This window comes from Castor canadensis, chromosome 2 (assembly GCF_047511655.1).
Source record: "Castor canadensis chromosome 2, mCasCan1.hap1v2, whole genome shotgun sequence".
Taxonomy (NCBI): Eukaryota; Metazoa; Chordata; class Mammalia; order Rodentia; family Castoridae; genus Castor; species Castor canadensis.
Window position 1 is genome coordinate 196,884,578 of NC_133387.1, and position 72,089 is coordinate 196,956,666.

Here is a 72,089-nt window from a genome sequence, read left to right on the forward strand (position 1 = left end):
ATATCACTTATATTTCACTAATGGGCTATAGTGCATTTCGAGTTTACATCTGACTCTCTCCCTGGACAATCTAGCACCCTGTAGAGACAAATGCTTATTTATCTTGTGTTGTGTCTCCAGCACTGAGCTTGCAAATAAGAGTAAGAGATCCAGACCTAGTAAGCAAATGAGGCACGAGCAAACAAATGAATGAATAAACTAAATAAATTACACCACTGAGCTCACCACATATGTCTTCTGTTTTCTCCAATACAAATTTGAAGCACACATTTGTTGATGCAATCTTTCAAAATTTTACTTACTATTGTTTTAAATATATAATAGCATTCAAGGAAAACTTACAAGAATTGTTAGTTATAAAACCCCAACCATATTCACACCATTCTTTCCAATTTTCTGTTTCTGTCTCACTTCTATTCCTGTATACTTTTCTTTCTCAGATTTAGAATCAAATTTTGTGTAATTTTTACATTTTTTTTGGTTTAAGTTGTTCTCTTAATATCTTACAGATTGCTAAATCATTTTAAATAATTAAGTTACACATAACTGAGTTGTCATAGCTTATGTAGTCACTCCTCTACAGATTGTTTCTAGGTTTTTGTTCTTATACCTAAGAATAAAATGAACATGTTTGCTTTTCTTAGTTATTTTCTTATTGAAAATTCTTAGAAGTGAAATTTGGTCCCTGAAATATATGACCTCTTTTATGGTTCTTGGGATATATTGCACAATTGCTTTTTTTGAAAGGATTCTGCCAATTTGCAATGCAAGGGTACATTTTTGTCACAAAGCTTCATTCAATTTTTAATCTAAGATCCTACTAAAGTTCTTCATCTTACTGAAGTAGTAAATTTTGAGCTGTTAGACTACAAAAACTGTCCCATATCTCTGCACTCCCAGTGTATAATAATCAATGCTCAATAAATATTTTTTAAAATGTGAATAAAATAGGTATTTTCATTAATATATGTATATTATATGAATAAGTATCTATAAATATGTCTATGAATAAAACTCGGGAGTCATCTAAGTTCTACACACACACCAAATCTAAGCAGAACCGTGCTTCTGAAAGTTTAATCCTCTACCTACATCCAAAGACTTCTGAGGGCAACTTCTCTGAAAATCCTTTTCAGTGCTAACAATTGCTGGATCAGAAGGTTGTTTGCTTCCTTCTCTCTAAACAAAATCATCTACGGTGTAGGGTAAGAGTGTGTGTTTTTCTTTTCTTTTCTTTTCATTCCCCTGCCCTACCCGTCTTCCTTCCTTTTCCTTTCCTTGGTGAAAATAAACTAACTGGTTTCCGGATACAAGCTTGCCAGACTCTCTCTGAGCTTCCCATCCTCACAAGTAAGGTAAGATTGTTTGCTCATTTTCTATATGAGATTCTGATGGTAGTCTTTGGTTTCAAATATATTTTTTCTTCCTTTTGTATTTATTCCATCTAATTCTAGAACATGTGTTTACCTAGGAATTCAGAACATCAGTTAATACTATTCTATATTCTTAACAAAAATTTCTAAACTTTAAAAAATACCATTGCAGAATAAAGCATATGATTTACAAGTTAAATAAATGAACACTTTTTAAAAGTCCTGCATTAAATGGTGTAGGCTGCCTGAGGCTTTTGGAAGAGGGTCTGATAAGACCCAGTGTGGGCCAGAAGGTAGCTGATGGCTAGTTATTCATAAGCCCGCCTTACCAGAAGCAGTTCTTACCTTGAAAATTTTACCAGGTTGTGACTAAACTCTTTGGAAATCCAGAAATTTAATCATTTAAGTTAAATTCACTACAGACTAAAATATAGAAACCAGAGTAACAGCAGAATCATTTTTAATGGGAAACCTCATCATTGCCGAGGAGCTTGGCTGGTCTGGCTATTGTTCCATCTTCTATTAAGCAGGACACATAGAACTCTACAGTGGAGTCAGTCAAAGGAATCAGTCTGTCCCAGCCACTAGAGATCCAGTGTTCCCTGGGACACTGCTCAGCATAGGCACCAATGTGTGCTTCCTCTAACGATTCAGAACATAGGCTTTGCAGTCTCATAGATCTGGCAAAAAATCTTGGAAATACCACTTCATATCTAAGTGAACTTCAGCAAATTACTTTTCCTCCTCAAGTGCAAATTTCTTCATTTGAAAAATGAGGTTTCATAAATTCATGTGAAAATGTACATAAGGTACTTGACTCAATGTCTGTTCAGTTTAATAAATGTTGCAACTCCTTCAGGTAATACTCCATACCTTCATTTAATCTATTCTATAGGTTGATCTAAAACTTATCCTTTGAGAACAGTTTTATTATTCTTATTCCTAGCTATAATCATTTAATTCATCATTCCTTTGTGTATTCACTTATTCAACAATTGTTTATTGAATCCCTATTTTGTTCCAGGCACTGTTCTATGCCCTAAGGACCCCACTGTGAACAGAATACATAGTTCTTATCCTTGTGGAATTTATGTTCTCATGATGAAAGACAGACACAGACATGCAAAGAATATATAGCACATCAACTGATGAACTTCATGCTCTTGTATTTGTTAGCTTTCTCATTGCTGTGACCAAAACACTTAGGAGAACAAGTTAAGAAGGAAAGATTTATTTTAGCTCATGCTTTCACAGGTTTCAGTCCATGGTCGATTGTAGGCCCATGGTGAGACAGAATGTCATGGATGTGGGAGAACGTGGAAGAGGAGACTGTTTACCTCATGGCAGACAGAAAGCAGAGAGCAGGTATCACCTTCAAAGGTATGCCCCAGGGACCTACCTCCTCCAACTCAGTCCCACCCCCTAAAGTTCCCAGAACCTACCAAAACAGTGCCACTTGCTAGGGACCAAGCATTTAATACCCAAGCCTTCAGGGGACATTTCACACTCAAACCATAATATTTTCCCCCTGGGACCCAAAGGCCTGTGGTCATCTCATAATGCAAATGCATTTCGTCCAACCCTAAGGGCCCCCAAAGTCTTAGCAGTTCCAACATCATTCTAAAGCCCAGGTTCAGTGTGTCTCTGACTCTCAAGGCAACTTTCAGCTGTGAGTGCCTGTAAATAAAAAAAGTTGCAAAACTCCCACTGCACAATGGCACAGAGTAAGCAGCCCCATTCCACAAGGAAAGAATAGTAGACTCCAAGGAAGGATTAGACCAACCAAGCCTGGAGCCCAGCAAAGAAAACACTAAACCCATAGCAAAAAAGTGAACGTTTTAGCAATCTTTCTGCTCTGCTTTTTGTTCCTGGTTCTCACTGGAAGTCTAGCTAAAATCAGCTAGCAATATCTTGCCACTGCCTGAAAGCTGGGCAGTCTTTAAACCTCCTCCACCAGGTTCATTTGCCCATTACTTTTAAATTCAGCCTCCCATAAAGTCTCAGGACAGGGACAAAATGTAGATAAGTTCTTTGCTAAAATGGAACGTTAATGGCCCTAAACATATTCCCTGTAGAGTCCTGGTTCCCATCTGAAACTTCGTGAGCTCAGTCTTTTCTGTCTGCATTTCTGTTAGCATTACGTCTTCTAAACTCACACAAGAATTGCCCTGTACACTCTGCTTACAGCATTCTGTGACTTCTTTAGCCTTCATCTCCAAATTTTTCCAAATTTCTCTCACAAACCAGTTCCAAAGACTTAACTACATGATCAGGTTTATCATAGCAATAACCCCACATCTCTGGTACCAATTTTATGTGTTAGATTTCTCGTTGCTATGCCCAGAATACCTTGGAGAACAATTTAGGGAGGGAGCATGTGGAGGAGGGGGATATTCACCTTATGGCTGACAGGAAGCAGAGAGTGAGGAAGAGACTGGGGACTGGGTATCACCTTCAAAGTCATGTCGCCCAATGACCTTCTTCTTCCAACTAGGCCCCACCTCCTCAAGTTTTCAGAACATCCCAAAATAGTGCCACCAACTGGGGACCAAACACTTGATACATAAGCCTTTGGGGGATATTTCATATTCAAACTATAACAAATATAATGCTATTTTCCTCTAAATGTTATGATCAATGGTCAATTAGCATACCATGTATTCATTTTTTATTAATGTATCATGATATTTCTGGGAAATTTTTTCAAATTGTGACAAAAAGAAATTCTGAAGTTTCCCATTTATGAACCAAGCTTAGCACTAAACATCTATTAGTCATTTTAATCCTCCTAGAATCCTTCCAATATAAACAGAATTGTCCTCCCTTTACAGAACAGGAGAGAGAAGTTTAGGAAGGTCACAGGTTGCCTAAATACCAAACCTGTGCCTTTCATTGAAGGAAGACAAATGAGCAGCTAGTTGGCTACTCAACAATTATTCAAGAACCCATCACACACATAGCAGACACACCTCAGAAACCTAATTGTTAAAGATTTACTAAAACACCAATGGAACTAAATTCAGCTCGGATCGAACAAGGAGCAGTTCTCTATAGCAATATTGACTCTACAGTTAAAACCCTTATCTCCTTGTATTAGTGGTACATGGAAATTTAGGTTCTATTTAAATTTTCCTTTTTTTAATTTTATTATTCTTTTATTCACATGTGCGTACAATGTTTGGGGCATTTCTCCCCCCATTTAAATGTTCTAAGAAGCCTGAAGGACATCCAGATGTCACCCTTTCCTGGAGGCTGCCAACCCCCTGTCTCACATAAATTATTTTTATCATCCAATTATCCTGTATGTACTGAACTTTTCACATTTCTCTGATACAGTCTTACACTTCATTCCTTTCAGTCATTGAGTAGCTTTGATATGATCTTTTTAGATTTGAATCATTTGGATTTAAATTTAGACACAAAAATGATAGAAAGCAGATATTTGCTCTCTTGTGAAGAGAGAAAAATTAGGGAGAGAAAAGGCCTGGTGAGAAATTTCCAGAAATTCAAGCTATTATTCTGTCCGGAAGTGTCAAAGGTATTACCTACCCCTGATTCTGAAGTGAAATTTAATCATGCTAAACATAAATGACATAAGAACAAAAATTCCTATCCCTCTTCAGATTTTTGCACTTAACACTTGAAATGTTGCACTTGGGAATATTGGAACTGATTTCCACGCATTAGAATAGTGGATATTGGAACCTTCTGTAAGTACCTAGATCCCACCTTACCTACTTCCATCTGCTTCCAAAAGGGGAAAGTGCCATGCTCCTGGGGGTGTAGAGGTGAGAATACGTTCTCTCTATTGTCCCCAGAACTTTGTACCATCATTCCTCCGACTCCAGCAGCTACCTCCCTGTCTGCCTCTGCATTAGGCTGTTGGGACGAGTTTGGAATGGTGTTTGGGGAAGAAAATGGGGGAAATAAATAATTTGAGCGAGGCGTCAAGGGCTGGATACATGTTCAAGTTCGGTAGCTGCTGTAAAGGTGTATCAGGAAGGCTACAGAGGACAAGAGTGCTTTCAAATTTTGAATGACTACTACAAAATCCTTTTCATTTCCTGAGATCCAAAAGCAATCATTAGCATATATTTGTACATTCATTCATACATTAAAAGCTTTCATTAAGAGACTTTTTCTATCATTCAATCCTCAAGCAGTTTATAATTTAGTTCGCTGAATGAGTCTAATAGATCTGCGGTTTTCTTTTTCTCCTGAGGCACATGTTTTGCACATCTCACAGTACATCACAAATATGATATTTATATATGCACCAAACTCTTACCTTGGGTTATTCCCTAGACCTCACAGACCATTCTGCTACAGGAATAACCTTGAATCTTGTCTAAGTGCAAAGGTAGGTCATTTACATATTCCAATGGTTTAACAGTATTAATAATCAATTATTTTAAACAGGCTTCACAAATGACTTTCAAATACTAAGTACTCCACCACTAAAAATGCATGGCCCCAGATGACAAGGGCAGTATTGAGTTCTTTCTGGGTTTAGGATATTGTTGGCATTTTTAAAAGACAAAGCTAAAAAAGAAACACCAAAGGAAAAAAAGTCTCCAATTAAAGAGAATTTATTTAGGGAAAGGGCAAAGGGTTATAATCCAGGATGCATCCTAGGGCAAAACACAGGGGCACTCTGTATCAAAGAATATCAAAGAGGGAAGGGAGGGCAAGGGAACTTTTTATTGGCAAAAGGTAGAAATTTGCATATTCTGCTTGGCTATGAAGTCCATTGGTTTTGGAGACCTGAGACAGGAGTTGGCGTTAGCTCATTGGTAGAGACCCTCCTGGGAGAGCATCTGGTCTGAATCACAGAATATTTAAATTATATTAAAGATAAAGATATCTGTGTACAGGTATGAGCTGTGCAAAGTGTAGAGACTGTAAAGGACTTTCTGGTGGGGTTTTTGTAGAAAAACCAGTAAACAGTTCTTATCTTAGGCAGGTAAAACATAAGCTTCCCTCCTTCAAACTTGAATGTGTTTGAATTGGACTAGAGTGACTTCATCTTGGTATCAGTAGTTCCTCAGAACCTAAGAACAGTGGACTCCGAGTGACACCAGCAGACGCCAGGCCGTGTGTATCTTGTAACATCGAGGCGGTTAGCACAGTACCATTGACAGCCGTTTGCAGATTTAAAACAAAAAACAAAAAATCTGATGCTCCCAGCGATTAAAGAACTTGCCCAAGGTCACACAGCTAGGAAATAAGTACAACTTATTTTCAGCTTTTCTGACTCCAAAACATTTTTCTTACCATACAACACCATTTTTCCATATTACCTTAGATCAAAATCCATCTCTATCAGAGCCAGAAAGTGGACTATGACTCCAAATGAACCAGAGTTCACAGAGAATGGGGAGTTCTAGCGAAAGTTCTGGTTCATTCCAAAGCTTTCTAACGGTTATCTGCTCACTTTCCACCCTCAGTCAGCACAGTAATGCAATGTTGCCTTGATGATTCAGTCTCAGAACTGTCATTAGCAACAGTGTTGGTTCCTGGGAAATGTCGAGGTGGATGCGGAAGACACAGGTGATTGGGTTGAAAGTGTGAGGAGCCCAGGATGACTCCATTATTTCTACATTCTAATTCAGTTATATCCTAATCTCTTACCTTTTCTGTCATCAAATGAGGAATGACTCTCCAAACTGAGAGTAATCAAATATTGCAGTTGACTTGGGTTCAAGTCAATCACGTTTGCCCCACTTTTTGTAAGCAGTCAATAAACTTCATTAAAAGTAACCATTTTTCTCCTTTTTAGACTGGGTAAATGGCTAAGAATGAAGCTTCCCCTGAGTCCTGTGCATGGATCTGTTACCCCCTCATCAGGGAGAGAAAGGAGCTGTGTAATTACCATTTGAGACATGAATCACCCCTGCTTGCAAGGCCCAGACCTGTTTGACTCTATAAAAGGGGCTCCGGGTCGAAGTGCAAATGTGCACTGTCTGCTGTCCCCGGGCTGATATAATTACCTAGCCACCGGGCGGAGATGAAGGTGCTCCCTGCCTGTGGCCTCGCCGTCCTCCTCATCACAGCTCTGAAGTTGTCCACTGCAGCCCCCTCCCTATTTGCAGCTACCCCCAGGACCTGGAGGAACGACTACCACCTTGCACAGGTTTGTGAATCTGCCCAATTTCCTCTTCCTCCTCCTGACTCAGAAAACCTAAAAGGGGACCATGAGAAAATAAGCAAAAAATTATTATTTTAAAAAATCATTTTGTAAGTCCACAGAGGTCCAATTGTTGGTACCATCTAAAATCAATTCCTGATGCATATTAGGTGCACCTGTGGTTGACTGAATAAATAAAAAAATAAATGTCTATATAGATGTCTTGCTTATTACAGAACTTGAGGTGTTTTTTAAAAATAAAGACAAAACAAGTATTTGAAGAAAAATAAGAGAGAAATATAAAAACCAAAGTATGAAATTCTCACACTGGCAGCAAGCTATGAATTTGTTACTAACATTCCAGCAGTCATCAAAAAAGGATTCCCTGTGCTTGCATTTTGAAAAATGGCTCTTGTGTTCAAGGTTACCTTGTTCAGAAATTAAAGTGGACCAAGCCTTTCCTAGACACAAACCTTCTCGTCTGAGGTTCCCTAAAGTGTATCTCACACTGTCTTTTCCTCTCTTAAGATCTCTCCCATCTGACTGTTGGAAAGGATCTGATAGAAATAATTCACGGTACAATTTTTGTAAAGACTATAAATGGCACAAAATGATCCCAAATATTTCTGCACTTTAAGAGGAAGGTTGTACTCTTAATTCTTTCTGAATGGATTTCTAATGAGAGAATTTCCAACCCTGGTGAAAGTTGTGTGGAGGAGGTGCTTCTCTTGGGCCTCTCTCTCAGAAGCCTGTCTCAGGGTGACTTCCTGCCTGCCCTGGCCCCTGGGAATAGCTTGGGCTGGTGCACCATACAGCTGACTTTCACCCGTGCACACAGGCCTGTCCTTACTGATTGTTTTACTCCACTCATCCCTTCCAAATGGTCAAGTTCTCCTGCAGCACACGTTGTGAAGGTTTTCAGTCACTTCCCTGCACACAAAGAAGGAAGGTCAACTCAACAGTAGATTACCAGCTCAAGCCAGTTGAATTGAACTCCTTTGACTAGACCCCCTTGTAGGTAAACTAAATTCAAAATAACTCGGAATGCTGGGATCTATTGGAAATCAAATCTTACTGGAGCCACCCAGCTTTGAGTTCCTTATTCCCAGATGCAATTTTCTCCTATCCAGACTCATGGCACTCCGATTCAGAAACTGTAAAGGTTATGTGACCTCCCTAAGAAGGACCATGCTGAAGCCAGAGTAGGTCTGAGGTGGTGAAAGACCCCAACTCTAGTCCAGGGTTCAGGAAAACTATAGTCTACAGGCCAAAGCTGACCAAGCCATCAGATTTCATAGGCCATCAGATTCCATATTGTCTATGACTGCTTTCGTGCCGTAAGAGCAGAGACTGGTCTACAAAGTCAAAAAACTGGCTACATCCCTTTATAGAAATAATGAGCTCACTCAGTCTACCCAGGAAGCAAATCAAAAAATTTGGTGAAATCATCCTGGTTAGTCTAGCTAACCAGGAGCTAGCTAGGAGTGTTTAGAAAGAGTGCTGGGACCTTGGACTGTTGGGGAATAAGGTTCCTTACATTTTCCTGTCCAAATAAGTCAGCCCTTCTCAGTCTCTGTTATGACAGGGGCATGGAAACCATCCTCCCCTGTCACCTAGTTCTCAGCACCTTCTGCCTGCCAAAGGTCCCAGTCACCATCTCTGAGAAGAATACTCAGTGCTCTATAGGAGACTAGAAAGATCTGTTAAAACTCTACTATGGATACTCAAACCTAGAAAGAATTAATGTCCCACCTTGTAGTTTATAGAATTATAGAACAACCTTATCATTTTTATAAAAATCACAATTAGGCAGTTAAATTCACTGGTTGAACGCCTGCTGTGGTTCTTGTGCTGGAAGAGCATGCGTGAACAGAACAGAACAAGTCCAGCCTCTGCTCCCAGGGTGCTCAGTTGGGGTGATGGAGTGGGTGGGAAGTGCTGGGGGCAGGTAAGGAGGGCAGGCAGTCAGGGCACAGGTTATCTCAGAAAGTAATATCAGGGCACAGGTTATCTCAGAAAGTGTAAGTGATATTGGACGAAAGTCAAGCGAGGTGATGGGCAGGGCATGGGGCTGTGGGGAACAGCCCAGGAGAGCACTCAGAGGGAACCACATCCGCTGAACCTAAAACCATAGGAAAAGCCTGTCTCGCGGACACTTGCAGACAGGGCAGCCCGGCAGAAGCAGCAGCAAGTACAGCAGCCCTGGGGTAGAGTGGGGTCCATCCCCCTGTGTGACTGCACGGAGAGATCATGGGACAGCCCATTGGTCACCGGGAGAATGAGAGCCTGGAGCAGCTAAGCACCTCCCACACGGCTCCCATCTCTCTAAATCACTGCCTAAGAGAGAACAAACGGCTCCCTGTTCAGGAAACACCCGGGCCCTCCCCCTCCAAACCCCTGGGCACAAATAACCACCCTTGAAAATGCGTACAGACATCCTTTAAAGTCTGATTTGCTAATTTGTGTAAAGGCATTGAAAATGATAGGTGATAAAGTAGCTATTCAGAATCCAGGTTTTATTCCTTATTTTTGATGTTTATCTGTTGTTTTTTTTAAATTCATACAGATGCTCCTTGACTTATGGTGGAATTGTGTGCCAATAACCTCACTGTAGGTGGAAAATACATTTGAGGCTGGGCATGGTGTGGCAAGTCTGTAATCCCAGCACTCAGGAGGTAGACACAGGAGGATCTTGGTTGGAGGCTAGCTTAGGCTGCATAATAAGACCCTGTCTCTCACACAGGCCACGTTTGATGCAGTTAGCTTCCGAAATGTCGTTGTCCAGCAACAGTATCTGTTGTTTAACCATGTTACTGTGGGGGGAACCGGGGCTCACTACCACCCGACATCAAGAGAGATACCATCTACTGCCAGTTCAGGAAAAGATCAAAATTCAAAGCGTAGTTTCTACTGAGTGCGTATCACTTTCCGACCATCGTAAGGTACAAAAAAAGAAACAAAAAAGTTGAGTCAAGCCATTATAACTCAGGGGCCATCTGGTAGTGCTGATGTAACATTTTAAAACAGGTTTTTAAATTGTCTCTTAAACTAGCATAAACTTTTATTTACCACATCATTATCAACTCAAGTAAATTAAAAAGAAAAAGAAAACCTTCCAAATGCGAACTGTTAAACTCAGGTATCCTTACTGACATTTTATTTTCTGTGGTAGATATTCCTTTAGTTGTTATTATCTTTAAAATTTGGTACCTGTTTTTCTCACTGACTACTATATGATTAGAAAATTTTGAATTCTATACTATTTTCATAAACATCTTTTTAGTCACCAACATTCCAGGACGTTCTCATTTCCTTTGTCAAACAAATAGATTACTTCCACACAAATAGCAACGCTACAGTGTCTCTTACACGAGGCTAATCAAAACGGTGATTTTTGTCAGGTTAAGTTTCCAGAAATGGCATTCATGAATAAATGGGCATTTACAATCTCTTGACTCACTTAAAAGCCTTGTGCTTACATCAAGGACCTCATGGATCCACACACTGGGATGAGCAGTAGAGCAGATACCAACCCTGTCTTAAAGATAAAAACCAAAACCAAAAGACATGGAAAGAATTGACCAAGCAATTCCTCACATCGTAGGTCTAGAACCTACAATTTCCCAGACAACATCAAGCATTCTCACAAATCCATTTCATGACTTAGAAAAAAGAAAGAAACACTGAGGAAACCATATGTCGAACGTCACCTTGTCTTGAAGCATACTTAAATCTGAGTGTAGACTACAAATTCTCGGGACAGTAAGTGAGCTGCTGGAATGGAAGGCCAGGTCACCACAGCAGGGACAGGCCCTCTGAGCCTCCATTACTTTTATCTGCCAAACTTTGAGGACGAAGTGAAAAGAGAAACATCAATAGCGAGCCTAAAACTCTGTGATTTTAGCCACAGGGGAGTAAAGAAGATGTGGGGCAGGGAGGGTGACTCTGGTGAGACCTGAAACCTGTGACCCAGTGCCGACACTGACTGTTGAGCCAGCAGCACATAGGTGGTGAGATGTAATACAGAACAAGTCCAAGTGCACAGCTGAGCACCTGGTAGAATAGCTGAACTTCAAAAAGTATGCCAAAACCCTGTCAAGAATCTTGGCAAGAAATTTCCCAGAATTTGGGGTCCTTAGAACCTCAGAACATCTGATAACCCTTGAAAGCAGTGTATTTTCATACTTTGCATAAAGAAAAGGAGGCTTGGAGTGTGGCTGAACATCTACTCTGAGTTCAGAACTGCATCTGACTTGTGACTGTGACGGATGCCTAACGGGAGGGAGGGGACATGCACCTGAGCAGGTGAGGTCACAAGAATCAGAGGAAACCGGGCACACAGTACAGTGACAGGTGTTTCCTGACATAATAGCTCATAAAACCACGCAGGAGCGATTCGTTCATATCACTGCAGTGACAAATATTTGTTCTTTTTAGAAGTAGATTTCTAATTTTATCTTTACGTCACTAAAACATACTGTCTTAATGCTATCTGCTATGACCAGACTTAAAGTTTTTGACCTATAGGTCTATGTCATATACCTGTTTTAAAGAACCTGATTTTGCTATAAAAATTGGATATATTCATCACAGAGAAGTTATGAAAACTCTATAATTAAAAAGAAATTATCTGAATGCCATCATTAAGATATAATTCCTTAGTCTAGATCTTTCAAAACATTTCCATTGATTTGGGGCCAAGATTTGGACCTGTTAGATGGGGTAGAAGCAAATCTTCCTTTTCCTCCTCAGCTCGCCTGAGATTTTGAAGGCAGGGAGTGAGGGAATAGAAGAAAACCTTCTCCACACAAGACAAACTTTCTCCTTTCTGCTTTTCCTGAACAATGACAGTCCACCTTCATTATAGAAAGCATGAAGAAATTAAAAGCCCCCCATAATTTCATCACCCAAAGATAATCCATATTAGTGGGTGTGCATGGTTGGGAGCTTATGAAATTGTGATTATAATTTGTATAAAGCTTTCTCTTCTGAGTTTCTTAGTATATTGCCCTTATAGTGAGAACGTTCGCCCTTACCATTAAACACTTATTTTTCAAAAATATGATCTCATAGAGATCTACTTTGGTATCACATGAATATATAATGATATAATACACCCAACAAATCCTCTGCTGTAAGACACTATGTTTATTTCCAATGACATGCTACTTATATATATGTATATAGCATGTAAGTAAATAATATGCATGATTCTATAATATATAAATAAATTTAAAGCTATGTAGATATAAATAATATGCAGTCTATACATAACAAATTAGCAGCTCTATGCTACATAAGCAAAAAATTATGTGTGATAAAATACATATAAATCTTTGGCTGCTTTTTTGGTTATTTTCCTTGAAAAGTTGTGTAGGTGTAATTCCTGCACCAAACGCAGTCTCAACCTTGCATTTCCACTGCCTGACTCCACTCACACCAATCCCAGCCCTGACTCACAGAAAGTGCTTTTGAACAATGTGTACTAAGGGGCTTTAAGTCTGTATGTGCAAATAAAGCCTTCTAATTTATGGCTAATTTTACTTGCCTCAAGGGATAGAAAGCCTGTTTTAGGAAACCTATTCCGTGAAATCAAACTCCACCCCTCAACGCACCTGAACTCATTTAAAGCCTCCACTAGATCACTTGCCCTCCTTCGCAAGGGATGAGAGGCTGGAACACAGAGCCTCTTCAGAGGAAGCATCTGGCCTGACGTGCTGCCTAGTGAAATGATTCCAGTAACTCTTTGCCAAAGAAACCAGACAGCCTTTGGCTTGCACACTGGGTAAAGAACGTCAGTGACAAATAGTCTGTAAGGAAAATGGTCCTTCCATTATTTTTTTCTTTTAGAAAACAAAGCAATAATGTATATTCATTAGATTGCTTGTAGAAAAATAATCAAATCCAGATGAACAAATGAAAAAATTAATCTAGAAGTCTCCCTACTCAAAGATATATCATCTTAGATATATCTAAGCTTCATCTATGCAAATATGTCACATTTTTTTTTCAAAAAGTGGAAAAATACCCTACACATGAATATTGTCCCCTGGTTTTACCTGAATGTATCTCCCAGACTACACCATAGACGTGTCAGCCTGCCTCTCCGTTTCAGGCTTATCTTGACAAGTATTACACAAAAAAAGGAAGTTACCAGGTTGGTGAGATGGTTGCAAGAGGCGGTAACTCCACAGTGAAGAAAATTAAGGAGCTACAAGCCTTCTTTGGCCTCCAAGTCACCGGGAAGTTGGACCGAAACACAATGGATGTGATCAAGAAACCACGCTGCGGAGTTCCCGATGTGGCCAACTATCGCCTCTTCCCAGGTGAACCCAAATGGAAAAAGAACACTCTGACATACAGGTAATGAGATCGAGTCTCTCCAAATTCAGAGAGAAACTCCCTCAATTTTTCTCTCTCTCTCTCAGTTTCCCACTCTGTCTCTCAATTTCTCTCTCTCGCAATCTCTCTCTCTCTCTCTCTCTCTCAATTTCTTTCTCTCTCCTTTTAAAAGTATCTCCCTTCTGATCTGTATAAAAATCATAACTCCCCACAACCTTAAGAAAGGATAAGAATTCTATAGATCCATTAAGTAATGAAAACTTGACAATACAGTCTCAGGATTATGAAAATAATTATCCATCCTAGGCATTTCAGTCAAGTTTCCCAGCTAGAAACATCTCCTTAATCTTTTAAGTAAAAATAATCTAGTCTTAAGATTAATAACCTAACATCCCAACCAGTTTTCTTAAGATCATCTTCTCAACAAGATAAAACTCACTCATTATTATTTTTTCATTGATTCAAAAAATCATCTGCTGATGATTTATTAAGTATCTAGTACAGATATTCAATTTGGGGATACAAAAATATGCCTTCCAGACCTTAGGGAACTTACAGCACTTAGCTGGACGCAGACACGCAGAGAGCTGCAGCTCCCCATGAAGCGAGGGAACCCACAGGAAAAGCTGAAGGAGCACATGGAGGGATAGACCAAGTTATCCAGGGACCAGACAGTGACATGAGAGCTTATCTGAAGGCTAAGCCTCACCCCTGCCATCCTCTACCATTCAACTTCCCAACAGGAACCTTTGTCCTTCCTCCCTTAGTCCTGGGTATGGAGGCCAGAATTTTCTGCTCTAGCAGCCTGGACCCACTTCTGGGGTGAGTGCAAGATTCATTCACAGGTAAATCCCACCATGGCTCACACTTCAACCTGAAGATGGGCTGAAGGAAGGGGGCAGTGCCTGTATGTGTGGGCCTGGCACACGCCTTGTGGGTGCAACTTTCAAAAAGAGGTCCTCTTCTAGGCCTTGCAAATGTTAGGAGATTCCAAACAGAAAAGCACACCAAGAAAACAGCAGAGGGTGAAATGGCCCGCACTGTTGGACAACGTTCCAGTGCCTCCATGGCACACTGGTGTAGAGGGCACAGGAAGGGGAGGATGAGGAAACGAGGCTGGAGAGGCAGTCTGAACAGCTGCAAGGTGATATTAAGGAACTTGGTCCTTATCTCCAGCAGTGAGAGCCAGACCAGGACTGGGATCAGGATGGGGATCAGATTGTATTCTTAGGGTGAGCACATCTGGACAGTATCTGGAGATAAGCAGGTCAGGACTGTTGCAGTAGTTCAAGCATTGGTGTGCCACTAACAACTCATAAGACCCAATCTTTACAAGGTCAGGAATTTTGGAACCACTTGTTAATGTCTCAAAAAACTTTGTGTGCTAGTTGCTAAGATAAAATGATTATTAAACTATGTAAATTTGCAATTAAATTATATTTAAAAACAAAGGTAATCAAAACATAGCACTTTCTATTTTACTGCCTTATTATCACCTATTCACCTAGGTGCGAATTTTATCTGTGTGGTGGAAGCTTTACTTTACATCAGTGCCCTCCTGCTCGCCTCCTCCCAGTGCCTCGTTAGTGAAGGCAAATTGGTACTAGCCACACGGAAATCACAGGACCATACAAACCCGAAGAGATTTATTTTCCCCAGTTGTTAAACTGTTCCACACTTAGTGATCAAACACAGCAAATGTATTACCTGCTGTGAGCCTAAAGAGCCATAAGGTGGCGCTCTGAGCACAAACGTCAAAGCAACGGGCCGGGTGGGAGGGGCTTAAGGAGTTAACACACAAGTCACTGAAGTAACTGGAGTAAGACAAGAAGAATGAATGCAAATTCATGGAATTTTTTCAGTTTTCTTCCATTGTGTCCTAGGAGTTTAGTCTGTGACTGTGCACAGTAACAAGGGGCATGGATCAAGACAGCATGGCAGTGGGAGAAGTGTAATATTCTATGACAAATCCAGCAATCCTGAGACCCCTCAACACATACTGCCCATCCATTCATGCTCTCAAACAAACCCCCTGGGCCCTCCCCAGCCCCCAGTAAAAGACAGCATTCCGCATAGCTCATGGATCCCAAAATAACTTCTTGTAACAAATACCGGATGATTAAAAAAGAAAAACACCCAGCGTACTGTTTATGTGCATAAGCTTTGAAGTCAGACAGAACTGGACTCAAATCCTGACTAATCACAAAGTGTAGGTGATGATGGGGATCATTACCTACCTCTTACCGGTCGTTGGGAGACTTAGATAACACATCACAGTGAAAAGTGCTTACAGCCCTGTCTAGCACAGAGCTTGTCTTCAAAGACTATTAGTTAAGATTACTATTGCTTTTTCAAACGACAGACCCTGGTCAGGATTTTCTCTGCGTTCTCTTCTTTTCTGTTGCTATCCTTTTCTCTGCCCTTTTCTGTCCAACTCAACACACATAACCAGCTCAAGGATACAGCTGACGTACCTATAATGGGGAATTTCAAGGTACAATTATACAAAGTTGAGATAAATCAGAAATTTGTATTGCAAAGTGAGCGTGGCATATTTTGAAAGCCTTAAATCATCCTTTAAAGGGCCCTTCCCCCTTTAATACTGTACCTCCCTTCTTTTAGCCCCAACCCCTGCTGTTAAAGAGCTCCTTGTTTATTTTCCCCAAGACCTGGATTGAGCTATTCACCATCCTTTTTTGGGGAACACGGTCCTTTCTTTTGAGATCCCAGGATTACCACTGTTGGTCTCCTGCTGAAACAAATCACCTGCCTCAGAATAACCTAGGATGCTTGCTATAATGCACATTTCTGGATCACACCTACATTATTTAACAAGCTTCCCAAATAGTTACCACAGGTTGTAAAGTTTGACATCCATCAGCAGTCCTCAAACAGTTAGATTTCATTCCTGAGTTCATCACGCATATCCTGAGCACCTACTGTGGACAAGACTGGAGTAGGAGCTAGAAAAAGAGAATGCAGGTTTGGCTTCTGCTCGCAAGGCTCATTCCCACCAACCTTGCCACCATCATTCCAGTACAGCCCAAGGTTCCAGGAGGAAGTTCCTCTCCTGCCCTTCCTCTGTGGCTTCCAGAAACCCCAAACCCTGCACTTCAGATCAGAAAGCCCCAGAGGACCACCAACTCTGTTTCCATTATTTATCCCAAAAAGCAGTACATTTTTCTTCCTCCAGATGTCCTTGTCACACCAGGACTTGCTGAAAGGCTCAAGCCTTTTCCTGTCCCAGTGAGCATCTTTTTTCAGGGTAGCACTTCCTCTTTAAGACAGCATTATTTTAAGAGAAAAACATTCCCCAGCAGTTCTGGGGAAATTCTGCTGGCCTTGGAATGAGAATTAGTGATGCCTCAAAACTACAAGTTTGTATGTTTTTAATAATTGAAAATGTTCCATCCCTTTCAGGGAAAAAGGGGCCTTCTTTAATTAAAACCACCTTCAGGATGACAAACTTCTTACTAATTGAACATGACACAATATTATTGCTTAAAATTAGCCATAGTGTAAAAACAAAAGCCACACTGTTTCAGAACATCTCAACTGTCCTCATTCTCCCTCCGTGTGTCTTGATGTGTAACATGCAGTCACTTAACATCTATAAAAGCAATGTAAGAATTATTGTTTCTGAGAAAACAAAGCCAAAATGTAGCGTACATTCCACGTCTTAGTTTTTTGTAAAGCTTGCCTTCTTTGTTTAGATCAATTGCTGAGAGGAAAACCTGTGCCTTTTCTTTTCAGAGTATCCAAGTACACCTCGTCCATGAGCCCTGTGGAGGTGGACAGAGCAGTAGAGATGGCCTTGCAGGCCTGGAGTAGTGCTGTCCCGCTGAGCTTTGTGAGAACAAACTCTGGAGAAGCGGATATCATGATATCTTTTGAAACTGGAGGTACTGTCTACTAGAGCAAAGCAGAACTGTTCCAGTACTGCCATATCTAACCCAAGTGACCATCGCAGTCCTCCATCACACAGTGTGGAGATGGGCACTGAGACCATGGCCAAGACCATAGCAAACTCATGATCTTCCGTCCAGGAAATAGAAACAAGGCAGTTCTTTGTAGTTCTCATCATCAAAACACAGTAGACTCCCTGAGACAAGTTTTCATTATGGCTTTGTCCCATTAGGGGACAAATTCTGTCAGCTTTAGCTTTGCTGTTGGCTAAGAGGCCACCTGACCACATCCTTCCGCCATAATTTCCATCACTATTGTTCCCTTCTGTGTTAGCCAAGAGTCTCCCACTTTGTCCCTCACTGAAGGAAATCGATTCCACAGAGACCCGGATGCAGCATTCCACCCTGCAGCCATGGTTAGGAGTGGCTTGAGTGCGAGTTGACCACTGCTCCACCACCACCCACCCTCTCAGCCTGGGAAGGACGTAGGGCACGAGGGGCACAGGGACTGGTGAAGAGCTCTGAGCCCTTCTCAGAGAAATGTGCAGGAAGTAGATAAAAGGAGGGCCAAATGGCCCGTGAGATTCCCCTCCCTTCCCAGCTCCCTGACAGTCCAAGGTAAGTGATGACCATTGCTCTTCCCCTCCACAGATAAGGTTTCTAAGTGTCCTTGACATTTCAAGTTCTGACCTCATGTCACTGGGGAAAGCATGCTTAGGAGCTCAGGCGAGAGAACATCAAGCAAGTCCTGAGTTTAAACCCTTTAAAAATGTCCCAAGCATAACCTGGCCCTTCACAGGTCCTGCTCCTCCCAAAAGACCCAAACCACTTGGAGAAACAGCAGGGCAGTGAACTCGAGGCAGCTTTGGGGGCCGTGGAGTTAATGTGTGGCTCTGTCTTGATCTTTCAAGCTGGTGTCTTGTCCCCTTACACAAAGGCTGACCTGGGAGCCGGCTGCCTTTGCATTAAGTCCTGGGAACACTCAGCCTGATCAAATTACATTGATGTCATATTGAACGTCCCCGTCCCTCTGCTGGCCTTTAAAGAAACAGGGTAGCCTCACCAAGATTCGGAAAAGTTGAGAAATGTAGCTTCTGCTATGTCCCTCATTTCGTTCTTCCCCCTGCTCTGTTAAGTTCATAATGAACGGTTAAATATTAATAGTAAAACAAAGTGTGTAAAGCTTTCATGGCTAGGATTTTCACAAATGCTTTTATTGCTTTTGTGAGAGAAATTGCCTGTTTTTATTTTGACACTTCGGTAAATTGAATTCTATTGTACAATGAAACAGAAAGCACACCTTGTTCAGTTTACTAAGACCCTCTCAGCTTAATGGTCCTTCAGAAACTCATTCTGCCAACAGATTCACATTCCAATCAGTGGACCAGGTTGCTACCAAATGTCCCTCTGTTCTTTCTCCTTTTGTCATCTATGGCATGTGTATAGTACACAGCATTCTGTGTCACAATGAAAACCATAACCGTAAAAGCATTTTTTATTTTTAATGCTGTCTTTAAAGAACAAATAGTTCTCTCAATAGTATGAGCTTCTTATTATAAAAAAAAACAAATACCATAGAGCAAACTTAAATGTCCTGGCTATTCAGAATGTCCCTTCTCTGTGCCCCACAGAGTGGCCAGGACTTAATCCTGTTGGTGTTTCCTGTTGCTTAGATCACGGAGATTCCTATCCATTTGATGGGCCTCGGGGGACCCTCGCCCACGCATTTGCCCCAGGAGAAGGCTTGGGAGGAGACACGCATTTCGACAATGCTGAGAAGTGGACTTTGGGGACGAATGGTATATATATGCACAATTCACCATAACCTGGAAAATATTGTACCTTCTTCTGGGCCTCCAGCATGAAACCTTGAGGTTCAACGTCCCAAGCCACCCTTTAACTAGGGGGGCTGTCTAGGAAAAACAAGTAAGCCAAAAATCCAAAAGGGAACACCATAAGGGAAAAGAACCCCGAGATTATGCTGTAGACTTGTCTGATCTCTGTTTTATAGCAGCCCCGTCCCCAACACACAGCTCTCTTTTTCTTCAATTATATAGTATTTATTTATTACCTGTATTTGGAAATAGGCCACATTCCAAAATGGCGCAGGCGAGTTAGTGCTCTCCTGAGAAGTGTGATGGGGGAGGGATAAAGATTCCAGCATACCAGGCAGGTCCTCTGGAACTCTTCATTATGAAATGTGGAGATAAAAAAGTAGTAGGCTATAAGAGCAGAAAAGTAGTGAAGCATTTGTGGTGTAAATTTTTGTGTTATTACAAATTTCATTGCCACTAACTCCAAGACCCTTCTGTATCAACCAAGTGTCCACTGACAATGAGCAAAATGGATTGATTTACATTCGATTCCTTCCCCACTCAACAAGTTGGAAAGAAGTAGAGGAAAGTCAGCCAGGCTATGTGTCAGAATAGCCCACCAACCTCTGAATAACCCAGTTGTAAAAAGGAGATGAGTAAACTGTAATTTGGGCAAAAATTCTCCTGTGAAGAAAGACAGAAGAGTCCCTGGTGACCACTGTGTTTAAAAGACGGAAGAGAAAGAAAAGGAAAACCTGTGTTGATTCTGCTGTTCTCTCTCATGTTGTTTAGGTTTCAATTTATTTACCGTTGCTGCTCATGAATTTGGCCATGCCCTAGGCCTGGCACATTCCACAGACCCAACAGCACTGATGTACCCAACTTACAAGTACCAGAATCCATACGGATTTCGCCTCCCCAAGGATGACGTGAGAGGGATCCAGGCATTGTATGGTGTGATCATTACCCTTCTTGGACCACTAAGCCTAAAAGTGATAAGTATTTAGTCCCCAAGTTTGAGAAAGTGCATTTTGCAGGAGTTACCTGCATAGGTAAAAGTTAAGCTAGAGACCACAGCTCCAACGATGTCATTTCATGAAGAGATGATCTGCCAGTTATGAACAGGGCTTTCTTTTCTAAGATTTTGTGTCTTTCCTCCTGAACCATAGAAAATAGACATTTGTCTAATTTTCTAGTACAAGTCAAAATATAAATTGGGAGAGGATGGTTATAGTTCATATGTCAGGTGCTTGCCAATTTTAGATAAGTGACCTTATCTCCCTAAAAATAGCAATGGTGATAATAACTCCATTGCCAGGAGTGTTAGACAATCTGCAATTTACAAAACATGTTCACATGTGTCACTTCATGCCATCCTGACAAGCCTGTAGGGTGCCATGTGTTTTCCTCATTTGATAACTGAGAAAGCTGAAGGTCAAAGACAAGAAGTATCCTAAGTTATTCAAAATTATCTCAGGTGTTAATGTACTTTCAAAAGATAATAGAAACCCTATATCCAATTTTTGTTAAGGGAAAACAAATCCATAGAAGGAGAAGGGATCTTGAAACACCCTCAAAACTGGACATTTTTTTCTTTAGGAATAAAAAGAAAATTTTAAGGCTCTGATTTTTCTTAGTTATTGGAGACCTGGTTATTTGGCCTCTGAGACCAGAGTGTCTTCATCCTGCTATCCCAAAGTGCCTGTAGAGCCAGGTCCTCCAGGTTTCCTGCATGTTGGGAGACCCACCCCACTAACTAGAAGGGGGTATGGGCAAAATCACTGGAGGCCAAAAGGACAGATTGTATCCAAAGAAGTCGCCAGCTTGATTTCCGGAGTGGTCCCATGGGTGGGACCATCTCCATCTTATAAACTCGGCCCCGGAGCACCTCGCCACTCTCCAACATGAAACCATTGTCAGGGCCACCACGAAGGGTACAGCCCACATACTTGCTTCATAAATGTTTGTGCGCCACAGAGACACCCCAATCCTGCCACTCACTGTCACGCCGCCAGAGGCCAAAGCACAAAGTTGACCTGGTCATTTGTACCCAAGGGAACAAAATGTAAAAACACAGCTTTGTGTAGCCACGGAGCAGACAAATCTCCCATTCCAGCCATTTTGTCATCTCTGACCATCACTGTGTTTCTCATCTTCTCTCAAAGACTGCTGACCTTTCCTATGCCTGATCTCAGGTGTGCCATCTCTGTCCCTTATCACGCATCCCTCCAGTGCCTGCTTCTCTGATCCTCACCTTCCACTACAACAGGCTTCATCAAAGAGCAGGGTGTGCTGAGGACAATGTCGAGGACCACCCTTTCTTCAGTAGTGGCCAAGAGTCCTCAGAGGTGCAGGCGAGAGGTTAGAACTCACCATAGCTCTCCCACAAGCAGATCCTGTTTCACAGGCAGAGCCCCCAGAAGATACCTGAAACAGTGAACTTCTTCAGGGTACTTCATACAAATTCCCTTAGTCTTCCCTGGCACAGAGTAAAAGACTTAAGCATAGTACTGGATGCCAAGAAGTAAACAAAAGAAACAAGGAGAGCACATAGAAAAGTTTTAAACTTAATGAGAAAAAAGAGTCTAATTACAAAGAGATCATTAAGGGCAATTTTAGAATTATATTTCTACTTTGAAACATCTGTCAAAGAAGTTATATGTAGCAATAAAATAATGGCAACCATTTTTTAATCATCTACTACATGTCAAGCACTTCTGGTAAGCACTTTATAGGCACTATCTAATTCTCACAGCATCATGGGAGGTAGGGCCTACTTTTGTCACCCCCATTTTACAACTAAACAAGCTGAAACTTTAAAAAGTTATTTGCTGGCTGAGCGCGGTGGCTCACACCTGTAATCCCAGATACTCAGGAGGTAGAGGTCAGGAGGATAGTGGTTTAAGGCCAGCCAACAGGAAAAAAGTTAGCAAAATTCCATTTCAACAAACAAGCAGGGCCTGGTAGTTACACCTGTAACTTCAGCTACATGGAAGAAATACATAGGAGAATCACAGTCCAAGGCCAGCACAGGCAAAAACCCAAACCCTATTTGTAAAATAACTTTAAACAGTAAGGGCTGAGGGTGTGACTCAAGTGGTAGAGTGCCTGACTAGCAAGCACGAGACCCTAAGTTCAAACCCCAGTACCACCAAAACAAGAAAAAGTAGTTTGCTTCATGTCACACAACTCAGCAATTAAGGGCGCCAGCATTCAAACCCAGGTCCAGGTGGGAGGCATGGTTCAAACAGTAGAACACATGCCTAGCAGACACAAAGCTCTGAGTTCAAATCCCTGTACTGCCAACCCCAGGTCTACCTGCCATTGACAGCCCATTCTTTATACACAGAGCTCTTTATATAGCTGCCTTGGTTCCCCAGAGCCCAAGCATACAGACTCTCATTCCTGGTGCCATTTTGATCATGACACTTTGAATCCTAGGACCTCGGAAACCATTCCTGGGCAAACCCACTGCGCCCCACAGTCCCCCACACAAGCCATCCATCCCTGATCTCTGTGATTCCAGCTCATCCTTTGATGCCGTGACAATGCTGGGAAAGGAGCTTCTGTTCTTCAAGGACCGGTAAGCCTGAGACACCGAGACACACCTCTGCTTAAGTCAGGCCTCTGATCACCTCCTGCCTAGCCTCGTTCCACAGGGTCCTCTTGCTGCCAAGAATGCCACGCACAAATGTTGTTCTGAGTGGTAGTAGGGTGGCAGTAGGAGTCTCAGAGAGATGCAGAACAGCAATGCTGCTGTTCATAGAGCATCTGATGTGGTCTTGGGGCTTTTCTAAGGGCTTTCTATACATGTACAGCATTTCTTCCAACCCTTTTCATTGTAGAGATTACAATCTTCAATTTATAGACTGGGTGCAATGGCTCACGCCTGAAATCCCAGCTACTCAGGAGGTAGACATTCAGAGGTTTGCAGTTGGAGGCCCACACTTGGAAACACTGTGACAGTGCACATCTGTGATCCAAGCTACACCAGAAGCAGAGATAGGAGGATCGAGGTTTGAGGCCAACCCCAGCAAAAATGAAAGACCCTACCTGAAAAATAATTAAAGCAAAAAAGCAATAGGGGCATGGCTCAAGTGTTAGAGTGCTTACCTAGCAAGCACAAGACCCTGAGTTCAAATCCCATTATCACCTCCCCCCTAAAAATAATCTCCAATTTAGAAATGAAGAAAGTCAAAGAAAGCATGTAAATTTCCCCAGGCAACAGTTAAGTGACTGAACAAGGACACTAGCCCAAATTTATCTGATATCTGTTTTGTTTCCTACTGTGTGCCTAGTAACTATTTGGTGAATGAGTGTTAGCTAGCTAGACAGATGGGGATGAAAGGATGAATGGATGGATGGATAATGGGTGAGTGGATGAATGGATAATGGATGGGTGGATGGAGGGATGATGGGTGGGTGGATGAATGAATAGATGGATAATGAGTAAGTGGGTGGATGGTTGAATAATGGGTAGGTGGATGGTTGGATAGAAAATGGGTGAGTAGATGGATGGATAGATAATGGGTGAGTGGATGGATGGATGAATAATGGATGGGTGGATGGATGGATGGATAATGAGTAGATGGGTGCATGAATGGGTGGATGGATAAGGGAGAGGAGGGAGAGAGAGACAGAAAGGGGAGGGAGAGAGAGAAGGGAGAGAGGGGACAGAGGGACAGAAGAAGAAAAGGAAAGAGAACGTTTGCTGCTGCCTCTTTTTATAAGGGCACCAAATCCCATTATGAAGGCCTCACCCTCATGGCGTCGCCTGTATGCAGTTATCTCCCACAGGTCCGTCTCCAATGCCACTGCACTGGGGGTTAGAGCTTTAATATACGAATTGGGCGGGGGACACAAACGCTCAATTCATAGCACAGAGTGGTCACATTGTTACCCGTGCTGTTGTGCATCCTTCCAGACCTTTCCCTCTGGATTGACAGATATGTTTTGTAAATATGGGAGGAGAACAAGGTTTTCACAAAGTGAGATTTTACTAGTTGCAGTGACTCACAAACATTATTTGATTTTTTTCCATGCCAATGAATTTGTATTTTAATCTTTTATATATTATTTATTATTCCAGTGAACCAATTGCTCATTTAACCAATCCCCTACTTATGACCATCTAGATTGTTTCCAACTTTTAAAAATCAGCAACAACTTGTACAAAATCGCCAACAATGGAAATTTACTTTTCAAAGACAGTTAGAACAGAGCAGGACCCCAGTGTCCCCATTAGACCAGCTCTCCCTCTTACTGACGAGGTGATCCAGGCATGCTCAATAAATGGCAGTTGCTGTTTTTAAGAGTAGGAATCAAAAAAAAAAAAACTATATACAATGGCACGAAGGCTAAGAAGCAACTTGAGGTATTTAGAGAACCAGATTTATTTCTTTTTTATTATTTATTATATTTATTTTGTGATTTCATATTTTTAAGACTTATTCATGAATGATGTTGAATGATGTCATTTCTGCTGACTATTACTGTGAACCTAAAGTAGCAACAGACAGAAAGGCTCTCTGAAGAACTGAGTGTATTTGGGTGTGAGCAGAACCCGTGTGCTACGGTACATCACAGGTGCACTGAGGAGGTTGGGGCGAAGGGAACCTTTAAAGACAGAAAGGAGATGTTCGCTCAGCTGTCCTGAAACAAAGTTTGTTAGCTACAGACGTTCATCGCAGGTGCCAGGGAGCAATCGTAGATGACACAGATTATTGCAATGTCTTCATAGAAGCGATTTACACGCACTTTTGTTGTGCTGTCAGAGACTTCCTTCTTAGAGTAGTCTGTCTGTGTCACCCAGGCCAGACTTGAGCTCCTGAGCTCAAGTGATCTTGAGCTTGCAAGCATGCACATCTCACCTGGTCTTGCTGTGCTTATCCCAAACGTGGGAGCACATGATCCCTCCCTGAGGACCTCCCTGCTCTGGGTTGGTTTGCATCTAACGTAATAATGTAAATGAGTCTGTCCTGGCCTTGGCAGCTGTCACTGTACCAAAAAGGAAGGTGAAGCGAGTTGGTGGACAGTGGCCCGGGGTGATGGGCGAGCTGCTGGGCAGGAATACGGGGAGAAGAAACATGGGCTTCACCAGAAGGATAGTGCTAACCGAGTGCCCACTGCCCAGATACTGATATGGCATGTGGCACTCGTCCAGTGACAACAAAGTGAGGTGCTGGCCACAGTGAAGAGTGCAGCTCAGGGGTTGTGGTAGGCCAAAAGGGACTGCGAAGTCAGAAATATGACACCCTCTCAAATATTCAATTATAATTACTTTCTTTTTCCTTTTTCACTAGTATACATTAATAGTACAGGGGGTGTTTAATTGTATAATTGTTTTCTTTAAAAAGAAAAACTGAACCAAAAAAATCCTGTTTATTAAACCGTGAACATTTAGCAATTATAAGTGACTATTTGAAGAGATGATGCATGTTTTGACACAGTCATGATTATGAATGCTGAGGCTATAGCAGGATAGGAAGGAGGAATCAGTGCAAGAGACAGCTAGACATGAATGATCAGGAAGACTAGAGAAGGGAGGATGGCTGGCCAAGGACGTGCTGAGCTGTGAAGGTGGGGCAGGCAATTCTAGAGAACTAGGAAGAGCTGTAAGGAGGGCAGGAATCAGCAGTAGATTTGCCTTTAAGGCACCTTGGACCTGCATCCTCTCATTCATCTCTGCAAAACCTGGGTGTTTTCTCCTAATGGTGACTACAATGTGTTCTGTACTTACTATGCTAATCACCTTGTTATCAAATTCTTATAATAACCTTGCTAGCGATGAAGTATTGTGGTCCTTTTACCGGACGTAGAAAAGATAAGCAACTTGTTCAGGAGTGCACAGCTAGGGAGAGGTGATGGTGGAGTGAAAACTGATGCTGCCACTCTCCAGAGCCTGCTCATAATGACCCTGCACACTGCCTCCCTCGGTGCCAACAGAGCTGGCACTTGGTGACTGTATAGCTCTGGTCCCCTACCAACTGCCACCAAGAGTCTCAAAGTATGAAAGAGTTCTCATCTACTAGCTCCCTCTCATCAGCCTGGAACTCCCCGTCACCAACAATAACCTGATCATGGGACATTTTCAGCTGTGAAGTAAGAGCCACACGGTTTGTTTCCAAAACAAGATGGAATGCAGTGCTTTTTGAAGTACCCGAGAGATTGCTAGGTATTCTGTACAGTGTATGCATGTACACTTGGGTATTCGCTTAAAAAGAACTAAACTTCAGTTATAATAAGTACACATACATACACATATATATTTGCAAATACATTTACTCTTCATAATAACTAAGCAAACAGTAAGGCTATTTCAGACTTCCTTTGCCACTTAGGAAAGAGACAAGACAAATGATTAGATAGGCAGATGTACTAAAATTAAATTAGCACCTTTCAGACTATTTGGGGCTTTTGTTGTTATTTTTGTTTTGGTTTTGATTTTGTAAGACAGGGGCTTGCTATATAGCCCAAGTTGGCCTTGAACTTGCCATCTTCCCGCCTCAGCCTCCCAAGTACTGGAATTATAAGCATGAACCACTCCACCCAGCTAGAAGTTTTATACAATATTAGGGATAAAATCAATAATATCAAAATCAGGGATGGTGGAGTAGCTCACATGGTAGAGTGCCTGCCTAAAAAGTGTGAAGCCCTGAGTTCAAGCCCCAGTGCGACAAAAAAAATACTGAAATCAGCTACAGATCTTAGAAGAATAGCAGACTTTACAAATGGAGGAGGCATACAGGTTGCCCGTGTCCAAATCTTGTATTTTAAAGAAGAGGAAACGAGTTGCAGGTTGCATTGTCCAGCCCCAGGGACTGTCCACAGCAGGTCTGGTCTTCTGACCCCTAATCACAGTGTTGTCCTGTCACTTATATTGGAACTCATTGGCTATGACATGGAACACCAAGAAAGCTCTGAGTTTTGGCTCGAATGAACTCTTGCTCTTTGACTGTTACACATTTGAGTTCATAGGAAAAGCATGTCAGGCTGTTCCCAGATCATCTGCTTGCAGGTTGGGTAAACCAGCCATGAGGAGGAGGAATTTTTCCCTCAAAAATAAGATTCTTGGCCAGACACAGTTACTCATGCCTGTAATCCCAGTATTCAGGAGGTGGAGATAGGGAGTTTCATGGTTTGAGGCCAACCAAAGCAAAAAAGTCAGCAAGGCCTCATCTAACCAATAACTGGACATGGTGGTGTGTACTTGTCACCCCAGCTACCCAAGGAAGTAGAGATAGGACTGTAGTCCAGGCCAGCCCAGGCATAAACATGAGACCTTATTCAACAAAACACCCAAAGCATAAAGGACTGGGTGTGGCTCAAGTGGTAGAGTGCCCAAGCATGAGGCCATGAGTACTGAAGAAAAAAACAAAAGAAGAAATAAGAATCTTTATTAAAAAAAAAAAACTGTCGCTCACTAACTCACATTTTAAGAGACGTTATGTGTCTTAGATTACAATGCAAAGAAAAACATTTTGGGGGTTAATGTTTTTAAGTAGGACTTAGAAGGATGAAGTAGCAGGCATTCTGAAGGACTCGCCAGTGGGATGGACAGTAATTTGGTGAGGAGAACAATGGACGTGTCAAGGAAGGAACCAGCCTTGTGGCTGAGAGTGTTATAATAACATCGTTCACATGGGGAAAGCCAAGAGGACTTGTTAAGCATGGGTCACGTTTAAAGTGATGACAGTTCTCCAGGGGTTGTTCAAAATAAACTAGTGCTCAGGAAAGAATCATAGCTGGAGGTTCCTTGGGCCAGGGAGGAGGCAGTTAAAGATGTGAACGGAGACAGATCTCAAAAGAGGATGAAGAGAAAGCCAGGAAATCCAAGGAAGGAGCCCAGGAAATGACAGCAGAGGGGACCAGGGTGAAGCAGCCTTCCAAAATCAGCAGTAGTGACAGTACGACATTTCATGGCCATTGACCATGTGCTGTGGACTGTGCTAAGCACTTCACACCTTTTCTCATATAATCCACACTGTTGTTGTCCCCAGCTGGAATTTTAACCTTAGTCTTTGTGACATCAGACACAAAAATCCCTGTGGAAGAGTCGCAAATCAATCAGGGGGAGGAGGCTTATCTTTTTGTTTTATTTTCAGTGATCAACAGTGGAAAATACTGCTGAGGTCACCAGACTGAAGCCTGAGGGACTGACTGGCCAGGATAGTTAGGGAATGTAGTCACAGCCCTGGAGGGCACAGGAGCAGGACTGTGGGGGAGTTCCAGGGCAAATGGTGATGGGGGGAGACGGAAGTGGTAGGTACTAGTCATCCTTTGCAGACCTTGTTAGTAACAAAGAAGTTAAGATCAGAGCTGGCAGAGGCAACAGGGTAGAAAGAGGGTTTCAAAGATGGGAAATGCTTGTGTTTGAAAACATGAACAGGAGCCAGTGGGAAAAAAGAAATGCAAAATGCTTAGGAAGGAAGAATAATAAAATCAGTACCCACTTCTGTTATGACTATGTTTGAAATCACATTTCCCAGAATTCTGTGGACTAGACGAGCAAGTCTCTCTCCTTCACACTGTCTGGGGCTGTGCCTTTTCTAGCTGAAATGCTGCTTCACTGAGTGTCAATGAATGGTTTTGTATTTACTTAAACCAGTTCTGTATGATATATTAAGAATTCAGAAAAAATACCAGGCATGGTGTGCATGCTGTAATCCCAGCTATGTGGGAGGAGAAAGGAGGATCACAGTTCAAGTCTGGTCCCATCAAAAGTTACTGAGACCCTATCCCAAAGAACAGACCAGTGTAGTGCCACACATCTGTGGTCTCAACTACGTGGGAGGCAGAAGTAGAAGAATCACAGTATGAGGCAAGCCTGGGCAAAAGTGGGAGACCTTCTCTGAAAAACAAACAAAAAAACAAAAGGGCTGGAGGTATGGCTCAAGTGGTAGAACACCTGCCTAGCAAGCATGACCCTGAATTCTAAGGCAGAGATGAACTATGATCTCTGACTGTCATTTTTTCTGAACTCTTTCCTTCTGAGTGAGGGTGCGCCCTTTACATCTTCACGGGTTATGGCTGAAGGACAGAGGTCCCCTTGGGCTCCTGAGATGGTGTAAACACTCTTATTTTAAGGACACCATGTACAGCTTTGGCTATTTTAACTGAGTCCTTTGTTTATTTTTGTTTGGTTGGTTGGTTTTGCTTTGGTTTGTTTTGGTTTGGTTTTTGAGTCAAGGGCTCACTATATAACCCAGGCTGACCTAGAATTCTCAATCCACTTGCCTCAGCCTCCCAAGTGCTGGGATTACAGGGATGTCCCACCATGCCCAACTCTGGACTTTTAGTTTTATAAGATGTAACTTTTCCTGGGTTCAGTGAAGTGGACAATGCATGGTTGATTTCTGAAGTAAGCAGGCCTGATTAGTGAGCCCACAAAAGGAAGCATCTCAGCCAGTGATATGATGATGTGTTCTTCCAAGTTCCCAGTGAAACAAGCTTAGCCAGAAACTCACCTGAACTGACTTGCTCTATTTTTTAAGTTTTACATATCACCAATTAATAGATTTGTAGAGAGAAAAAATGTCTTTTAAAAATACCTACAAATGATTATGAATAGAACAGAGCTTATAAAACACTTTCATGTGTGTTATCTGAATTGATCCTGTGAAATAATCATGTAAGATATTATTCTCACTCTTACTTGACAAAGAAAACTGGGTCTCAGAAAATCTACATGCATCACATATCATGTATTAAAAAAGGTTCCAAGCACCCCTTGTTTCTTTCATTGGACCACATTGGAGCTGAATTTCCTCCATGGCCCAAAAAAAGCAAATGACAGATCAATAACAGGACCAGCTCAGAGAAGTTAGGGATCAAAATAGTTGGGCAAAACACAAAAGAACAAAGGTTCAGGCTGGGGCATAGCTCAGTGGTAGAGGCCCTGGGTTCAATCCAAAAAAAACAAAGTTTCTACAACAGGGATCAAAGATGCATCCAGCTGTCTGCTAAGCTTCAGAATAAAAAGATGACTAACAAGCCATTCTGCCAAGGAGTTCAAGGACCAGAGAGCTGCAAGAGGCCAACACAAAAGTTATCCAAACCTAATCTCAAATTGATGAATCAGTTACTGTTCTGTAGTGAAAGGAAACTAGTGCTTCAGAGAACATGAAAGTTGTTGTTCAAACGCCTTCTGCTCAAACTTCTGGCACCTACTTTGTCCACCAACAAATATTTATTGAACCCCAGTTGTGTTCCAGGAATAGTGTTAGCTCTTTAGGTTCACAAAGATAAATGACTGAGTATCTATCGGCTGATCTATAATGTCAGTAAGCTCCATTGTTTGCTGTCCTTATCAAAGATCAGATTATGGACTATTGACATAGCCTGTTTCTTTTTATTACACAGTTCCGATAAATCCCGCAAGTGTTCTGGGTTTATATTTTCAATCCATTTACTGATAAATTAGGAGGTTACTTGCTATACTTTCTTTGATCAGTTTGGCTTCATTTTTTTCTGAAAATTGCTCTAAAGTTGGAAATCCTCTGAGTATGTCTTCTGTTGTTTTGTTATCTATCAGACATAGCTTTTCTTCATTGGTTTGTGGAAATTTTTTATGACTACAGGTTTCTTTTGGAATTTGCGATAATTTACATAAGTGACAGGTAGCATTTATTTTTATGTTATTCATATAATGCATTGTAACTTGTCATAACCGTCTTTAAAATAGAGTTTCTTAACTTTGGCACTACTGATGTTTTGAGCCAAATAAGTCTTATGCTGGACTGTCCTGTGCCTAGGGGACATTTATTGGTATCCTGGCTCTGACAGCACTGCCTGGCTTTAGTGGTGATGACTAAGCTTGTCACCAGATGTTATCAATGTCCATAGGGGCACAACATCCCACTCGATCTGGAATGACTATGTCAATTTAGTTTTCACAATACCTACATTATCTTAAATCAAGGTTTAATTTAGTAAGAAATTTTAGATTCTACCACTTGTAGAAAGTTCCAGAAGTCCCCTTTGGCTTGTCTGCTCTCTTAACCACTCTTTTACGACCTCTCATATTGAGTCATTCAGGACATCGATGTCTAATAACTTCATATCAAAGATAAGGCTAATTTTTGCCTCAAGTCCCTTGGTTTTCTAATGAGAAATGAAAGAAAAATTTTCCCAGTCAAGTTGCCCAAGGAGAAAGCAGCTAGAAGTCATCTACACCTGATTAAAGACCTCATTCAGAGTCTATTTATTGGAGGAATATTGATGCCCTATACCACCCTCACCTTCCCCACTTCCTGTACCACCCTCACCTTCCCCACTTCCTGTACCACCCTCACCTTCCCCACTTCCTGTACCTCCCTCACCTTCCCCACTTCCTGTACCACCCTCACCTTCCCCACTTCCTGTACCTCCCTCACCTTCCCCACTTCCTGTACCACCCTCACCTTCCCCACTTCCTCAGTCCCATGACTATCCCTTGAAACACACCCTTTTTGCACCTCGCACAGAGACTTTTTTACTGTTTTATTATTCATATGTGCATACAACGCTTGGGTCATTTCTCCCCTCTGCCCCCACCCTCTCCCTTACCACCCACTCCACCCCCTCCCTCTCCCCCCCCTCAATACCCAGCAGAAACTATTTTGCCCTTATCTCTAATTTTGTTGAAGAGAGAGTATAAGCAATAACAGGAAGGAACAAGGGTTTTTGCTAGTTGAGATAAGGATAGCTATTCAGGGAGTTGACTCACATTAAGCACACAGAGACTTGAACACAGTGGTGGTTCAGAACTATTAGTGAACTGCACTAATTGGAAAACACTTATGCTTCAGATTTCTCACCAGGTTCCCAATTAACCCAGGAAGTAGTTGCTGGCCACTTCCGGGAATCCAAATCTGTGCTAAGTCTGAGGTGATGGAGATAAAAGTGTACAGGGAGCAGTTCCTCTGGTCTTTGGAAAAGGACAGATCTCAGTGTACAAAAGGTCAAATTATAAACAAAGAAAAGTCATAGAGTATAAGACTGGGAGCAAGTTGACGAGATAGAATGCATTATAAAAATCAAGACAGCTGGAGTCTAATCCAGGGTCACCTACCCCTAACCTCCAGGAGACACTTAGCACCTCAGCCTTCCCGGGTCTCACTGTTCCACCTGATAATACCTATGTTTTGGATAAAGCTGTGATATTTTGGACCTGAGGTGAGGCAGTGTTCCCTAAACGGACTCCCACCATCCTGTCTGTTGTCCATAATTGGTACCTACTTTGTGGGTAACTGAAGCCTAGGTAAATAATAGTTTTTAAGTGGATGGTATCTAGCCACAATAGTTTATAATGCACTTTCATCTGTGTTATCTCCTTGACCCTCCTAAAGAGCTCATTATGTTGGCTTCAGAGATGATGAACCTGAGATCTGAGGTGCAGGGCATTCCAAATTGGAACTCTAGCTTGCATCTCCTACATCGTGATGCCACGCAGGAACCAGAAAGAACTGTTTCTCCCCTCTCCATATACCTATTTTTTGAGATCCCATCATCAGTTTAAGTTGCCCCACCTGGGAAGCCTTCACTAAACCCCAGGGTACTGAGCTACCCCTCCTGTGTTCTCAGCACATCCTGACTTAACTGTGTAGCACCAATCACTATGAATTATAATTGCCTAATTATTTATCAGTCCCTACTACCAGCTTGGACATACCTTGAAGACAGGGCCTCAATCTTGTTCACTGTTTCATCCTGGAAACCACCACAGTGCCTGGTGAGAGATGCTGTAGGAGTATCTGTTGACCAACTAGGAAACTCAGCCTAAGATACAGGGATCCTAACCTAACCACATGGAAAACTAAATGACAAAACTCTATTACAGTTTCCTTATCAACAAATAATATTCACCACTGATTCTGGGCTTGTAAGGATCCAAGTAAATTATACATGTTTAAGGGGAAAAAAAGTTTTCATCTCCAACATGCAAAATGGGCACTCTATATTGAAAGTTCAACCCAGTACTTTGATGTGTCTTCTGTACAGTTTCATGAAAGCAATGTTGGAAAAGTGGATGGACATGTGGCTAAACCTTAAATTAATATGTGTGTGATAGATTTTCTGTTAGCGTCAGGTTCAAAGAGGTAAACACTTTCAATAGACAATTATGTAGTGAACACTAGAATTTATGATTATTTATGTTTTTGCTATTTCTACAGGGAGTAATTACAATCTCTCAACCACAAACTTTTAGTTCACTTTCATAATACCTATCATGCTCACCTTCTTTCTGTTTTTGAGGTTTTAAATTTTAAAAGAACATTAATAGGAAAGAGAAATTTGGAAGAGAGGGGTGCACGGCTTTAATGTGTGAATCATTGATGTCCTCACCATATCCTTAGTGTTCTGCACACCCCCAAATAAATGAAGGAAAGAGAGTCACAGAGATGCTGAGATAAGGAAAAGGGAGAAGAAGCTGTGTACAAGGTCAGAAAGAGGTGCTGCTCTTTAAAACACGACAAGGAAAAAGGAGATTTAGCAGTGGCATCTGAAGTGTAGTACCATTTCAGTCCACATGAGTGTAAGAGCTAAATGGACCTTGGTTTCTTCTGATTGTCCACAGGATTTTCTGGCGACGGCAGGTTCACTTGCAGGCAGGGATCCGGCCCAGCACCATCACCAGCTCCTTCCCCCAGCTCATGTCCAATGTGGATGCAGCCTATGAAGTGGCCGAGAGAGGCATCGCTTTCTTCTTCAAAGGTGCCCTACAGATCCCTCAAAGAAAGCACTAGCAGGGTACCATACCCCACCTGTCTGGAAACCTAGTCCCCACAGTGTTAGTCCAGAGTGGTTGCTCTTTCTCAGGTTGGGAATGAACACCGCCCTACTCTGTTGTAACAATAACAGGAATGACAGCGACTATCAGCTGTTCTCAGAACCCAGCCATTGAGTTCAGCAAAGCACCGTGCTAGGTGACCATGGCCAAAGAGCTAGAAACCTGGTTCCTGCTCACCCTTCTCAGAGTGACATGGAATAGTCTGCCGAGAGCCTCGAACATCGAGCAAAATGCCTGTTGCAATACCATGCTCAGAAGCAGCTGGGAGAGAAGGGACACTTGTGACCTCAGGAGGTGGACACACATGATACTAATCTCTGGCTCCAGCCCTTTACTATTGGAGTGATTAGGGGAAGTCATCCAAGTGCTATGAACCTTCCTTTTTTAGAGTAAAAATCAAAGTGATTAGAGTAAAATCACCCTTGCAGGTGTGTTGCAACAATAGCTGGCCGATGGAAGTTCTCCAGTATGTGATAACTCAGTTTTTGCTCAGATATTCTTGATGCTGAGGGATAAGAGTAGAAATCTGGTGCAATTTATGTGACAATCACTTCATTTTCATGTTGCCTGCCCCTGCTGTCTCATGGATATATGAAGGTGAAATTAGGTTATAAACAAAAGGCATCTTGAAAAAAGAAATGTTTAAATTTAAGGCACAACACTATCAATATTATTGCTTTCTTAAGGCATAACCAGAGACTTTTGCCACCAGAGAAGTTTGAAGTTGGTTACTGAGTTGAATCTTTAGAGTTTTATATTTCCTATTGGGTTATAACTTTGGCAAATGCCCCCATGAACTAACCCCATCTAGAATCCTGTATAGAAATCTTCATGAGTGTAGTGTATCACTAGGTGGCACAGAGTTTTTGAAAGCTTTGATTTCTGTTTTCAGGGCCCCACTATTGGATAACACGAGGATTCCAAATGCAAGGTCCTCCTCGAACAATTTATGATTTTGGGTTCCCAAGGCATGTTCTGCGAATAGATGCTGCCGTCTACCTCAAGAAACCGCAGAAGACCCTGTTCTTTGTAGGAGATGAATACTACAGGTATGGCTTTTCTTCTTTTATTGTCTAGATATATTCAATGGGAAGGAGAAAATCTTTTGCCAAAAAGAATGCAAGGCAAGTTTGCAGTTGGTCTCTTGAGTCGTCTTGGCCACTAGTCTTCAAGATGGCCACTGGATGGTCTTCGAGATACATCCAGATCAGAAGTGAGATGTTCTCTAGGACATCCTGATCTTTTATGAACACATTAACTTGACCCCCATGGCCTAAGAGTGAAGGTAGCATGCCCAAGTATTTAACTACCCTCTGGGAATACCCCCAGGAGGAATTGACCTCACTCTTACATAGGCATAAAATGAATTCCAGAATTCTCTGTGATTTGGGGCAAAAATGAGTGTGACCACATATATAAGATTCTTTGAAGGAAAGTCCTGCTGAAAGGAAAAAGCTGTATTGCTAAGTGCTTTTTCCAGCCTAGAAAATGAAGATTCTTCCCATCCAAAGGGAACTGTATATAATTTCCCTGTCTGTCCTGCAGACCTAAACAAGGTGAGACACAGTCACACATCATCTCGCCTAAAGTTGAGAAAGGACAATAGCTCTTTGCCAAGCTCCTTCCAAGCCTGCCTCTGCCTCTGCACACTTTCCTCTGTTCCCAGTTCTCTCTGTGCCATTGCCTGTTTCCCTGAAGTTCAAACAAAAAGCAAAACCAGATTCTAAGCAAGTGACTGCACTAAACACCTTATGACTCTGATAGCATCTAGAGGAAAACAAGAGGGAACCTAACTGTGCTCCTAGAGGTTTCATTTCACTTTCTATCATCTCTTTTAAATTACCATTTGTATGGTGTAATGTAAAGGAAATTTATTTTATAAAATTTTTCTGGGCTGAAGGCATGGCTCAAGCAATAGGGCACCTGCCTAGCAATAGTGAGGCCCTGAGTTCCAATCCTAGTAACACAAAAAAAGAAAGAAAAAACTGTCATCTTATTTCTCCTGTCTGATATTATCTTCCATTATCTTCCCCAATTTGGAGCTGAGAAAGTAATAAAACTGGGGCACAGATATATTTCATGAGAAGACAATTATTTTTTATTTTATACAAAAGAATTCCAAACAAATGTGGGCCCTACTGACTTCTCAGCCACTGGGAGACTCGGAGGTCTTGCTCACAGTATCATAAGCTGTCATGAGTTGTCGCTTCCAAGACAGCATTTAAGTCACTCAGTCAGCTCTTTTTCTATCAGACCTTCTCTGAACAATATGTTGAAATCCTTCTGTTGAGATGGGGAAATTTGTTAGGCAGAGCACAATTTCCACAGGCTCTCTTTTAAGACAAGGAGGCTATCATCGCCTAGAGGATGATGGGTATCGGATAACTGAATTCCATGGTGGACTTTCAGGAAATGAGATGGACAGGTGCATGCACAAGTAGGTGGTAGGAGGGTGAGGACATTAGTGTGAAGATTATTCTGTTAATTTCTAAGAGCGTGTGCACCACCTGCTTCTCATTGGGCGGTCATCCTCTCCCATGTTGCCTCTCCTCCATTTATTGCCTGCTCTTTGGATTAATCTCCCACCACCAGCACCCTCACCTCAGTAAGGCACACACCTCCAGGCAGGCTGGACAGAGGCCTAACAGCCAAGACGAGAGACTTGATGAGGGCAGAGGATGAAAATTTCCCTGTAACTCTGAGGTAGAGGAGAGAAAGGTATTCTGATTTTCATGATGTCTGATGCCCCCAGAGGACATAATATTGGACCTTTCCAACTGGGCCTCTGTAAGTGTCTAATAAGGAAAAGTCTTTAAGAATTCATTGAAATGTTGGTCTGGGACATTAACTCAAATGTTAATGAGCTCATTGTGCTGATTAGGAAAGGAAACCACAGAAGGTACTCTGTGATACAAGCTGATTAGTGGCAAGGCAAGCAGACACCCAGCCCCAGGTCTGGTGCATAGCACACACTCAAAAAGTAACTCTTCAGCAACAGGAGGAACTTATATGATAATTGGCAAATAATTGCTTTAAAAGCTGTGGCACTTGACAAATGATTGCTTTAACCTCAAAATTCCTCAGAGCAACAATCCAGTCACAGAGCTGGACAAAGGGGATTTCCTTTTTTCCATACCAAAAGCCCCTACAACCGGACAGAAGTGTTTGGCAAATCACAGACAATTCTCTTGGCCACAGGAATCTACTTAACACACTCCAAAACACACACCACTGCTCACTGAAGAGGAAGACAAACAACCCTGACCTACACTTCAGTGGTTGCAACAGCCCTTTTAGTGACCTCCCTCCCCCAAACTCTGCACATTGCATTTTGTGCAGAGTATGACATCTTACTGTCATGTGAAACCTCATGTTGGTTAGTATCTGTGGTCAGCTGCTAGTAACAGAGACCCCAAAATAACAGTGGCTAAAACATATAAGGGTTTGTTTTTCATATATGAAAACCATCTGAAGTGCTGCAGATTTAGAGCCAGTAAGACTTAGAGCTCATCAAAGACCCAAGTTTCTTCTGACATCCCCTTTCTCCACTCCCCACCATATTCTTAACATACGGTTTCCATTCTCATGGTTGCCTCATGATTCAAGGTGACTGATGGGCTGATGGAGCTTTAGTCAGTAGATCCCTGCGCTAAGCAGAAATAAGAAGGAAACTGGGAGGACAGGGCAAAGGGAACAATTGAGGCTTAGCACATGGCCACACAAAAATACAGAAGGCCACAAACTTCAAGTCATGGAATAAGAATGTATGTGTCAGCATCCTCAGACAGTGGGTTAGGTCTTCCTTTTCTTAGTCACTAGTCAGGTTCTTCCTTGGTCCTTATGCCAGTTCAGTCTGTGACACAAACAAAATAACAAGAAAAATAGACTTATTATTGGGGAAATACTCCACAGGCTCCTAGGATTTGGGCCTAGTTTCAGTGAATGAAGTGCCTGAGAAAATGGTTGAAGAATTTCCTCCATAGAGACCTAAAGGGCTAGGTTGGTTTAAGCTCATGTAGTAGTAACTTACAAGGGAGAATCACAGAGAACCACAAAGTGCAATCTCAAAAAGAGATGTAAGGTTGCTGCCGTTTCATCCAGCACCAAATGACATACTGGTTAGACTTTGCCAAGTTGGGTTACATTGCCATGCATCCATTTTCTTTTATCCCTTCCCTTCCCCTCTCTAGCAGGCCCTTTCAGTTGACTTCTCTTTGTTTACATTACTTCCACCATCTATGACTAACTTATCCCTTTCAACATTCTCCCTCATCCACCAAGAACGATTTCTGGAGACCTGAGGGATGTCATTACTTTCACCATTCTTGGAAAGAGGGAGTCAGTGATTTCTGAACTTTGTGTAAAGTGATTTGCAAATCCACAGGTCCCAGTCTTTTCAACCACACTGCCACCCCAAGTCCCTCTGTCTCTACAGAGTGACCAGGGTATCATTGCTGCAAAGAAGGAGCATCATCCACATTCTCTTCTTCCTGGATGCCCAGCAAAACTGGAAAGAGATCTTTTTATTTAATGATTTTATAGTTAGTCCCCATACAGAAACAAATAAGTAACAAAAATAAGAACTAGGAAGTAAAGTTCAAAAGCTTATTTATTAATGTCTTAAATTCAAAACAAAACAAAATTCCTTACTAAATTATGACATTCAACCCACATTTTTTGGGCTCTGTACTGGGCTCTTGACACTTGAGAAAAGGCACAGGATTTGCTGACTGAAAGTAGGGCACAGGCGCTGGGGATATACCTCAGCGTAACACTCATGGGGCCCTGAGTTCCATCCCCAGCACCACAAAAACAAAACAAAACAAAGAATTTGGGCAGAAGTAAGAGAGTTTTCGTGTTAACCTATTCACAATGATCTGGCAATCTGGAGCACCTTTCTGCCTCACTTTCATCTGCAAAATGGAGGTAAAAATAGTACTGACTTTGCAGAAATGTAGGATTGAATGAGAAGAAATGTGAAAAAGCTTGTCACAGAATTAGCCCTCTATGACTCTATGATACAGGTGACAGGTGCTGTTAATGGCCTCCTCAGGTCTTACAGTTGAGGGTAAATCTAGAGCTCAGTAGTTAACAGAAAGTCAAGGGTGAAAGTGCCCTGATAGAGGACTGCATGCCAACTTTAGCAAACATAGCTGGAGAGAATTCTCAGAGGAAGTTATGACTGCTCCATTTTGAGTGTTGTGTAGGCGTTTCCCAGGCGCGGGTGGCTGGGGTGGGTGGCTTCCAGGCAGAGAGAGCAGCTGAAGCAAAAGCAGTGGAGCACAAAATAGCTTGTGAGTGTGGGGAAAGCCACAAGCAGCTCAGTTGGACAATCATATGGACTAGATAAGAGATGTGGCCTGAAGAAAGCAGGCTATAGTCAGATCACCACGGAGCAAAGACTTTCTAGGAAGGTTTAGGGCTATTCTCTAGAAAATACGGACATGTTTTAGTGTTTTAAATAAAAGACTAACTCAATATGATCTGTGTCATAAAAATACCACTCTGGCAGCATGTGACAGAATTAAAGGGGACATGACTGGAAACCAGCCAACTTAGTGAGGCCAGAAAGCACAAAGTGCTCAAAGAAAAAACTCTCCACCAAGAATTCTATATTTAGCAAAGCTATCTTTTTAAAAAGAAAGCGAAATAAAAACATTCCCAGATAAACAAAAGCTGAGAGAATTTGTTGCTTGCAGACTTGCATTGCAAGAAAATGCCAAAATAAGTTATTGAAGCTGAAAGCAAGCACACCTAGACAATAATTCAACCCCCCATACACACACACAGAAGAGAGCACCCATCAGTATAATTATCTGATCACAAAAGAGTAAAAGTGCATATTTCTTCTTCTTTTTCTCTTAATTTATTTAAAAATCAACTATATAAAACAATATGTACATATTGATTGGGGCTAGCCTGCAGAAATATATTTGCCAAAATCACAAAGGGGTAGGTAAGAACAAAAATACAAAATGTATTCGGATAAGGAAATGATACCAGGTAATAACTCAAATTCACAGAACAAAAGAAGAGAACCAGAAATGACAAACAAGAATGATAATATGGACTGTGGTGTGGCTCAAGTGGTAGAGCACTTACCTAGGAAGTGTGAGATCAAGTTCAATCCCCAGTACTCTCCCTGCAAAAAGAAAGATGATATAACAAAAGTCACAAATATACACTTTGCTCTGCTTTCTCCTCCCAGTTTCTTTAAAAACATTAAATTATTTAAAATTATAGTTAAAAAATTATTTGGATGCATGTAACATATACAGATAATAATGTGAATAACAATAAAAACACAAAAGGAAATACGGCTATTTAGGAGTAATATTTCTGTATCTCATTAGAATTAAGTTAGTTTAAACTTTTATAAACTAAAATATATATGGTAGCACTATAGCAAACACTAATGAAATAATTCAAGAAAATAAAGTGAAAAAATCCTAAAGAAAATAAAATGGTTCATTAGAACATTTTCACTAATACAAAAGAAAGCAGTCATGATATATAGAGAAAACAAAAGTAAAATAGCAGGCATAAATTCAACTTTATCAATACTGTCAAATGTAACTAGATTAAATAATCCAGTCAAACAGCAGAGATTATCAAATTGAATAAAAAGAACACCCAACTATATTCTGTCCACAGAAGACACACTTTTAGACCCAAAGATACAAGCAGATTGAAAGTTAGAGGATGGAAGAAATACATTATACAACTAGGAATAAAAAAGCTTGAGTGACAGTACTTATATCAAACAAAACAGACTTTAAAATTAAAAAAAAATGTTAGATAACTTCAACAAAGGTAATAAATTCCTAGAAAGACACAAACTAGTGGAACTGAGTAAAGAAGAAATAGGCAATCTGAATAGACCTATACTAAGCAAAAAGATTGAACTAGTAGTCAAAACTATCCGTAGAGAAAAGCTCAGACCCAGATGGTTTCGCTGGCAATTTCTACCAAAACACTTTTTAAAAGAATTAATATTGTTTTTCACAAACTTCTGCAAAATACAGCGGCCAAAAGAACACTACTTAACTCATTGTGAGGTCAGCATTACCCTCACACCAAAATCAAAGACATCATAAGACAATAAAGCTTCAGCTCACTATCTATTGTGAATATGGGTACAAAAATGCTCCAAAAATACTAGCAAACAAAATAATCCATCAAAGTATAAACAGAATTATACACAAAGACCAAATGGGATTATTGCCAGAAATTTTAGCATCCAAAATCAAATAATGTAATTTTCCATATAATAAAAGAAGAAATATAAATGATATGATCACCTCAATAAGTGCAGAAGAAGCATTTGGAAAATCCAACACCATTTTATGATCGAAAAAAAAACACCCAATAAGATAGTAATGGCAAAAAGCTTTCTCAACCTGGTTAAGAGCCCACCGCTGACATCATACTCAGTGGTGAATGATTGCCTGCTTTCCCCCACTACGATCAGGAGCTAAACAAAAATTTCCATTCTTACCACTCACATTCAATGTTTACTGGAGGCTCTAAGGGCAATTAATCAAGAATAAATAAAAGTCATCCAGATGGGAAAGAAAGTATGACTACATCTATTTGCATTTGACATATTCTTTAAATAGGAATTCACAAGGAATACTCAAGAAACTATTTGAAGTAATAAATGAGTTCAACAAGGTTACAAGGTCTGAGTTCAGAATGCAAAGACATTGTATTTCTACATACTTCAGTTAACAATCTGAAAATAAAGTCAAGACAACAATTTAGTTTATGATAGCATCAAAGACTAAAACACTTAAGAATAAGTCAACAAGAGAAATGGAAAATACAGTCTGGAAACTATGAAATATTGTTGAAAGAAATTAAAACAGATCTAAAAGGAAAGATATTTTATGATCACAATACTTAATATTTTTAAGATAACAGTACTCCCCAAATTGATCTAGAGATTCAACAGAATTTCTATCAGTACACACTAACTTCTTGGTGGAAATTGACATGCTTAGGGATTGGACATGGTGGTATGTGCCTATAATTCCAGTTACTTGGCAGGCAGAGGGAGGGGGCTGTGGTCCAAGACTGGCTCAGGCAAAAGCATGAGTCCCTAGCTGAAAAATAGCTAAGCAAAAAGGGGCTCAAGTGGTAGAGTGCTTACCTAGCAAGCACAGGGTCCTGAGTTTAAGCTCCAATATGGAAGGAAGGAAGGAAAGAAGGAAGGAAAGAAAAGAGCTGATAAACATACAAATTCATAAGACCTAGAATAGCCAAAATATCCAGAAAAAAAAAGAACAAATTTAGAGAACTTATACTTCCTTATTTCAAAACTCACTACAAAGAAATAGTAATCATTGTCATACTAGCATAAGGACAGACATACATAGCGATAGAATACAATTTAGAGTCTAGAAATAAACTCATAAGTCTATGGAAGATTGACTTTTGATAAGGTGCTAGGGCCATTCAATGGAGAGAGAATAGTCTCCAACCAACCTTGCTAGAACAAGTGAATAGCCACATACAAAAGCATGGAGTCAGAGCTCTACCTTAGCCATACATGAAATAACTCAAAATTGGTCAAACACCTTAAATGTAAGTGCTACAACTATTAAACCTCAGAGGAAAATAGAGAAGTAAATCATCATGACTTTGGTCTTTGGCACTGGATTAAAAAAAAGAGTTCAAGACAAAAAGGGAAATTAGACACATTGGAGTTCATCAAAATTAAAAGGTTTTCTGCTTCAAAGGACACGATCAAGATGGTAAGAAGACAATGTTTTCCCAGAGTGGGAAAAATCCTAGTCATGCATCTCACAAAGTATTTGTATTTGCAATCTATAAAGGACTTGCAGCACAGTTAACAAAAAGACAAATAATCCAGTGAAAATACGAGCAAAGAGCCTAAATATAATTTCTACAAAGAATATGTACAAATGGCCAGTAAGCACATGAAAAGATACTCAACAATGATAGTCACCAGGAAAATGCAAATCAAAGCCACAAAGAGACGCTACTTCATACCTAATAGGATGGCCTAGTTAAAACACCTAATAATAGCAAGTATTATTGAGAATATAGAGTAATCAGAACGCTCACACTACTGCTGGTAGGACTGTAAATTAGTAGCGCCACATGGGAAAAAGTCCTGCTCCTCAAAATGTTAAACACAGAATTATCATTTGACCCAGAATCCTACTCTTAGGTATATTCCTAGGAGTAATAAAAACAGGTCAACATAAAAACTGTACACAAATATTCTTAGCAGCATCATTCATTATAGCCAAAGTGGTGGAAACAACCCAAATTTCCATCAAATGCTGAATCAATATATGAAATATAATGAATTCATATGGTAGAATATTATGTGGTCATAAAAATGAATGAAGTATTGGTACATGCTACAATATGGATAAATCTTGAAAGATTATGCTAAGTGAAAGAAGTTAGTCATCAAAAAATGCATGTATGGTTCTGTGGATATGAAATGTCAGGAATAGGTAATCTGCAGAGACAGAAAGTAGATTAGTAATCACCTAGGGTTGTGTGGGTGGGGTTAGGGAGGGAAAAAGGGGGAGGTGAGGACAGATAACTAAAAGGCATGCGGTTTCTTTTGTGGGCAATGACAGTGTTCTACAATGGATTGTGTTGCTGGTAACATAATTCTGTGAATATGCTAAAAAAACCCATGAATTAGCAAGTAAGAGAGAGCTACTGTAGTCACCTACCAGAGATGATGAGTTTGAATAGATGTGATTGCTTTTCGAGCCATAGGAAACTTGGGTCTTGGTGATTGACTAGTTAGAAGTCATGCCTTTGATAATGTTTTGGGTTTTTTTTTTTTTTTGACATTTACCAAAATAGCAAACTTAAGATAAGCAGCAGACTTAGAGGAATAAAGAGAGGTTCCTTTTGTACACGTGGAGTTTGAGATGCTTGTGAGACCCAAGAGCAGAAATGTCCAGAAGAGAGCTGGACATTCAGGTCTTGAGCGTGAGAGGAGATAAAGGTAGGATTAATCATATAGTCAGGTGGTAACCGAGGCAAGTGACATGGTACAGGAAGATGGAGTCAGAGGACAGCATGTGATGTGTGTCACAGAAAATATGAAAGGGACAGGAATTTGTCTTATTGCCAACACTTGCAAGATCTGTTAAACATTTAGTAGTACTTTCTTTTTTGTTTCTGGGGGCTTTCCTCATTTTTAAACATTGAAGAATTTAATTTTGCATCCTGACCCTATTCACTTAGTGTTGTAACATAGCTATTTCTCCATGTTGTTACAAATCCTTTGTTCCAGAATCTTCTCAGTGGTTTTCCTCATAGGATTCTGTTTCCTGAGTTTTGAGTGTGGGTTGAGACAAGGTCTTGCTATTGTAAGCCCAGGCTGACCTCATCCTCACAATCCTCCTGCCTCAGCCTCCGGAAGGCTGGGATTGCAGGCACACACTACCAGTTGTTTCCTGACTCTCATCCGGGATGGTGCATGGTGGCTTCTCACTCTTCTGTCTCCTTTTCATTCCTGATCACTGTCCCCCTACTCGTCTCTGTGTAGATCGTGAAGGCCCCTTCCTTCATGAAGGCCATGTGGTTCCTGACTAAATGTTGATTATTAACTTCGAAAGGGAACTCCAAAGTTCTCTTTCATTGTCCTATCCTGACTCAGACTGGAAAGGTCACCTTGAAGATACTTCCTGAAAGCATCCTAGACACCTTATCAGTAAGTCCCCCTTTTGTCATCCATTCTTTTTAAGCGTCCTTTTGCAGACTCAACTCCCCATTTAATTCTCAAAGGAGGCAAGTAGAGTCAGGGAGGCCATTGGCACTTGATAGAAATCATCACAATCCAAACACCAGAAATGCCAGACAAGCTTAAATTAGAACTTGGCAGGTTGAACAAAAATGCAAGCACTGTACCAAAATAGTCTCCAGACCTTAGGGTACAAGTGTGAAGAGAAAGAGAACAGTTCCAAAAACTATACCAGGGACCTCTGACACTGTGACCTCACTAGCAATGTGTGACTGTCAGTCCTGATGTCTTTAATGTCCATACTCTTTAATCCATTAAATAAGGAAACAAACTCTCTCATAAGAGAAATAAGCACATTTGCTGATCATCATATAACTTCACACTTGGGTCTCACAAACAAGACCTCAGTGATGAGAAAATGGATGCGATTTTAGCAGATATCTAATACATAGTAGAGTCTCATAAAAATTCTTTCTTTAGTATTAGAATTCAGCTAATATTTCTTACTGTGTTGCTGTGTCTGGGACCATGCTAGGTATTTCTCATGTCCTCTTGTATTCTCTCACTCCTCCATCTGCCTTCTCAATAGCCAAGAAGAACTTACTGTGACTTCTTTTTAACAGTTTAAAATATTTTGTCTCTGGGAGTGTCATGATTAGCTCAAGATCAGTAGAAAGTTGTCCATCTGAGGCTGTTTCATGTCCCTTGAACCTAACTTTAATGGACTTTCCCAACTACCACATGCATTCATTCTGCAATTCTTTTCACCATTTATTTGTTATCAGTCAGAATGCTCATGATTCTCATCCATCATTTAATTTCTTTTTCTTTGATCCTTTTAGCAAAATCCTCAACACAGCAGTGGATGTTCTTATTCTTTTCCTGACTTGGTTTTCTGGACTGCCTTCAACATGTTCCAATCCTCCTTTCCCACCCCTTCTCATCCTAGTCCTCTACTGCAAAGTGTTATGTGATAAAGTGTATTTACAGATTAAAGAGGAAAAGAAGGAAAAAAGGAAAGACCAAAAAAATTAAAGATTAAACTCATCAATGACTTAGGATCACAAAGTTTACTTACCATCATAGGAAGAAGTCATAGTTAATGGTTGTTAGGATGTAAATAAACCGTAGGCTTATGGTGGGGGCCTATCCTGGGTGCCACCTGAGCCAGGTGTGTGTGTGTATGTCTGAATTGCCTCTTACCTTCATTGCCACTATTTTTCAAATGAAGAAACCAGGGTAACCAGGGTTTATTACTCAGAGCATATTCTCCTGATCACAGAACCAGCAGATAATGGTCAGAAAGTCAAACGCAGAGTAGACCACTTGCCTAGCATGCTCAAGGCCCTAGGTTCAATTTTCAGCACCACACACAAAAAAGTCAAACCCAGAGCTATCTGGCAGTATACATAATGTTCTTTACTCTATTACAGAAATCTCCAAATGTCTGTCCCCAAACAAAGGGCTAAAGCTGGTAAAAATAGAAAAATAAGAATAATATAATATCCTAAGTGCAGAGGGACATTCTGTGTCAACATAAAGATAGATTACTGGCAAGAACTCTCTTTTATTCTGAGTGGATGTCTTTTCTTCTTTTTTGCTGATCAGGTTTCTTTTCTTTTTAAAATGATAATGGAGATAGGTAGTAATGGACTTCTGTTGTTTTTCATGGTAATATTCTTTACTCAGTAAAATCAAAAATAGGTAACCTTGTGTTAGTGATAGGGGCCCCTGACTCCATGATGTCTACATAAAAGGTCTAAATGAAATATCAACGTGTCAGAGTCAATATGCTGACATGTTAAAAGAATTAGCTTCCCTCCTTACCCCCAACACTCTGAAAAGCAGCTGAACCCCAGTTGTTTCCATCTGAGTATTTGTTCCCAAACTTTAACTATTGCTCAGCATCATGAGAGATTTGTCCCCTGGCCTATGCAATCAGAGTCACACGAGAGGCACATTTCAGGAGATGGTGGGTGTGACCTGCTGCCACAGGAAACTACCCAGTAATCCAGGAAAAATTGTCTGACCTTTTGGTGGGAAAACGGTGGGGTGTGCACCTGGGAATGTCCCCATTGGGAGCGCTATGCTAATGAAGAAGGGACTTTCTCATACCTTAAACAAAGGTTTACTAAAGAGGTAAGAGTCATCTCTGCCCAATGCTGAATTCATATAGTTATGCTGACTCATACAAGTCACAATCTTTCCTACAAGGTGTAATTTAGATTATACAGAGATACATTAGCCAATCTTCAGAGTTATCACTGAGTTGTGGTTGATGATCCAAAACAATGAACCCTAATCTACTCTTTGGTCAGTTGTATAATCTTTCCAGGAAATAAAAGCAATGGAATTCAAGTAAATTGATTTACAAGACAGGGTTCTGTCGTTACAGGTCTTGTTGGTTCCGATTTACTGGTTGTTCACACAATCAATATGATTACTATTACTCATTTAATATGCATATTTTCTAACCTTTTCTCCATTGCTCCAGAACACTAAGTCTGGATTAAAGCCTCTGTAAAAGGCTTCCAATTTTTCTGTGAGCCAAGGAAATCACATACAGAGAGAGACAGAGATAGCTAAAATAAACCATAAGTCATTCCTTATACACCTGACCAGCATGCTGTTATCAATAATCAACAAAAACTTTATTCCTATAACTTATGAAATAATATTTATTCCAGCTATGATGAACGCAAAAGGAAAATGGAAAAAGATTACCCAAAAAACACTGAAGAAGAGTTTTCAGGAGTAAGTGGCCAAATCGATGCAGCTGTGGAATTGAATGGTGAGTATTTCCCCTGAAAGCTCTCTTTGTGGAACTCGTAACAAGAATCTCAGCCCTGCTTTTACACAACAGAAAGTGGATTTCCAAATAGATGTCATTGGTTCTTACTTTTGGCTCTGGATCCTTTCATAAGTTTAGCTAGTCAAATTATCTACGAGTGAGAGGAATTATAAAAGGTCTGCCTTTGTGAATCTCTCCTATCTAATGGAAAAAAATTAAAGTGTAGCTTCAGTCATGCATGGTGAGGCATGCCTGCAACTGCACTCGGAAGACTGAGGATCACAAGTTTGAGGCTAGCCTGCCTACACAGTGAGACCCTGCCTCAAAAAAAAAATCAACGAAAGAATGGCTTCGATCCATTAGTTAGGTAGTTCATAATGTCTACCCACTTTTACATCGCACACAGTCTCAATCTTCCCAGAAGTAGCTTTTGCAGTTCCATCACCTAACTCCTGAAATTTAGGACATAGTTAGGAAAGTTGAATGAACTATTATAAGTTAAATAAATCTAATTGAAACATTTAAGACAGTTAACATGTTTTTCTTGAGTATGTAGCCCAAGGCTAGACACAGTTCAGAAATGCAAAGACAGTTTCAGATCTGGCCTGGGCTCTCACAGGATGGGGAGCATAATTTAGTATTGAAATGTGTGGTCGATTTTTACAGTGATTGCAAGAGGGGCTCTGAGGAAGAAAAGGTCAGGCTTTCCAGTAATAGTTGGAAATTTTATGGTGAGAAGTTAGCTGGTTTTGAAGACTGACTTGAACTTTGACTAAGGAAAGAAAGGAGGAGAGGGGTTTTTTTTAGGAGAACAGCCTGAGCAGAAGCACAAAGCATAATTCAGAATGATTTGTTGGACAACCCCAAAGTGAAGACCGTACCCTGGCTGGACCAAAGTGAAAGATGAGGAATGACTGAGAAGTGAGAGGGATCAGGGTTAAGGGCATAGTGGAGCCATGCAGAAGACTGTCTAAGTGCTATCTGACAAATTTCCAGTTCCCCATTGGTGCCTCTTCAAGAAATTTATAATTACAAATCCTCCTATTTATATATCTACAAGTCATTTCCAGTAACCACAATTTCAACTTTGTCTCTTTTAGGCTATATCTACTTCTTTTCAGGGCCCAAAGCGTTCAAGTACGATATGGAGCAGGAAGATGTGGTTAGTGTGGTGAAGTCTAGTTCCTGGATTGGTTGCTGAGTGGAAAGGTATAGTTTTTCCAAAGGAGTGAAGATGACTGCAAGCCGCTGATGACTGGATCTTAAGGACTAAAGCAGAATGTAGGACAGGCTGCTTCCCATGGCCTTCAATTCTAAGGGAAATTCAGAGTTCACGGAAAATATTAATGCTTCTATATTTTTCATAGTTGCATATTCAGAATTTTAACCCAAATGAGAAATTAAGCCAACTTTACACAAAATCAGAATCAACATAATACACTCTTTAGTCAGTCAGTCATTGTTTTTTTCCTTACCTAACATACAAATTGATCAATTGGCTTATGCATTCCCTGACATACAGTGTAATTCTTTTATTAAGAAATGTAATTACTATACACATTATTATTCTTTATAAACAATGGCTTTTGTGACCATCACTTGTTATGGTGGATATAAATGCACCCATTTCTACTTTAAACATATCACAAACAAAATATAAGGTTTGTTCCTTGGTTTTATTTGTTTAACTCTGTGTCCATTCACTCACTGGTTTCTGAAGTGGGTTGGTAGATAAACATTCAAATAACTTTTCATACTAAACAACAGATGGGCACTTTGCAAGAAGACAACTTTTGACAGAAGCCAATAAAAATGTTATGTTAGAATAGTTCCTCATTTTTCTGTTAATGTTTACTAACTTTAGAACACTTTATTTGGCAACAAATTCTGTGTACCTATAGAAATTGTAAGCCATAAGATAATATCAGAGTACACAGACCCAGAAAGAGCCACAGTAATTCACTCTGTTTCCTGGTTCTTGATAATGCCCTCAAAGCATCTTTGACCCCTTTCAGTTTCTTCTGAATAGTTTTCCATTTAGGGGAGTTCATCTTTTTGTGTTAGTTTTTCTTACTTCAAGCTACATCTTTTTATTCCTTTCTATCTAGTTATCAATACAGATAGGATTATAGCTGTCTGACCTTATGATTTTTTTTTAAATCTTTTCCTCTAGAATGTAAGAATTTGAAAATATTTTAAGGGCTCTAAAATTGAATAATAGAATATATGCAATGTACTTCATAGACTGACTACCTGGAACATCAACAGGTTTTAATAGAGGTAGGCTATTATTACAATCTCTTATCAAATTTGTGTTGAATATTCACTAAAAAGACTGACAATTAAGAAAGGAATGAGGCAGTTATTCAAGGTTACTCTAAGCTTTCCATTTGGTTTTTGTTTCCAAAAGTGGCTATTTATTCCCAGCCAGATGTTGAATATTTGTTGAAGACATTGGGTATCCTCACTTTCCAGTGTCAAGGTATCTCTCTCTTGAAAAGCAAAGTCACTTTTTGCAAAAATAGTCAGCCGATAACTTCTTATTATCAATAAGGTAGGAGGAAAACAGTCTGGCAGTTCCTCAAAAGGTTAAACACAAACATAGACAGAGCATTTCCACTCATAAGTACATACCTATGAAAACATAAAACAAGCCCCCACAAAGGCTTGCACACAGATGTTCATAGCAGCATTACTCATACTGGCCCAAAAGTGGAAACATTTCTACCATGTGGTACACGATAAATAAAATGCAGTAGATTCAAATAATGGAATCACATTCAAAAATAAAAAGAAACAAAGTGCTAATACATAGATGAATCCTGGAAACATGCTAAGTAAAAGAAGCCAGACACAAAAGGTCACATGCTGTATTATTCTATTTATAGGGAGCGTTCACAATAGGAAAATCCACAGAGACAGAATGCAGACTGGTGCTTGTCAAGATTGTGGGGAGGGAACTTTGGGGAGTGTCTGCTAGTGGATATGGGATTTCCTTTTTGGTCAATGAACATGCTCTAAAAGTGGTGATGGTGATGACTGTACAACTCTGTGAATATATTAAAAGCCATTAAATTGTACACTTCAAATGGGTGGATTGTATGTTAGATATAGCTCTCAATAAAGTTGTTTCACTAAATACAAATATAGATAGATAGATAGATAGATATATGCAAGGAGAACAACATGGCGTGATAATCCGTGAAGTTCCTATATCTTGGCATCTGTGGCAGAGACCACACAGCAATGAAGCATCAGCCTATGACATCAGCATTGAGCAACCAGCCAGATGTCCTCCTGGTATCCAGCACTAGCCCAGGCATGTACACACTGAGGACCTTCCGCTGCATGGATGGATGTTACCAAAAGCAGTAATATATGTGTTCTGGGATGGACTGGTTGGATTCAAACCCCAGAACTTCCATTTTTAGCTGTGTGATATTGTTCAAGGTCTCTAATCACTCTGTGTCTTAGTGTCCTCTTTGTAGAACTGGAATAAAAATAGTTCCTACATCCTAGGGATATTTAGAGGCTTAAATATATCACTCAAAATGTGCAAAACTGTTAGGGTCGTTCCTGGCACTCTATGGGATTCTGTAATTATTGTTCTTAAAACAATTAGACTTAATTTTGCTTTGAGATATTGTGGAGAATTTGTATATATCCCTGAGTTCTAAAGACCTGTTGACCTGTATTACCACATGAATTGGTAACCAATGACTTGAAATTTCTCTTACCCAAATTTCAAATGAAGTTAATAATCAAAAAGTATACTGGCTATGGTTAGCTCCCACGCCCAAATAATTCCTACAAATCATCACTCCTTTATTGAATCAGAGAACTCTTGGCTCCCACATATAAGTAATACACATTTTGGGAAGATTTAGTCTCTCTAAAGCACAAGAAAGAGAGATTGTGTTTATATCATAACTCAATCAGAGCACTTACACTGTTTTACAAGAACTTTTGAAGAAGTAATTTACAACATATTCACTCACACTTCCATATCTACAGATTCCTCATTCACATATTTAATCAAACAGGGATAGAAAATATTTGCAAAAAAATTATGTCTATACTGAACATGTATGCATTTTCTTCTTGTTATTATTACCTAAATGACTCAGTACGAATGTTTACATGGAATTTACACTGTATTAGGTAGTATACACAATCTAGATATGATTTAATTATACAGGAGGATGTGCATAAGTTATATTTTATATAAAGAACTTGTGTGTCCCCAAGACATTGATATCCACAGAGATCCTGAATCCCCTTCAAATACCAAGGAACTTCAAATACCAACTGTACTCTTCACTGGCTTCAGAGTAACTAAGTAGAAAGATGTTTAAATAACAGTTTTGAACAAACTATGACCTAAGTACCTCTTTAAGGATGAAAAAGAAGCAGAACTGAGTTTACTTTTTTACCCGCTGTGCATTGCTGACCTCAGTAATTACTATGAGCAGAGACTTTTGAAAGCATCAGAAAGGTTACTAAAGAACAAATGGATTTGCACTGGCAGGAGCTGCCCTGACAGCTCCCATTAAAATTTCTGTGGTTGGAACCAAGCTCTCTTGCATTTATCCTGGTCCAAAGTGGCACCCTAACTTTGTCAATTGGGTCTTTTGTTTCTTTCCAAACATGTATTTGGAAATACAAAGCAGATGGCAAACAAACTATGCAACTTTTTATTCAGAATTCTGCATATAATGTTTTAAAATTATTACAGAGTCTTCAGGGAACTTTCATTTAGAGATCATCTAGATATTCACTCCTTTTTCCTGTTTTAGTCATTTCCTTCTGCAAACAATAATATTGAAGATTTTTTTCTTAATATTCATAGCTAAAACTACCCAGAGAAAATACACAGCGACAGTCACATAGTCAGAGTTTTAGACTCCCATAATAGGAAATAGAAGAGTCCAAACCAAAAGATTTTCTGCAACGGGCCTGAGAAAAAGGAAGAAGCATCTTCCAGGGGGCCTCTCCCATCTGACAAGCCTGTCTTTGGTCTTATCACCAGGCCCAGGTAGCTTGTCAACATGACCAGACCAAAGGGCGCCCCATTTCACTCACAGTGCCACAACTGCAGCTTTGCACCAGGCCCTAGACTCTCAGAAGTGAAACAGGAGTGGGATTGGGAAGCTCACTGATATATAAATTATAGTTAGAAATTAGTGAATGACTTTGGGGTCCAAAAGAGGACCCTTTTTATATGTACATACCCTCATTTTAATCTCTTCCCCATTAATCCTAATCCAACATCCTATCATTCAATGAAGTGAAGCTTTCGTTGCAAAATGCAGTTCTGACAAGAGTTAGAGGAGAGATAAGAAGAGAAAAAAACAGGAAGGAGTCAATGAACACACTGCAAAAGAACAGTGGAAAAATGTTGTAATTATACCCACCTCAGATCATCTGTGGCGGGAAACAGCATGGTGTAATCACTAGCAATTTGTTTATTCTTGGGAAGTCTTAGCCCTGTAATGCAATGATAATTGCTGGCAACTTTGGAGGCCGGTTAATCAATGTGGCTAGTTATAAATGCCTGAATGGAGCAAAGAATGCCAAAAGTCTCAGAAGAGCACATTGCACTTGAACCACACTGCCCAATGATGGTAATGTGTCACTTTGCTAAATTTTTAGACATAATTCCATAGACAATTTTGGTATGCAGTGATAGTTAAGTAATATATGTGAATTGAGGGAATAAGTACCTAGACGAGAAATTGTTGGATCATAATCTATGTACATGTTTATCTTAAAGTAAACACTAAATCATTTTTGAAATGATGGTAATTGTACTCCCACCAGCAGTGTGTGAGCATTTTCATTGAGTAGTATTAAATGATCCCTTTACTGAGCATTTCTTATGTGCCAGGCACTGTTTCAATGCTTTAAGGTATTGTTTCATTCCATCTTTACAGCAATTCACTGAGGTGGGTGCTACTGTTTTCAGGGAACTTATCCCAGGAAAAGACTAAAAAGAGGCAGAGCTGGGATTGGAACCCATGTCCAGAACTCTTAGCCATTAAGCCATCCCTGAGGCAGAGCTCAATGCAATTAGAGCCTCAGAGCAAAGACATGTGACAAATGCCCCTGGTAACCCAGGAAAGGAAGAATCTCATAATAGACCTGTATATCGGTCAACTGTCAGCTCTGTGAGGCTGAGAACAGTCAGGAGGCCACCACATGGAGTGAGCACGGAAAGAAGTAGGGAAATTTGGGAGGAGGGGAGGGCTCCCTCTGCCCTCTGCATTTGCAGCCTCCTACATAGGCATCTTCCCTATCAAGACTTGATTTTTCTAGAGCTCTGAGAAATAATACAGACCCTAGGGTCCCAACTGAAGAAGTTCTGTTTATACCCATTGACCCTTTCCCAGGGGAAAAGTTGCTCACCTATCTCTTCTGGAGCTCCTTCCTTGGTTCTGTTTGTTGTTCCTGAGAGAGTTTCATCTCTTTTCCTCATTCCACTGCTGCTTGTCCATCAGTAATCACCATGCTGATGGGAATTGCTCTTAAAATGCCCACAGCCTCTTTGATGAGCCTCACCTTGCAGACTTACGGTAAGCCCTGGGCAGCGTGCCCTGAGCCTCTAGCCGTGTGACCGACCTCCTTCCCACACCCTCAAGGGGAATATTTCCATGCACAGAGCACCTGTTTTCTTCTCTTAAAACTCTTCACTCCTTCGAGAGAGGAAAACACAGAGAGACTAAGTCTGCTTCTTTGAGATCCAAGGCAGGACCCAGCCATGCTCTTGGAGTGGACACTTCTCTGAGCTGGCTGAGAGCACTACATTTTTGCTCAAGTGTCTCCAAGTTTCCACCTTGGTGGTCACTCTTTTCGCTAACATCCAAACATCATAATGACAGCCCCCATCTTGCACTGGGTCTCCGGTTGCCCTTCCCCCCCCCCCCCCCCGCCATGTTACCAACACCACCAAATCTTTCTGAGAGTTGCCCTGTTAAGGGATCTGCGGTTTCTACATTGTCCCCACCATCTCCTCTCCAGGCTCCTTCCCCAAGCACTGTCATTGTCTTAATCACTCACACTTTATCAGCCTTTCTGGGCCTGGAATCTTCTTCAATGTGGACGTAGCTTATTTTCCTCAACCCTCAACTCACCACCTCACAATGTTAAGAGAGGCAGTACTGCAGGTGAAAGAGGGCGATTCAAGCACAGAAGAGGAAACAATTACAGCTGTCAGACCTCAGTCTTATAACCTTCCACAGGCCAGGTCTTCCCAATGTCCTCTTCTGGCTGTTTCTCTTTGTAGTCCCTCGTTTTCCATAGTTACTGTGGCCTCTTCTCTCTCCTCCAACCCATCTCCTCTCCTTTCCATTTCTGCAATTATAGAGAGCCTTGAATATTTCCTTGATATCACTAAAAACAATATATAAGTCCCGTTAGTTTATTACATAGATTGATTTAGCTTCCTGTACCTCTATCTCCCGTTCCTTGGATCTTGACTTTCATAACCAAAATGCCATAAAGTGAATTCTCAAAGGAAAATTTTAACTCAAATTTCCAACCAAAGCTTATGACGTCATTGATAGAAGACACCACATCCAGACAGACTTGGTCACAGAATGTCACCTATTCTTTGGAGTTTTTGTTTTTAGTTTTTGTTTGTTGTTGTTGTTTTTGGTATTTTGAAACAGGGTCCCACTACTCACCCACGCTGGCCTAGAACTCTTGATCCTCCTGCCTCAGCCTCTTGATCCTGCCATTACAGTTATATGTCACCATGCCTATGTTTATTTGGTGTATTTATGGGCTGTGAATTCATCAAAGTATATAAGCTGACAGTTATCCTTTATAGAAATCCACACCTCTCTGCCCTCCAAGAACAATAAGAATGATCTCAAAATACTGGACTTGAGTAGCTGAAGAATCCTGTGAAGGATTTCCAGCCCAATTGTCACAGCCATGAGTGAGAACACCACCTGACACATGAGAAGAAAGCACCAGGAGCAGGAAATGTGATGGCTGTCAGTGCCTTGTGACAGAGGACCATGCCTGAGGTGAGGTAGCTTCAAAATCTCCCAAACAGCCGGAGAAAGGTCAAGACACAAGCAGGATTTTGCAGCTTGAATCTGCTCTGACCTTGGTGGAGCTGCTGAAGCCAAGGTGCTCTCATTACAAGGAGCTCATACATGGCTCTTGGAAGACCCATGATGGTTTTATTCTCAAGCAATGAAGGTAAAATAACATGCACTCAGTCTGATAAGTCATCAAAATAAAAGCTAGAACTTGGACCCAACCAACTTCCCATAATCCCAAAGGGAAAGGTGAGTTGCTAGGTGGATGGAAGTAGGAAGGACGGTGGCAGTGGCTACGGCAGGAGCTCATCACTTTAGATCATGCTGCCGTTCAACGTGCTTTGCTCACCTTGACCTTTTAATAACTCACCAGTCTGTGGGCCTGCTGTCAAGGCAGGAAGAGCTGTGTGATTTGAAGCAAATTATTTCTCTCAGCCTTAGTTTTCTCATCTGTTAAGTAGAGCTACTGAATTATCAAAGTCAGAACTGACATGATCTAGAGAAAGTGTTTGGCACAATACATAGTTCATAATAAGCAAGACATTAATAATTGGTATAAAGGTACCTATTGAAACTATTCTAGGAACGGGAGCAGGAATAAAGGAGAATGGTGGAGGGGATGAATTCAAGTATGATAGATTTAATATATTGTAAGAACCTTTATAAATGCTACAATGTACCCCCACCCAGCACAATTAAAAAATTGGTGTAATATTTAAATAGTTATTTTTATTTCCTTTCTAAACCCCTGAGGGCATGCCCCATCCATCTTGTTTCTTAGTGCCATGGAACAAGAAATCTAGGTTCTGCTCCAGATCTACAGGTGAGTTCTGTGTTCGTGGATGACTTGTGTTGGGGCTCAGGAAATGACACCCTGAAGACTGTGTCTTGCTTGCCAAGAAGTCCTAGAACCTACCTCAGAGTTCAGCTCCCTCCTGACACCAAGAGAGGCTTTCTGCAAATTCTCTTGTTGCTTAAAGTCCAAGGACCCCAAGGAATTGTTTTACAATTCACTCAGATGCTTCCTTGAGTTTCCATTAACTAAACTCACATCAGGAAGAGAGGCTGAAGTCTGTGAACACACCTGGACAGACTTTTGGTGCACACCACATTGTCTTATATTTTGGTCCCAAAGAAAATAATTTATAAACCACTGTCTCCTCTGTGTGTCAAAGAGACCTTCTCTAAGGTCATGGAGTTTCCCTAAAATTATTTACAACCCTCAAATTTGTCTACATTCCTCATTTTCTCCTCTTCTACAAAAAAGGGTATGTGTGTAAGTTTCTGTATAGTTTTGAGCTGGGGTGATTACCCTCCTGTGATTTCCTTTCCTTTTTATATTTAATAAATTTATAAGCCTTTACTCCTGTTTGGGGTATTTTTTCTTTTGTTGTTTTTGTAAGACTGTTGGGGTTTGAACTCAGGGCTTTGTGCTTGCAACACAAATGCTCTGGGCCATCATGCCTCCAGTTCATTTTTTCAGGTTATTTTAGAGATGGGGTCCTGAGAACTATCTGCCTAGGCTAGGTTGAACCATGACTCTCCGATCTCAGCCTCCCAAGTAGCTGGGATTGCTTACTTCAAAGTGCTCAGCAGATCAAAACATCCTGCTTGGGAGTATCATTTTCTGAGCACTGACAATTTTACTTCCTGATTATTGCTGAAAATGATAACATGGTGTACAGAAAGAGAATAGTTAAAATGGATTCACTCCATGGGCCATGTACGCTGGGATTGTTCCTGTCTTTACCAACCAGCAATGAAGGGATTGAACTGGAAAGGGGTGATGCATGGGTGAAAGTGGTTAAAAGAATGTTGTGTTTGGACTTTGTGGTGTTGGACTCTTGTACTGTTCTTTATTTCTTTCTCGATTTTCATTAGTGGATACTTAAAAATGAGGATCCTAGTATTAAACTTTTCTGACATTTAGCCAGCCAGGGGTGGTGCTCAACCCCTGTAATCCCAGCAGTCAGGAGGCTAAGACAAGAGGATCATGAGTTCCAAGTGAGATGCTTCTTAAAAAAAAAAAAAAAAAAAAAAACTCTAACGTCTTTGAAAAATTGGAAAACTGTGCCAGTTGAGTTGTAACTTCCCTGTTCGGCCTGCTCGTGGCTGTTAGTTCACCACAGTCCCCCCTCTCCCCGGTCACCACCTTGACTCTCCCGCTCAACTCTGATTGTAGATTAGCCCTTGGTTTGCAGTGGACTACTAGCTGAAAGTGTCCTCTGCTTGCTTGCTGCATCTCTCCTGGAGGTTAGGAGAGGTAACAAAATTTCCCTCACGTTTCACAGTCGCAAATCTCAAACACCACCCCAGCTCTTCAGAGAACTCCTGGGTTTCCCGCACGTGTGCACGCGTGTGCATGTGTGAAAGAGAGAGGACCTCAGGACAGGTCAGTAGAAGGACCAGGAGTACACATGGAGGACTCATCGCCTCATCTTCAGTAGGTTTGGTGTTTGAGGGGAATAATCACTAGATGGCTGTCTGGTCCGTATTTCCCTGAGACCCCCTTCGCTTTCTCTCTCCCCTTCTCCTGCCAGCAAGTGCGTTTCTGTACCTGCATTTATTAACCCCCTAGGGTTATCAGACACTGCCTAACCACTATTGCATTCGCGCCTCAACACCCCTAAACTTCAATGCTCTAACTCTCTGTTTTCCAAAGTACATTCGGAGCTAACTCAAGCTGCAAAAAGCAATTCGGGGTGTCTGACATTTTCAAGGGGAATGTACTGGCACTCGACATTTGTGGGTCAAGGTACACACCAGTAGCTCAAGGTAGCTCAAACTTTAAATCTTAGATCGTGCCACATTCCTTTAGATAACACCAAACTTTGCAAAGCTGGATTTTCTATGTTTGCTACAGTAAAAAGCAAACACTGTTTGAAAATCAATATGACTTGACCTTATTCCAAAACCAGAAAAGTACAGTGTCTAAAAGGTGTGTGCAGTCCACTAGTAGGAACTGTGACTATTTAAGAATAAAATAATAGTATCGTTTTCCCTTTTATGTGTATTTTTTTAAAGCTACTAATTTGTTGGGACATAAATACTTAAGTTCATTTGGACCGAACTGCTTAATTAGCAGGAGTTTTGGACATTTATTTTGGCCTAGGGGCACTGTGAAAAAAAATCACTAAAACCCAGGGGTCAGAGACAAGGAAGTTCTAAGAACTTCATTTCAACCTATTTTAGAGGAGAGGAAGTAGGCCTGGGGAGATTACCTAACCTGCCCAAGTGATAAATCTGACTTAAATCCAAAAGTACGTGACTCCAAGTTCATACTCCTGCTCAAGCCTACATTGTCTCCTGCATGTCAGTCAACAAACCAGTTCTGTAAACAAGCAGCAGAGTGAAACCAGATCACTGTCTGCCATAGGGTGCTATACCAACCCTTCCAGCACCATATCACCACCCACATCGTCTACAACCCACCAGGAAAAGGATTCTGTTCCCCAATTCTCTGTCTTGTTCATAAGCATATGCCAAAGTCAGTTCCTCAAGGAAAAAGACTGTCCCTATACAAAATAACTATTTGAGTGATGTATAAAGACATGCCATCAGTTCAGGATAGTCTGTGATGAGGACTGGACATGGGGTTAGGGGAAGTTCAGCCAATGACATGGTTCCCCAGAAAGGAGAAGTGGTCGACTTTCATCTTTACTTTTCATCTGTACATTTCTGACTGTACAGATAAATACCTCGGAAAATCCTCAGGTAGGAATGACTAGAATAAGAAATAATGTTTTAGTTGCCTCCAAGGGGAATATTAAAGACGTTTCATTTACTACAAGTGAATGCTGTTTATTCAAAACAAAGAAGTAGGCAAAAGAGAGCTACACATGGTGGTGCCCACCTGTAATCTCAGCACTGGGGAGGCAGAGGCAGGAGGACCATGAGTTCAAAGCCAGCCTGAACCACATAGCAAGACCCTGTCCCAAAAAAAGAAGGTAAAGAAAATCCTAACAACAAAAGTACTGAATCTATGATCTGTTAATAAAAGCTACACACAAGGCCAAGCATTGCCATGCTAGCTAATGTGACCATGATTGACATTAAGAGAAAAAAGACCAAAAATAATAGCCTAATTCTCCAAAGGCCTTCTCCTCTGTAGGTGTTCAATAACAATGAGTGCGTTTCATGGAACCAAATTATGTGACCCCCAAAATAAATACTACAGTAAATGTGAAAATTCTATGAGCTAAAGCAAAACTCGACTTTTCCTTTTCTTTTAAAAAACAGCCACTGCTAATGGATAAATTTTATACTATGTCAATTATATTTCAATAAGGCCCTTTTATGAAAATAGTATTAACATCTAATAAGCTGCCTTAAAAATTGCACAGGCTATAATTGGAAATTCTCTCTTCATCTTATCAAAAATGACTTATTTTTCATTCATATTTCTTAGCTACATTTTTTAATTTCTCAAAAATACATAGGGATGGAGTCAGGGCTCAAATGGAAGAGCACCTGCCTAGCAAGTACAAAGCCCTGAGTTCAAATCTCAATAATGCCAAAAAGTCACAATAATATATAAGTAACACATTTTGTAGGGGAAGAAACATAACTTTCTCTCTACCATTCATAGCTCCTTGTTGGGACAGACCCCTGTAACACAAGGCAGTCACAAGAGAAAAGCAAACAAATTTAATAGCAATATACCTCATATGTAGATGGCAGATACACAGGGGAAGTGAGTATGTCTCAAAGAGGTGGCTTTGGGCTCAGGCTTAAAGACCATCTTCAACTGAAACAAAGAAAGAAGGGGTGGGGACTATGTTGGGGACATGCGGGTGGGCAGGGGAGCATGGTAAACAAAGGTAAGGTTTGTTAGGCAGACTTGTTCATGCCTTTCCCGTTGGTAATAATTTTTTGTTATATCATTGTTGTACTGGGGGTACACTGTGACATTTACAAAAGTTCTTACATCAGTTGAATTCACCCCTCCATCATTCTCTTTATCCCCTCCCAAGAATTTTTAGGGACATACAAAGTCATCCTTTCCTTTCTGATACCAAGAGAAAGATGTCTTTACAAATTAAGACTTCTTTTATACATTACGCTCATAAAAGGATAACTTCTCTGTTTCAGGGCTTCTCCTGTGTCCACTGTTTCCCTAAATAATCAGCTCAAAATAGCCCTTATATTAATTAATGAGATGTACTTGAGGTGGCATTTTCTGGTCTCCTACAGTCATATTTGGGGTGGCATGTGCAGACCCCCATCACATTCATATGCATACTTACCAAAACTTTTAATAATGCAGAGAATTGAGGAAGCACTTTGCCTGAATAATTGACAGAATAGGTTTTGGTGTCAGATCAGGTTTAAACCTTGACTCCACCACCTACTAACAAGTCACTTAAAACCCTTGTGACTCTCTGGCCTCAACTATAAAGTCATGGTGATGAGAACAATGATTCTGCTACCCTTCATCAAGTAACATCACTAAGTAGGAGGAAAAATTCATGCCTGATTAACTGAAAATAATGCACCGCTCTGTCCATCAGCCTCACACAGGGATAACACCAGAGACGATAGGGAGGAGCAAGGCTTCCAGAGTAATGAGAGCATTTGGTGTTGATGTCAACGAAGATAAGCACTTACCACCTGGGTCTGGAGAGGAAGTGAGGTGATCACAGGTAAGTACACACACAGATTTCTGAATAATCACAAGGCGCTTGACTGTCTGCCATGATCTGGAAGACGTAAGACAGCAAGGCTGTAAGATCAGAGACAAGGATTTCTGGGAAAGTAGTGCCTGAATGAACTTATGGAAGGAAGCACAAAATGTGCAGATCTTTGTATCTCACATCAGTGCCCAAAGGAACATTTGTGAAGGAGGAAGCACGAATGCCTGGGTGGAGAGGATGAGGCATCCAGTGGCAGTTTGCCCTCAGGAACCATGAACACAGTGGACCCAGGATCAGCTCAGCCCCCCCTGGTAATGGCCATGGAGGCTCTGCATGAGCCTGGTTGTGGTTGATCTACCTGGTGATGGTGATGGTGGTGGTAATGATGGTGACAATGGTGGTGGTGATGTTGATGCTGAAGGGTTGACTTCACTAAGGACTGAATCTATGCCTGCAGTATGGCACCATCCTTCAAGAGGACCAACTGGTCATTTGGTGATAAGATAATTAAATCAAACCCATTGTCCCTGGAGGGGCAGCAGTTCATGGTTATTGAGACTGCAAATGTTATAAGTATGGATCCGTCCTCATCACCCTCAGCATGACGGTCAAATCTTCTCCTCTGTCTTTCTTTACCTCAGTAAACACCTTGCATCACACAGACCTCATTGCATTCTCATTTTGTGCATCTGTTCAACCAAACGGCTGGCTTCTTGAGGGAAGATTCTGGGTCTTACTCTTCATGAATTACCCAGTCCTGCTATTGGGCCAGAATGCAGAGCACATACTTTATAAACATGTGTGAAGTGAGTGAATTAGAAACCCATGCAGACACTCAAGTGAGGGATACTAACATTCATAAGCTGGACAGTGGCAGTGGCTTTGTCTCCCAGTGATGCCCCTGTCACAGTCATCAGGAATAGTAGACTTTTATAATCATACTGGGTTGGGGGACATGGAGAATTGGACCAGACAGTAATTGAGCTGTAAAATTACACCATTATCTGTTCATCACAAAAACACTGTATTAGAAATCTGTCATGTCTCTGTAGTCCTAGTGCAATGTCTGACATGACATAAACACTAAATATATGTTTGTAGAATGAACAACTAAATGATTGAATTAATGAGGGAGGGATAGCACAGCATGCAATATTGGAGAGAGGCTGGGCTTAACAGACCAGCAGGCGTGGATTTAATTCCAGCCCTACTGCTTGCTAGCTATTCTAACTTTGAGAATAAAATAAATATAACAATAACCCTGCATTATGCAGGACTTTTTTGGCTGAAAGTATCAGAAAACCAAACCATACCAGCTGAATCACCAACAAACAAACACAAGATTAGGGACTTTTATTGGCTCACAAAGAAATCCAAGCAGAGCACTCCTTTCGATCTGGTTAAATAAAGAAAATCAAGTGATGTTATCGGAAATCTGAAGACCTCTGATCAGCTTTATTCTCAGACAGGTTTTCTGCAGGTGGTAACAAGAGGGTCACTGGGATGTTCCAAGCTTGTATGGGGCCCTAGACTCATACTCCAGGTAAAAAACAAGACCTTTTCTTGGCCACTGTCAACATCAAACCCAGAAACAAATACTGTGTGGATCATACATGGAGCAGAGGAGATGATAAGGACAGTTCTGCTCTTGGGACCCAGAAATCTATGTGCACTAAGGTTTCAGTGTGCTTCCTTGCAACACAGGGTCACTGAGGAAGAGACCACACCTAGCGTGCTATGAAGGACAAATAAGACTTCTTCAGAGAGTTCAGCTGTCCGCACAACATGCAGGCGATGGGGTACAGGTGGATATAGAACTCAAAGGAAGGAGAGTGGAAAGACCCAGCATGAACTCATGAAGCCCACCCCACTTGGGATAACAGGAGCCCTAAGTGAAAAGCAGAAGTGAGAAGAAAGGAAATCCAAAGGTAAATAGTTATCAGATCACTACGCCCCTTTGATGCCATGGTAAGTAACGTTGACTTTATTCTTAGGTTCCAGCTTCACACATTCAGGGTGCTTACACCCTGGTGGGTGAACGGGTGGTGGGAGAACAGAGAGACAAGGTAGAGCTCTGTAAAGCAGTGAGGGCGCAGGCATGGTTACAGGCGGACTCTCTAGACTCAAGAGTCAGGTTTTATATTCTGGCTCCAACAGTCAGTAGCTCATGCAACCTTGGTCAAGTTGCTTACCTCTCTGTGTCTCAGTTTCTCCACCTATAAAATGAGATTAACAAGAATATCAACCTCATGGGATTGTGAAATTAAATACACAAAATGCATTAGAATAGTGCCTCAAAATAAGTTATCATTATTCTTGAATATCAGTTTGTTCATTTCTTTATTGTCTTTCTTCTTAAAGATTTAGTAACACAGTCTTTTTTTCTATTAAATTAAGACATTATGGATTAAAATTTGAAATTTTCCTGAATCATTATGAAGGCAACATATCAAACAATTTCACATACCCCCATGGTGAGATACCCTAAACCACACTCCTAGGATAGCCAGGGAACCTGAGAAATATGCTTACGGACAGGAAGAAGCTGGGGCTCTCTTCAGGCAATCAAGATCCTAAGCATCGCCAAAGTTGACAGAACCCAAACAGAGGTAAGTGCAGGCAGGAAGAAGGCCATTCCTGCAAAATGACCCTTACTTACTCACTGATGCCTGAGAGTTCTTAGAAAGTAGGTAACAGTCCCCAGCTATGGACATAGGACTGGGGTGTAATGACCCGTGGTAGGGCTAAAGGAGGTTGAAGATCCCCAGGACAGGTAGGTGACTCTACAGATCCTAAGAGTTGCGAAGGAAGAAGGAACATTGGTGAGCTGGGCACTGAAGAGGGTGGGGTGGTGACAGTAAGCTGGAGGCAAGGGGCCAAAAGATGAAATAATCCTGGTGATACCGGAACTCCTCTGGCCTGAACCCAGCCTTAAGCTAGCAAATTCCCTCAGCGACAACCACATGAGAAACCTGAGTGATGACAGCGTCGGGTGAACCGCAAATTTGGACTTAAGATAATCAGAGGATGTGGTCTAGCCAGAGCCTAGGGCTGCGCTGTGGCCAGAGGCTGTAAGCACATTGCTGTACTGGAATCATCCCAAACCTGAAAGTGCCTGGGTTTCTTCAACAATGAAGACTGGTTTAGCACTGCAAGCTGTTTAAAACTATGGCTATATACAACACAATAAAAAGTCCCAATAATTACGATGGTTTCCTCTTCAAATCGCATAAATCTTTTGCCTTTTACTGAAAAGTCCCAATAATTGTTTGGGTCTAAGCAATGCTCTAAATGAATATTAAAGGCAGTCTAAACATGGTAGAAGAAAAGTCAAATACTCTCAGAGTAACTGAATGAAAGTCAAAAATATTCTCAGATACTCAGAGTAATTACTCAGAGTAATTTTTTGCATTAGAACAGCATCTCAAAAAAAGTTATTAGTTCTTTCATGCTTTGATTGTCTTTCTTCTTAATGATTTAGTAAAGAAAGTTTTTTTATTAAAAAAAAAACATTAGACACAATCTGAAGTAAGTTGTATGAGTCATCTCTAGGCAGACTCTAAGATTTACTGGTTTACCATTTCAACCTTCCTGAGTTTTCCCCCTGGCAATGGTCCATTGTTCATGCTTTATACCCAGATTTAATTGATAAAGACCTTGTGCTTTCCTTGTTTAAAAATAATAGATTCTATGATAAGGAGATTCCTTTGGCTTGTTATTTTAGCATGACACATTGTAGCATTTAAGAGAGTGACTTCCTTATGCCTCAGAAAACACTAGCATTAACAGTCCAATAAAAATATTGTAATAAAACCGTTTAAATCTGTTTTTCTTCTGCATTTGACTGATCTCTGTGTTAAATTCATAGACATAAAAAAATATTATAACAAATAAAAACTCCCAGCATAATATGACAGCAATGCATTTACTGACCTCTTTCTGTGCTCCAAAAACACTGCTCAGTCTTTAATACACTGTGTCTTCTCATTTAATCCTCACCATAACCCAAAAAGAAAAGGCTGTCCCTATTTTTCAGGGAAGGAAGCTAAATTTCAAAGAGGTTAAATGTTTTGTTACTGTAACAGAAGGAAGCTGATCAGGGCTGAACGAGCCTCCTTTAATGTGATAGATAACAAGTTATGCTTGTACATCAGAGGGCATTATCAACAAAGGGGAAAGGTGATTGACAGGATGGGAGGACATATTTGCAAATCATACAGCTGATAAAAGGTTACCATCTAGAATATACAACAGACTCTAGAACTCCTACACCTCAACAACTAAAAGGCAACCCAACTGAAAATATAAGTAAAGTGCTCGGACATTTCTCCAAAGATACACAAATGTACAACAAACACTGAAAAGATACACAGCCTCATTCAGAAGGCATTAAGGAAATAGAAATCAAAGCCACAGTGAGACACTGCTTCATGCCTACTGTCTTTCCACAATAATAATTTTTAAAAAACAGAAAATGAAAAATGTTGACAAAGATACAAAGCAACTGAAATCCTGGTACACTGCTGGTAGGGATGTTAAAATGGTGAGATTGCTATAGAATACAGTTCGGTGATATCTCAGAAAAGCTAAAGCTAGCATTCAGGAGGTGGAAGATCACAAGTTCAAGGCCAGCCTGAACAACATAGCAAGACCCTGTTTCAAAAAACCAAAAATAAAAGTTAAGCCTAGACTTGCCATATACCCCCACCAACCCCACTCCTAGTATGTACTGAAAATAATTGGAACAGGTATTCAAACAAATATTGGTACAATGATCACTCCACAATAATTCTCAATTGCTAAAATACAAAACCACCCAAATGCCTATTGAAGGATGAATGGATACAGTGGGCTACCCCCATACAATGGGATAGTTTCTATCCACAAAAGGAAATGAAGTTCTGGCATATGATCCCACACGAGTAACCCTTGAAAATATATGAAGAGAAGTTACCCAAATGCCAAAGAATAGTTATTACATAATTACACTTATATGAATAGTCAGATTTACAGAGATAGAAAGGAGAATGGATATTACCAGGGGCTGGAGAGAGAGAGAAGACAGCTGTTTGAGATGATGAAAAAGTTTCAAGTGAATGTTATTACAACTATACAGAATTGTGACTATGCTTAATGTCACTGAGGTGTGCATTTTTAAATGATTAAAATAGTAAATTTTATGCCACCCCCTCCAAAAAAATATAAAGTTTGATTTTTCTTCCCTTTTTCTATTTAAGAGGCAGAGATTAGGAGGATGGTGGATTGAGGGCAGCCCAAGCGAAAAAAATTAGTGAGACTCCATCTCAACAAGCTAGGTATATCTGCAATTCCAGCTTTGCAGGAGGCATAGGTAGGGGGCTCGTGATGTGAGACAAGCCCTGAGCCAAAAGTTTGAGAGTCTATCTGAAAAATAACTAAAGCAAAAAAGGTCTGAGGGCATGACTCAAGTGGTAGAGTACCTGCCCAGCAAGCACGAGGCCCTGAGTTCAAAGCCCAATACCACCCTCAAAAAAGTAAGTCATTCGCAACTTGTATCTTTAGACTAGATCACTCTCACAAGCTCCAGATGTGACTTTCAGGCTGAAACCTCAAACTCAATGTCCAGTATTGATGTCAATTGCTTAAGTACAACCAAGTCCCTCTTCCTTCTTGTGTGAGCCTCATCCCCACCATAGCAGCACCTTCCATGAGGCTCAGTCCTTCTCTGATTCTTTCTTCCTCACTCCTGAAACCAACCAGCAACCAGGTTTTGCTTTGTTTTATTTGTTCTCAATCTTAGTTTCTAGACATGTCTTGGATCGCCTTCCTCTGTTCCACTTAGAGTCACAGTTTTAGTAAAAGACCTCCTCTTCCTTCTCTCACCTTCATTGCTGTCATAAATTTCTGTTGGTCTCTCTGTCCCTTTAACATCCCTCTATAGAGAGCCACTTCTCTCTCCTCAAGCCAACTTTAGAACAGTCAGTAGCATCTTCTCACAGCATTGAAAATCTGATCATGCTAATTCATTCCTTTCAAACATTCCTTCACACCCCGTGGGATGAAGCCTGCTGTCCCTGGTATACATGACAGACTGTCAACAACTTGATCCACTTGCTTTGGAACCACTCACATTGGCCTCTGACCCCAGCCACACTGACCACTCCCTCTTTCCCCTTCTGTGGTCTGCACGGGGCTCACTCTTGTACATTTTATGGGTTTGGACATACATGTAAAGATCTGAATCCACCATCATAATATCACGCATTATATTTTCACTGCCTCAGAAATCCTGAGCTCTAGCTGTCCATCCTCACCTCCCTTACTCCCCCCCGACCCTCGAATCTTTCAACTCTCTCCATCATTCTGTCTTTTCCTGACATCCTGCAGCTGGACTCACGCAATACTCACATTGGCTTTGTTCACTTAGTAAAACTCACTTAACGTGCTTCCACGTGTCTTCGTGGCTTGTTAGCTCATTTATTTTTCATGCTGAATTATATTCCACTGTGTGGATGCACCACAGTTTCTTTATCCATTCACCTACTAAAACACATCTTGGTTGCTTCCCAGTTTTGACAGTTATGAGTAAAGCTGCTATAAACGAACGTGTAGAGTTTTGTTTTTTGTGGTGCTAGGGACCCAGGACTTTACACATGCTAGGCAAGTGCTCTGCCACTGACCTGTATCCTTACTTATTGGTTTTTTTGAACAGGGTCTCACTATGTAGCCCAGACTGACTCACCAGTCTCGATCTTCCTGCCTCCACCTCCCGCATGGGATTACAGGCATGTACTACCACACCTGGCTTGTACAGATTTTTATGTGGACATAGGTTTTTATGTCCTTTGGGTTGATACCAAGTAATCCAATTCCTGGATTATGTGCTAAGAGGGTGTTTAGTTTGGTAAGAAACTGCTGACCTGTGTTTCAAAGCAGCTGCAGCATTTTACATTCCCACGAGCCCATCTTGCATCTGGTGGTATTGGTGTTCTAGATTTAGGCTGTTCAAATAGGTACACCGTGGTACCTCCTTGTTGTAGTTTACATTTCCCTGGTGACGTGATGGGGACCATCTTTTCCATATGCTTATTTGGTACTTGTGTATCTTCCTTAGTGAGGAGTCATCGGTGCACTTTTAATCAGGTTGCTGGTGTTCTTACTGTTGATTTGTAAGAGTTCTTTGTATAGATCTGTATCAGATGCGTCTTTGGGCAACAGTCCTCCATCAGATGAAGCTTTTACAAATATTTCCCTGGTCTTTGGTTGGCCTTCTTCTCTGAGAGAATGCCTTTTGGTTTTAATTCAATTCAAAGATCACTGCATGTCTCATATAACTTCATTATTAGCTGATCCGAATAAAGTCTATAAAAACCACTTATTCTACAAACATTTATTTTGGATAGTCGCACATGTAGCTAGGCAGCAGTTGGAGCCAGAGTGACGGGAAGACAGAGATGGGAGAGAGTGATTTCCATGTTAAAGGTCTGACAGACGGACAAGACCAGCCCAGGCTTGAAGATTTTGTTTGTGCTTTTGTTTTGCTTTATTTCATGTAATTCAAGAAAAACTAGGGATAGTGTTGACTGGTAAGAAAAGAAAGAACTTGATTAAAAGGACACCTAAAGAAGGGAATTCTCAGTGCATGGCTGAGGTACCTGGGGGCTGAGGGGATGAGGCATGGACTACAGTGGCCACTGACCGCCATAACACAGCATTTCCATCTGCAGCTCTGCCATCTTCCTCCTCTACAAAGAACCAGGGGATGTTGGTGCTGTCTTATTTCTTTATTCTTTTCTTTCTTTCATTTTCTTTTTTATTAGACAGAGTCTCACTATGTAACTCAAGCTGCCTCTGCCTCCCTAGTGCTGGGATTACAGGCATGCACCATCATATCTGGCACTATGTTCTATTTCTTGACTTGGGTGACTGTCACAGTACTTACTTAACAATATTATTTGTAAATTTGTGCACTTTCCCATACATTAAAATTTTTTAGAAAAATTCTTTTTAGATATATCCTAATATCCTAAGTGATATGTCCCCATTTTTTTTAATTGAGAAGACTCGTGTGAGTAGTAATTTGATCCTAGCAAATAAAAAGAGTTTTCTCATGGATTCAGCAGATAGGGAAAAAAATCCTTTGAAAGATAAATCCATGTCACGCCTCTTGCCAATAGGACACAATACTTCCTCATTGCTGTTAATGAAAAATAACACACGCTTTCTAAAAAGAAAGAAAACACTCAAATGAGTCACCGATTTCCACATTCAGGGCTGGGAAGCTCTATAAATTTCTCCAGCCTCTAGCAGAAAACATCAAACCAACCATAGGTCTGAGAACAATCGTCTTTTGACGTAGCTATGCAGCTGGCCCTGCTCTGTGCTGTGTGTCTGCTGCCCAGCCACCTGGCCCTGCCGCTGCCCCAGGAGGAGGGAGGCATGAACAAGCAACAGTGGGAACAGGCTCAGGTATGTCACAGACCACTCACCTGGGGCTCAGTGGTCTCGCCATCAGCTTTAGAACTGTGTTTTCCAACTGTGGCTCCTTCTGTGTTAATATTGCAATGGGTTTTCTTGTTGGTAATATTTCTGATCACAAAGGCAATATGTATTTTCATCAAGAACCTTTCAGAGCAGGGTGGAGAGCCTGTTCAAACTGGGTTTGTTCCAACTCCTTCATCGACTATGTAGATGAACTTAGAAATGTCATTAAGTTCCTTGGAGATAATAATGATATCACTACATGGGGCTGTTACAGAGCCCTTGACACAGTACCTGAAACATTGCTCATACTCGGTGAATTGAAGTTGTGTTATTTATTGTAACTGGAAATTATTTTCATGAACTGCACAGAAACTCTGCCTCTTAGATGAGCACTACCTGTGATGGAGGGATGTGAAGTCAGAGACCACCAGGATGGTTCTGAGGAGGGCAAGGCATTGACTTCTGAATTTGTTTCCCCATATGGCCAAAGAAAATGATAAAGCTTGTGTTTCATGCCTCACAGGATAATTCTAGTGAAAAACAGAACATCGTAATGCCAACTTGCACATATGTAACCGTTACAGGTTACAAGATTTCCATATGCACCAGGTCCTTTAATCGTCAGCTGTTTCCTGAGACAAAGAAGAAATCAAAGTTAAGTTGATTTGCATTCTTGTTACAGGTAGAGACAGGAATCAAGGCAAGTGTTACTAGCTCAAAAATCACATTTTTTCCAATACACTAAGAAATTAGTAAGTATAAAAATTATTACTTGGTAATATAATAAGATAATTAGTCTTAAGTACTGTTTATAAATTTAAGCCATAAACATAAGAAAAATCAAATTTTCTTCACATTCTTGAACTTTTAAAGAGGTCCAATATGATATACTAGATTGAACCAGAAGAAATTACCAACATTTAACTATTTTTTACCCTCCTGAACAGCAATTCTCGTGGCAGGTTTTATCTACCTAACGGGCTCTGCAGAAGGCGACCATTTGCATGAGTACTTAGTCCCTTTCCTTAGCATGCGGGCTGCCAGAACTAGAAGGATGCTCGCTAGATTTCACAGAAAGCAGGAAAGCTCACTGCAAGGATGCAGAGACATTTCTTCAGGGGAGCGTCTTTGTAAAGTCTACAGCCCTGGAAGGGATAAAACAGGTTATTTGCTTCTAAATAAGGAATTCATTCACAGCTGTCATGGATGACCAAAAAGTATTTTTTGTTGTGAATGAAACACAGTCACTGGTAACAGATGCACAGGGCAAAATATTTGTAAGGTTACCCAGGTGCAATGCATGCATTCTCCTGATTTTCAGACTAGTAACCATTACCATACAGTCCAATACTATTTTGAATCTTTCAACAATAATACTATCATGTATTATCATGTATAATCATGGATATCATGTATTATCATGTATAAGCCTATCTATTTATTTTTCTTATTCTTTTGTTTGTTTCTTTGTTGTTTTGCTTTGGTGTTTTGAGACAAGTTCTTACTACAACATAGACCAAGCTGTTCTTGAATTTTCTATCCTCGTGTCTCAGCTTCCAGAGTACTGGGATTATAGGTGTGAGCCACCATGCCTAATGGTTTTAGTGTTTCGAGGCAAGGTCTCACCATGTAACTCAGGCTGGTCTTGAACTTGCTATGTAGTCCAGGCTGGTTTTGAACTCCCAGTCCTCCTATCTCTGCCTCCCAAAACTTATATATTTTTCTAATGAAATGACTTTAGAATCAGATCACAGGCAGCCTCAGAGTGACCTTCTGCAGGTTCTTGACTTCTCTGAACCATGACTCCTCATATACAATGGAGATAGCAATGCCAAACTTGCTTCATAAGGTGGTGATCAGGTTTAAAATCGACATGAGTCAGTGCCTTAAATGTTCCTGTGACTTTGCTACCGTGGTTGTTCCTTTAGTTTGTTTTCATTCTGGCCAATGGATTCCCATTCCAATTCCCACATGTTAGGAAACTTTAAAAAATTCCCAGGGACACAACTGTACCTGGAAGAGATCTGGAAAGCCTGCTGTACCCTGCCACCTCCCCGGGTGGGTTTTGCAAGGAATGTAACA

At 40.8% G+C, this 72,089-nt stretch overlaps 2 protein-coding genes across 2 annotated transcripts in view; both read left to right on the forward strand.

Annotated features, from left to right (window-relative positions):
• The first annotated feature begins 7,380 nt into the window (after window positions 1-7,380).
• On the forward strand, window positions 7,381-49,067 carry Mmp20 (matrix metallopeptidase 20). Its single transcript, XM_074057642.1, has 10 exons — window positions 7,381-7,506; window positions 13,616-13,863; window positions 17,596-17,744; window positions 19,421-19,546; window positions 20,354-20,515; window positions 23,003-23,144; window positions 34,119-34,255; window positions 35,224-35,380; window positions 47,760-47,863; window positions 48,964-49,067. Exons 1-10 carry the CDS (start codon window positions 7,381-7,383, stop codon window positions 49,062-49,064), a joined length of 1,452 nt encoding a protein of 483 aa, XP_073913743.1. The 3' UTR covers window positions 49,065-49,067.
• Window positions 49,068-69,813: 20,746 nt separating this feature from the next.
• Mmp7 (matrix metallopeptidase 7) overlaps window positions 69,814-72,089 on the forward strand; it is a 9,933-nt gene continuing 7,657 nt past the window's right edge. The window contains exon 1 of the mRNA XM_020168004.2: window positions 69,814-69,992. Coding sequence (XP_020023593.1) covers window positions 69,885-69,992 — 108 coding nt within the window. The 5' untranslated portion in view covers window positions 69,814-69,884. The remainder of the gene's footprint in view (window positions 69,993-72,089) is intronic.

Bases quoted from the DNA above. Each gene is read 5' to 3' on its own strand.
- Mmp20 (XM_074057642.1), top strand. From the start codon at position 7,381: ATGAAGGTGCTCCCTGCCTGTGGCCTCGCCGTCCTCCTCATCACAGCT. The intron at 13,864-17,595 runs GTAATGAGATCG...TTTTCTTTTCAG, and splicing joins AAGAACACTCTGACATACAG to AGTATCCAAGTACACCTCGT. The intron at 19,547-20,353 runs GTATATATATGC...CATGTTGTTTAG, and splicing joins GTGGACTTTGGGGACGAATG to GTTTCAATTTATTTACCGTT.